The 71438-nt window shown below is 38.7% G+C and overlaps 5 protein-coding genes and 1 non-coding gene across 6 annotated transcripts; 3 read left to right on the forward strand and 3 right to left on the reverse strand.

Moving 5' to 3' along the window:
* Positions 1–206: 206 nt before the first annotated feature.
* Trnat-agu (transfer RNA threonine (anticodon AGU)) lies at positions 207–280 on the reverse strand. The gene has a single exon. It is a non-coding gene; the product is annotated as a tRNA-Thr (tRNA).
* A 20276-nt stretch (positions 281–20556) lies between these two features.
* Positions 20557–26539, forward strand: LOC140936414 (uncharacterized). The gene has a single exon (XM_073385920.1). It carries the CDS (start codon positions 20695–20697, stop codon positions 25624–25626), a length of 4932 nt encoding a protein of 1643 aa, XP_073242021.1. The 5' UTR covers positions 20557–20694; the 3' UTR covers positions 25627–26539.
* Positions 26540–29199: 2660 nt separating this feature from the next.
* On the forward strand, positions 29200–35014 carry LOC140943220 (uncharacterized). The gene has a single exon (XM_073392292.1). The coding sequence runs from the start codon at positions 29209–29211 to the stop codon at positions 34255–34257; it is 5049 nt and encodes a 1682-aa protein (XP_073248393.1). The 5' UTR covers positions 29200–29208; the 3' UTR covers positions 34258–35014.
* Positions 35015–38701: 3687 nt separating this feature from the next.
* On the reverse strand, positions 38702–43685 carry LOC140943251 (large ribosomal subunit protein eL22-like). Its single transcript, XM_073392322.1, has 4 exons — positions 43628–43685; positions 42676–42768; positions 40645–40766; positions 38702–38914 (listed from the first exon to the last, which is right to left on the reverse strand). Exons 1-4 carry the CDS (start codon positions 43634–43636, stop codon positions 38764–38766), a joined length of 375 nt encoding a protein of 124 aa, XP_073248423.1. The 5' UTR covers positions 43637–43685; the 3' UTR covers positions 38702–38763.
* A 35-nt stretch (positions 43686–43720) lies between these two features.
* LOC140943242 (uncharacterized) lies at positions 43721–45956 on the forward strand. Its single transcript, XM_073392310.1, has 4 exons — positions 43721–43831; positions 43911–43958; positions 44460–44662; positions 45597–45956. Exons 1-4 carry the CDS (start codon positions 43753–43755, stop codon positions 45681–45683), a joined length of 417 nt encoding a protein of 138 aa, XP_073248411.1. The 5' UTR covers positions 43721–43752; the 3' UTR covers positions 45684–45956.
* Positions 45957–46450: 494 nt separating this feature from the next.
* On the reverse strand, positions 46451–68285 carry LOC140943230 (arf-GAP with coiled-coil, ANK repeat and PH domain-containing protein 2-like). Its single transcript, XM_073392301.1, has 30 exons — positions 68202–68285; positions 66224–66281; positions 65256–65314; positions 65017–65131; positions 64477–64535; positions 63909–63971; positions 63752–63809; positions 63092–63157; positions 62635–62679; positions 61887–61982; positions 61060–61134; positions 60720–60763; positions 60513–60575; positions 60333–60384; positions 59316–59419; positions 57730–57790; positions 57048–57104; positions 56191–56261; positions 55906–55967; positions 55587–55650; positions 55104–55173; positions 54411–54505; positions 53382–53985; positions 52329–52389; positions 51557–51624; positions 50724–50833; positions 50198–50258; positions 50009–50058; positions 49224–49279; positions 46451–48863 (listed from the first exon to the last, which is right to left on the reverse strand). Exons 1-30 carry the CDS (start codon positions 68252–68254, stop codon positions 48748–48750), a joined length of 2616 nt encoding a protein of 871 aa, XP_073248402.1. The 5' UTR covers positions 68255–68285; the 3' UTR covers positions 46451–48747.
* Positions 68286–71438: the final 3153 nt, after the last annotated feature.

Here is a 71438-nt window from a genome sequence, read left to right on the forward strand (position 1 = left end):
TTATATATTATATATTAATTAAGACTTTGATTCCAGTGATAGAGTAAAATAATATTATTGTTTCCACCCCTTCATTTAAGGTAGTTACTAAAACAAGGAACAACCTAAAATGACCTGAAACCACCTGAACCCACCTAAAACCAGCAATAAATTTTTTTTTTAATTTTTAATTAAACCATGCTCGTTCGGGGCAACGAAAATTTTCGTGCCCCGGGCGAGAATCGAACTCGCGACCTTCTGCATACTAGATCGGACGTTCTAACCACTGAACCACCAGGGCTCTAGCGTTAGTGAAGTCGGAATTCTACTACACAAGCAGAGTGTACTACACTTCTGTACTGGAAGCTGAGTGCATTGCACTTCTATGCTCAGTTGCTCGTGTGACTTCTGCTAGTTTCAGTTTTTTAATTTTTAATGATGTACTAGTGAGCAGCACACTTACACTTCCAGTGAACATTTTCAGTTGGAAGAAGGAGAAACCATGTTCGCCTAGGGCAACAAAAAATTTTGTGCCCCGGGGGCCTGGGCCCCTCCCCTGGATCTGCCACTGCTTTGTATCATCTTAGTACCTAAGATGCGGAGTGTTGTGTGATCTCTGGGTGCCAGAGACTTTTCTAGTGCAGTTTCCAGTTTTTGTCAAGTCTAGTGACCTGGGCAAAACGTTTTTCTCACGGCTTCGGCCTACGGCTGAAGATGTGTCAGCCCTCGGCCAACACCGAAAATTCGCGCCACATGCGTATGTGTGATCTAGCTCTAGATTACAAAAAAGTGAAAAGCAAATCTAGCCATGCAATTACAAACAGATACAGATATTCCTGGAAACCTGGCAATATCAGATCAAGCTTTTGGGAGCCACCACACTGTCTATATCAGGGATTTAGAGAGTCTGTGACAGTGAGGGCTATAGATTGTGGTAATATTTTACCCGTGGAAATGTTTTTGTTATTAGTTCGTGAGCATCTACTCACTAATGATAAAGTCTGTTCACCCAAGTTAAGCTTGTCAAATTCACATTTACATAGCTACAGTCACCAGCTAACAGGCCAGGGGTCTTTTGCCGACAGCTTCTGAATGTACGCGGTGCATTTTCAATTTGTTAGTATTCTGCTCCGGCAGGCAAAAGATTTCAGGGAGGTGTAGTGTGAGAACAAAAGGAAAAGAAAGGGAGAACGAATTTCCAGAGAGAAATACCGAGAGATTAACCCTCTCCTTATTCTGCTTTCTGTTTTTGCCTCACTATCCTCCTATATCATTCCACTTTTGGTTTGATGTGTATGTAAGATAATATGTATCAAAAAGTGTGCTGGAAGCTCAGAATTTTTGTTTTGCTCATTAAACCTGTTTATTTTATTTTCTCATTTTTGTTGTTGTTATGGTTGATCAAGCTTGCTAGTAACATTAAAAATATACAAGAAAATTCTCAGTATGGGAGATTTTTATTAACACATCAATAATTTGAAAACACCCAGCAGAAATGACATCCGTATATACAGCTGTCTACCTCATTCTTAGGGTCTTTCAATACCCCACCCCAGAGGAGATTAGAGAGACCCAGGAATCCCCATACTTAACATACAGCCTCATTCTCAGGGTCTGCCCCACCCCACCCCACCTCACCCCAACCCACCCTGTGTCAAAAGCTGTCAACATATGTGATAAATAATTGTCATAATTATTGAGCTATAGCAGAAGCTTGCAAGAAAATCAAGCCTTACAAATTCAAATGAACTAGCCAAACAGACAGGTGAACCAACATAAGTTTACTCTTAATCCTTTCATTCATATGAATGATAAGCAATAACTTTCTCCTTTTAATATCTATCCTTCATAAAACAGAGTGGTCACGCGAATTAAGGACGTGATCAGGGAAAATCCTAGCTACGCCCCTGGTGATCATATGAGATGAATTTAGGGGATACTTTAAGACAGAAAGTGAGAATTCAACTTTTGATATTAGGGTCTAAATGGTTAAATACCTTGATCAAACTGTGCATGATTCTGAGAAGCCAATTGTAGAGGCGAGGGGGGGGGGGGGGGGGACGGGGTGACAGTATTATTTCAGAAATTCACCTTTAGCAAGTATCAAGGAAACCTTTGCAGTAAATTGTATCAACCTTTTATGGTGACTAACACGCTTCCAAGTAAGGGTGCATGTCTCCTTGCACGAGCCATTGTGTGAATGGAAGCTGTGCATGGCAGGCAGCTATCAGTGCTGGGTAATAAGCACCCATAGAGTGGAATTCCCTATCCCTATTCCCTATCCAGTGCTTGTTTGCATTCAACATTGAAAGATAATAGCAGCATTTGCATTCATGTGTTGACCTCACATAAGGACACTTTAAAAGATCAGTCCCCTTCTCCCACCTATACTGCATAAGATCCATAAAATGTCCTTTTAATCTTCAACCTGTTAACTTACTGTGTATTTAATTTTAGTGTTTATTAACTATAATTTTATCTTACTTACATGAGTGCTAAGGAATATTGCTTAGGACTATTAATTTACATTTTATCTCAACTTTTTTTTTGTAATTAATTGTAAGTCTTACTTTGTGAAATTTTTGTCACTAGAATTGAAACCTGGAGAACCATCTGCCCCCACCTCTTGTAAATCAATTTATTATATGGCTACAATAGTATGTGTGCTCTGATTGGCTGTGTCTTGTAATGACCAGTGATTTTGTTACCATAAGTATTTGTAACAAAATCACTGAATGACTGGGGATTATTAGCTACTAGATGTCAAAGGCATATACAATCTGTGTTTAACTTGATAGTGGACATCCTTGTGGACACTCATGTTATGGTGAGTTGACAGCTGTCAAAAAGGGTATCCCTGACCAGTGTCACGTGGTTATAATGCAGTCTCAAGTGTACAACTAATTGAGTTGACATGTTTTTTAAAGTTATCCGCTGATCAAATGTTGGTTTTACTTGATCACAGGCTCAGGTCCATACCGGTATATCATAAATAACTTATTAAACTCGTCCATTTGGTCATTACAGGAAAATCTCAGATCACTCGGTAAATACATCAAGGCCAAGGTCTGAGATTTCCTGTAATGACCTCACTCTCCGTTAATAAGTAGTATTTAATTGTTAGTGTTTTATTCACTTTATCTTGTAACAATGTCCTCCTTATCATCTTACCGCGGTTTTTTCTCCCTCTCCCCATCCTCCTTTTGCACCTGCCACTCAGGCCATCTTAATACAGGAGCTGCTGCTTAATACTATTCTGGAAAGATACACTCAGTTTGGGCCCGATCTGTCACTATTTGAGGAAGATGAACGAAATATTCCTTTTGCTCTCGTGTTGAATTTTCGTAAGCTCAAGAATCACATCGAAGACGAATTTACTTCATCAAAAGGAAAAGCGACCTCGCTTTATAATGCTGAAACCTATAATCTGTGCTCATTAGTTATCGGATTGATCTCAACCAATATTTTTTTAAATCGATTACGATCTGACGTCTCCGAATTTCAGTTGAAAGTCGCGAAAATAAGTGGCGTTCTTAATCCAAATAATTTACTTCTGGCAATGGTTAACGCAAGTCGTGGTTTCAAAAATTGTCAGTGTTCTGAAAAGTACCAAGAGGCGAAGACGATGGCACAAGAAACTGTACAGAAGCTGTGCGAAATGGAGAAGTCTGGGATTGTTATAAATCCAGACACCAAGTTTGAGGTTCATCATCACATGGCTTCTTTTTACGCATCAGAAGGCAGGTGGAAGGAAAATTATAAAGCTTTGTTGGAACTGGAAGGCTTACAATTGAGTGACGGTAATGTGGTAAATCTGCAGATCCTAATAGCAAGGGCAGAAAATTTCGTGTCGACTGGCAACTTTCAGTGCGCTTTGGAGCGTTACCAGAAAGCCCTCAAAATTGCCAGACATATTTACAGTCCTGATCATCATGAGCTGTTACGTGTTTTACAGTTTATCTGTGGTCATTTGCAACAAAAAGGAAAGTTTTATGAGGCGCGAATATACGCTAAAGAAATGTTGCTAATTGCGAAGAAGCAACCATCTACGTCTGATTTTTACATCCGAGGAATAAGGGACGCTTTATTAATCGAATCTTATTTCGATCCACAAAGCGCTGAAGACACACTTCTTCGTCTCTTGGAGGACAGGTGGCCTGTTATGTTCAAATGTATTCAGTCTGGTGTGGCTGGCGACCATTTTAATATCGATGAACATGTATTTAACGAGAGCAGCTTCAACCACGCAGCCATGGTTTTAGAAGGGGTGCTTAACTGTTTCTGTGTCTCATATTTCGGTGTTCAACAGAAAAAAAGTACACATGATAAACAAAAGGGAAACTTCTATCGCAGCGCTGCAAGGATGTTAGTGTCGATCAAAAAGAAAATATATGGAGAGGGCCACATTGAAGAAATAAAGGCGCGTTGCTGTCTTGATGTGGTGCACAAGATCCTGGGAGTTGAGGAAGAAGACTCTAACATTCAAGAACAATTTAGACAATATCTTGAGGGAAAAGTAAACCAATCTTATTCAAGGCCGGAAGTTGATTTCAATGTTATACTTGCGAGGGAGTGGAAAGACATTGCTGGTGATTATTTTAAGAAAAAAAATTATTCGAAGGCACTAGAGATCTATGAAAAGTTGCTAAACCGATTGCCAAATGACGCTAAGCTGTTAACCAACAGAGTGGCAACGTACGTTAAGCTTTCAGAACAAAACGCTTGCCAAGCTACAGCAGATACAGAAAGCCAAAGGAGACTTATTAAAGACGCTCTTCGGGACGCAGAGAAAGCAATAGCTGTAGATCCTTCTTGGGTTAAGGGTTACTACTGGAAGCCTGTTTGTCTTGCGAAGCTTGGACAAAGAGGGCCATCACTTGCTGCAGCTGCAGTTGCGGAACATCGCTTTCCATCACAGTGCACTGATATACCTGCAGTGATGCAGCACTTTGGAAGTTACAGTACAAATGTGATAACTACGGTGGACGACCTTTATCACGCCGCCGAGAGAGCAGACGGCAACAATCTTGTTATTGTACTCAAGGAAGGAAGATATGAGTTACCAAAGCCACTGAAAGTTCCAGCGAACGCAGTAATGGTTGGCATCGGAAAAGTCCAAATTATCTGCCCTAGGGGTGTACCACTGAAACTGGATGAAACCGTTTACACTGAGAACATAGAGCTGCTAGAATCACAAACGATTGCGAGTTCAACAGATGACTCTTGTCAGGAAGACGTTATATCTTTGCCTGTACCCTCAGGGTATGACAACTCCAGCGCCAACAGCGAGTGCAAGGTGAACTAACAAGAACCAAAAAGGGGAGTTTCACGCAAAGTTAATAACCGTCACGTGTCATAAGCGCCATCCAGCAAGGCAGACGGGTAGTTCAGCGCAGCTGTGTGATATCAGACGAATGTATTTCGCTAACAGTCTAGTGTACTGACATTGAAACAGTTTCATTACCCTCGCACTGAAATTGTTGAGAAACGTCCATTCATCGAACTTTATTTGCCTTGTATTTTGGATGGCAAACTGAAAATCCCCACCTCCGATCAAATTTACTTTGCTAGTCGCTGCCACAGACCACATGACCTGCGGTGGATCAGAGCGGGAGAAAAAGCAGTGGAAACATCTTGTTCAGTTTACTGAGAGGAGGAGCTGGTTCAGTAGGAGAAAATGTTGTTGGAGGATTAAGTTGAGTCCCCTGAACCGTCAGGAGGATTAAGTTAACAAGCATTGGTTTCCAGCTGGGGTTCCCGCAAACCCAAGTTCTTAATTTTTCTGGATTATATTAATTCACAGAAGAATAGTCAAACCTCTTCTGCAGGGCTTTCCTTTTTTTCTAAGGGGAAAGCCCTGGGTACGATTTGTTGGAGGATTATCGTTATTTCTTAGAAAATGTATCATTAATAAGGGCCTGTTCGCACCATTATACTACTACGTCAGAAATTTTGTGCAATTTGATTGGCTTAGAGCAGTGGTATTTTAGCTTTATTTGAAATACCTACATGTGAAAATTACAAACCTTTTGTGGGTAGTAGCATAAACAAATAATAACATAATTTGTACGTGATATTTGGCATAAATACCACTTGTTATCTTTCAAAATTGTCTCAAATTTCACCCGCCTAACGGCTCTTGAAATTACGTATAAAAATTTCGAAATATCACTCGTGGTATTTATGCCAAATATCACTACAAATCATGCTATTACCTATTCATATCTTAGTGAGCGTAAGCGTTTTTGACCGACGAACGTCAACCAGAAGTGGTCCTTTTTCATTTTTGGACTGTGGTTTAATCCAACTTTTTAGAGAAATCGTCTCCACAGTAGTAAAGACACCTAAAAATTTGGTATCGTCAAGGTGCTTTCAAATGAAAAATACCTCACTTCCGGTTGACGTACGTCGCTCAAAAACGCCATTGCTTTCAGCTCCCTAAGTTCTCGTTTCCACAACCTTGTTCGCATCTGAGACAGGTGAAATTGTTCGTATAACCAGAAACGTCATAGAAAGGAATTTTAATTGGTCAGGTTTCGCGAAGTAATGAAACAAAGGATTTTGACGCCTGACAAAAAAATTCCGATAGGCCTCCAAATATTCTCGACGACATTTTTGAAGTATATAACAGAAGCAAGAGCAAGAAGTTGTTAGCTTCCGCAACTAGAACAAAATTGTTAAGTTTTTTGCCGAAAATTGAACAGCGTTGCATTAAAGGTTTGAGCCTTTGACATTTGCTTAATGTTAACTTTGGAACTGACAAAGACGCTGGGCAAAGCTCTGTTTGGCGGCAAAGATGCGAAAACAAAGCACAACTTGTCGAAAGAAAAATACCTTGGGGACTTAAAAAAACCATAGATGTGGTTTTATGGTTTTATTTTCAAGTAATTATTCGGACAAGGGATATTTGGAACCAGGGTAAAGACATCCTTAACGACCTTTATCTTTTTAACTAGTCAGTTTTGTCTTTTAAGCTACGTGCTAAACCAACAATGTTGGGAGTTGTTGCGTCCATGTTGGCAGTTGTGTGCAAACATTCTCGTCCCCAGAGCCACTCGGCTTAATTTGTAACGATCCAGACCACGTGACCAAGAAACGAAGGGCTCTGGGGACATAAATGGTATGCAAATGACTGCAACAACTCCCATCAATTTTAGGACTTGCGGTGCATCGTGAGAAGGATACAACCGATAGGACTTTGCAAACTATGTGTAATACGTGTGCGTGGCTCCAACAATGTTGGACGAGCTGTGGCAAACGGATCCAACATTGTTGCGCTACGCTTCGGCGATCACGGAACAAAAGAAATGTTGGGAGTTGCTGGCTCAAAACTTTGACTGGTGTCAAAGTTTGAGCAACAACTCCCGACAACACGCAACAGGGGCTTTACAGTAAAACATGTAGCGAGGAGAATCGTTCATTTTGATTGAAATATTTCAGTGACTATCGTTGGCTCAAAAGAAAACAATCAATTCTGTGTCGTGCTTCATTTGTGTAGGAGCTAAAATATATTTTAAATCTGCGTGTTGCTAGAATTAGAAGAGAGGAAATAATTGGAAATTTTTTAATCTTAAAGAGAGTTTTGACACGGTTCAAGAAGGATCACATTTTTGAGCTTTTAATTTTGTAGTAAATATGTACTAGGTTCGTTACCGTAGAGTCGCGTTGTTGCATTTCGAGCTGGGACGGTGGGGCGATCGCTAAGACGTGGGCATAGTCCGGGTGTGCAGGGGGTGCACACACCACCCCCACCCCCCCCCCCCCACCCCCCCCCCCCCCCCCCGAGATGACCTGCGGCTTTCTAATACAACTGGTATTCTGCCAAAAAAAAACTTGTGTTTTATTGGTGCTGAAGTAAAACATGAGACGAGGTTGAAGAATTATGTTAAACGCCGTAAAATTGTAGTTAAAATGGTAGTTCCTTAGGCCCGGTTCAGACGCCGAACGTTTCATGAGCCGAACCTAATTCGAATTAAGGCCGACCCAAATTATTAAGACCGGCTGAATTGATTCAGACGCCGATCTTAATTACAGCTCAACCAAGTTCAAAACGCGAAAAATGCTCATTTCCAATTCGGTCAAACTGCTTACAAAATATATTTTAATAATTTATGCATTAGGTTCGATACATGAAAAGTTCGACATCTGAACCGGGCCTTAGTGATGCACCCCCCTCTTAAGTAAAATCCTGGATCCCCCCCCTCCCTACGTTAGTATATCTAAAGTTCTTGTTCTCTTGATTATAGCATCGTTATTTTTAATTTTGCAGGATTAGTCCATTAGATCTACAATGGAGGTCAAAAGTGTCGGGACCTTTCCAGTGATTTTAGTAAAACTAGCGACCCCTCCCCTCCCACCCCAAACAAAGTTGAATTTTGAGCAAAATGGGTGAAAATAAGTCCTTTTTTGGCCACGTCATTTGCTGGGGCGGGGGGGAGGAGTGGGAGGACGACGGGAGGGACCCAAAGCGGATCAAAAAATTGTTATTAGGAGCAGAGTACTATGTAAAAATTACTTAGAAGCGTTTTCCACACAGTACCAAGTTCTTTTGGCCTCCATTGTAGAAGGTAAGGAAATATATTTTCTACTGACCAAGAGCCTATCATCGGTGCTGTATTCTTAAAAGTCTCATATTCCGTTGTTTTTAGCATGGTAATCAACAAAAGTACTTAGTATTTCGACAACAATTCTCATTTTGAAGTGAATCATTTACAGTTATAACACTGTAGGCGACTTTCATAGCGTACACATACCATGGTTAGAGCTCTGCTCAAACTGAATATATTAAAAAATATTATCTAAAGACTTCACTATGGAAAAATCTTTTTTCATGATTTTTTTTCGTTTTCTTCTACTGGGAGAGTTTTTACACTCATTTTAGGGTGTAAATTTTATCTTAAAGACTTCAACATGTAAGAAGGTTATTCTTTTTTTTTTTCTCTTTCCTTTTTCTGGGAGAGTTTAACTCAGTCTAAGCCTTCGGTAGGATTTCTGGTTTTGAAAATTTCAAACAAGATATTTATCAGAAGTAATTTATGCCAGCTATTTCTTTAAAAGCGGAAGTTGCGGGAATACCTTTAGGGTATCTACTTGTGCCCCTGTGGGCTTCACTTTAGAATGGTTAGTATATTCTACAATCATGTCTTCCCTATGTCTGTACAATGTAATTACAGGGCCTCCTGTTTATTATTATTATTTTCTTCTAAAAAAAAACGCCTGATCGCGGGCCAAAAGGAACGCTGCTATAGTGTAATATACGCGGCGGGGGGTACTTAGAGATGTTTTATAAGGGGAGGCTCCGGCTCGAGTTGACAAATGGTACCCCTTTCACATACCTCATTTGAAATTCCCTTTAGCTGCTGTAAATGTGTCTTTAAAATATGGAGATTAAACCACAAAACTAGAAAGTTCCTCGACAATTTCACAGCCATAAAATGCATCTGTAAGCCCTTTTTGGCCTTTTCAACAGACCGAAATTCCAGATTTCTTTACAATTGAAAGCCAGGCGATAAGGTGCCTTCAATTTTATGTGTTATTTTTATATTGTGAATATTGATCTACACCAAAATCCGGCTTTCCCTCGCTGCTGTTTGTCCAAGCGATCCTTACACAGAGTTTTTCGATTTCCTTATCCTTTCTAGCCTTTGTGGCAGGCGCAAAAAAGGGAGAAAGATGGGGGATGGTGAGGATTAAGGCGGCTTTAACCCTAACCTACTCCCCCTCCCTTTTTTCCTTCCTCCCTACCCCCTATCTATGCTTCGACGCCTACTACGCAGGCTAAGCCTAGACTTAAACTAGTAAACTCCTTCCCTTTTACACCTTAGGCTGAAAAACGAACCCTTTTCGGGTGGAGCCTCCCCGTGCAGGCCATTATAGGGAGTACCCCTCCCCCCGCGATGCGAAAAACACGAATGGGCTCCCAGGAACACTTGTAAGCAATGTCAGCTCTACTTTTAAATCTCGTTGCTTATCAGTCACTTCGAAGTGTCCCACGCAGACGTTCTTTAAGCCTCGTCGAGTCCATCCTCGGAGACCCAGTCGGGCCGGGAGAAAAGGCGCGACGAAAGTTTTCAAGCACGGGCGGAAGACCCTTCCGCCCATGCTTGAAAAGACTAAAAACGTTTGTCGCGTTTTTTTCTCCTGGCCAGACTGACTGCCCCTGGGTCTCCGAGGATGAGTCGAGAATGAAGACTATCTGCGTGTCGTCTGCGTGTGGGAACCTGATGCTGTAGTTACTTGATAAACAGAGTAAAATTTCGATCCATCCTGTCTTTAAGAGTTTTGATTCAGAAGGATGGGAAATAGGCTCTTGCACTATTGGTTTTGTTTATGCAACTGGACCCCAGACTCCCCAAAAAATCAGTTCACCAACATCGTGACAAAAGGGGTGGATACCAATTACACTTTCACCTAAACCTTGGTTTTGATAAATTTGCAGTCGATATTACTACTTTTTAACAGCGTCAAACTGTTCCCACAACTACTGAGAGGAGTAAAATACGTAAGTATTACTTTATTGAACATTTCTACTCCGAAATCCATGTAGAATTTCGAGTGACTGATGATGATCATGATAGCAGCAGACGCCCGCACTTTCGGTTTCCATTCTGTAGAAATCCAACTGATTAGCAGGGGTGTAATGGATAAGCTCAAATGTTAGCCTTTGGAAGCATTTTTAAATGCCTTAATGAAGGCCGGCACATTAAGTGATTTCTGGGGTCCATTTAATAAAACTATTACAAGTGTACTTTACAAGAGTCTGAAATCAATAGCTCTACTTGTAAATTACACTTGTGAAAGTTTTATTAAATTGACCCCTTAGCTGAAAAAATTTTTCTTCTGCCACCTTAAGATATCGCGTTTTTTCTGCAAGATACCCTTTCTTGGTCCGTCTGTGCCTCCCAGGGCTTGTTCTGAAATCCCACAGGCTTGCACTGAGAGAATACGGGTATTTGTATCCCTTTCTACTTTGAAATTAAACATTTACTAATAAGTATAGGTAATGGCATGATTTTGAGTGATATTTCGAAATTGTCATACGTAATTTCACGAGTGGTTAGGTGAGTGAAATTTGAGACAATTTTGAAATATCACGAGTGGTATTTATGCCAAATATCACATACAAATCATGCTATTATTTGTTTATACTCATGAGAGGACGCAGAGGCTTTTTACTGGAAGTACCATCCCACACAGGGATGTTTTCTCTGCGGGCAGCTAATCCGACTTAATCCCATTTAATATGTCGCGCTCCTCAAAAGTGCGAAAATTTTCTTGTCGTGTATTAGATTTCAGATACATTTTCTTAATCTTCATTTCGCGCCAGAATAAATTAGTTTGTGCGCAAAGTCCTCCTAAAAAAATCACAAGGTTTGTTCCACTTTGAGTCCACCTTCTGGAGATACGCCGGCTTGGTAGCTGGAATACATTGCCGAGGCGAAGATCTGGCTTTTTTTCCTCCTCGTAGTATTTTTTTCACGACAAATGTTTATATTTGTAGTGAGAATGCAGCGCACATCGGTGGATTTTACTTCATGCGGCTTGCTACTTCTGAAAGAAGAGTGCTGGATTTCATCGTTTTGTTCATGTTTATTAGTGTTGGCAAATGTAAGGTAAATGACAAACCACTGTAAGGTAAGAATTGAAGTTTTAAATTTGTTACTCGGTGAAAAATCGTGGAATTGGAATTCATGAAACTCGTGAGTATTACCTCTGTTACCTAATGTCATGCGATGACTCCTCGCTTTTTCGATACGTAACACGGATACAAGCGATAAATTTCTTTTGCAAAGTGAAGTATAATTTACTTAACGAGACCATTTGACGAATATTCCTTGTTATATGCTTTATTCATATTTGCTTGGCTTATTCAGGCTACATGCCAGGAGTTTGATGACAATGTTTGTGAGCTATAATTATGCTGATACGTTTTTGCACCTTTATATTGAAACTCATGTAAGCCAAACGTTTGTTAACTCTAGCAAAACACTCTTCTATTATGGAGGAACTTTTAACGTCTTTCGGGGCCCTAATATAGTGTAAAATTTTTAGGGGAAACAAAGCTTAATTTTTGGCCAAACAGACTATAGCTTTTTTGTCTGTGAAGAGAGCGCGAGGCAAATGTCCGTGAGTACAGTGTAAGCCAGTGATTCTTTAGGTAGAGCTAAAAAACATAGGCTGCACTTTAGGTGGCACACCCATGGGTGCAGTGTAACCCAGTGATTCTTTAGGTAGAGCCAACAAACATAGGCTACACTTTAGGTGGCACACCCATGGGTGCAGTGTAACCCAGTGATTCTTTAGGCAGAGCTAACAAACATAGGCTGCACTTTAGGTGGCACACCCATGGGTGCAGTGTAACCAAGTGATTCTTTAGGTAGAGCCAACAAACATAGGCTACACTTTAGGTGGCACACCCATGGGTGCAGTGTAACCCAGTGATTCTTTAGGCAGAGCTAACAAACATAGGCTACACTTTAGGTGGCACACCCATGGGTGCAGTGTTACCCAGTGATTCTTTAGGCAAAGCTAACAAACATAGGCTTCACTTTTGGTGGCACACCCATGGGTGCAGTGTAACCAAGTGATTCTTTAGGCAGAGCTTACAAACATAGGCTGCACTTTAGGTGGCACACCCATGGATGCAGTGTAACCCAGTGATTCTTAAGGTAGAGCTAACAAACATAGGCTGCACTTTAGGTGGCACACCCATGGGTGCAGTGTAACCCAGTGATTCTTTAGGTAGAGCTAACAAACATATGCTGCACTTTAGGTGGCACACCCATGGGTGCAGTGTAACCCAGTGATTCTTTAGGTAGAGCTAACAAACATAGGCTGCACTTTAGGTGGCATACCCATGGGTGCAGTGTAACCAAGTGATTCTTTAGGCAGAGCTTACAAACATAGACTATACAGGTGTACATCAGATGGTAACAAGTTTTCCAGTTAAAACTTTGTCATAAAGTGCTACACAATGGCACTTCGACTATTTCATTATCGCGTTTGTTTTGACGCACAATTGATAGGCAGGAGAAGTCATATTGTCTAAAACCATAGCAAAAGACAAATTTACACACATGACGGCGTTAAGGTAGGGTAATACACGGTATTTCCTTCAGGTACATTTACATTTTCTGTTAGGTTATAAGCGATTAAATCTCATGCAGCGACGAACAAAATGCGAAGCCGTCAGGTATTCTAGAACCGTGTTATTTACAGTGCTGTGCATTATTATTGCTTAACTAACTAACTAACTACGTGCTGATGGAAATAAGTTTTGGCCGCTTTAAGTTTTGAAACAATTCACTGGTACTGTATAGCAGGTTGGAGCGGAAAGTTAGCACGCAAGCAGGGCGATTCTGCTGTGGTTTCTGTAATGTAGAAGATATTACGGCAATGAGGCTCCCGCGTTCCATTCTGGAAATCACAACTACATGTAGGATGAAATGCATTCTTTGTGCGGACGTCTCCTTTTCCAGGTGAGGTTAAATAAACCGTACCAACGGTTTGTTTGTCAAAGCTCCTGCGAGACAGTTTCTTGGTGATTTTATTAATTTTTCCAATCCATTTTTTTTTCAGCTCCATTTTTCATGGCTTTTGCGATACAAACTAAATTCATTTTTAGTTGTGATGGCATTTCACTGCTTAATCATGACGCCTTTGAAAGAAACTGAATATATTGCGCTTCGCGATTTCCCAAAATCGCTGCGGGAATTAAAAAATATTTCTTCCAAAAAAGCGTTTTCACGCTTCTTTCTCTAGTCAATTATCTCGTTTGTCTCGTTTTCTAAAGGTCCTTGAGAACAGAATAAGACAATATTTTATTACCTACAACCTATAAAAACCTGATTTTTGACCAGATCGAAACAAAACTGACCTCTGAAATGGAAGAAGAAAAGCCTTTTATTTTTGCCAGCTTTGGCCTGCCGACGCGATCGTGTCTGTTTTGCTTTCATATGATGACATTTTCCTGACAGAAGGGTGTCGGGAGAAACACCTCGCGCTGATCATACGTGACAAAATCCGCCGCGCCTAAGCTAATTAAGAAAAGTCTCCTCGAAAGCTCCATACAATTCCTTATAACAAAATTATAAGGGATTGTATGGAGCTCTCCGGGATACTTACAGTGCAAGCCCTGTGTGTCTTCTCATGCTACCCTCAAAAAGTTTGTAATTTTCACATGTAGGTATTTCAAATTAGGCTGAAATAGCACTGCTCTAAGCCAATCAAATTGCAGAAATTTCTCATGTATTGGTATCAGGGCAAAAATCACACAGTATAAATCTGAAGTACTAAAATTTATTGGTTTTCCCTTGAATCACTGCCGTAATATCTGTCTGTTAATTCTATGCCAGAATAAAATTGTTTGATGGAAACTTTTTTATTGCCAGTGAGCAGGCTCCTCGCAAAGACACGAGGCTGTGAGGTGGCAGCCTAATAGAGCCGTGCGTGATTGCTCCAGGGGCAGAAAAAATCTTGAATCGATGTAACCTAGAGTAATGTAGGGCAACCATGACACAACACAGAACAGAGAATGCATTGTTTTCGAGCGAACATGTGATGCAGATCAGAGAATCCACAAGCCGTGTGCATGTTTGTGAGTCCTGTGCTCATCCCGTCTTCAACCAATCATTGAGTGGATCATTTCCATCCTATGCCATATCTATCACATTCGCCCGCTGGATTTTTGTATTGCATGCCACTAAGAAAAATAATAACTCAGCGAATTTTTTGTGTCTTTGAAGCAAAATAATTTGGAAGGCTTCATTGTTGCCCCATAAATTTTTTTAGCTTTAAAAAGAGACCAAGTATAGGTCTGTACGTTGAATATTTGCGGACTTTAATATGATTTTTCAAGGGTTTTAGATTTGCTTATTAGACCACTAATTTTTACGCGAAATGACATGCTCAACTTTGGACAAAAACACGAACTTCAATATCTCGAAAAATTAGCTGTGTAAATCAGGATTTCAAATTCTTTATGCAGTAGAACAGTTTAGACAAATTAAGGCAAGGAGCACACATACACCAAACCCATGATTCACCTTCCCCGCACATGTTGTGGGAGAACTGCCGTGGGGTTCCCAGCCAACAGCTCCCACATGTGTTGTGTGGAGCTGGCACTTAAAGGACTTGCCTCGGGAGGAAAGGGTCTTTTATACATGGGTTTTCCCCAGTCACTGACCAATGGCTATGCCATGCTGATGAGCCCCAAACAGCTGGAAGAAAACAGGTGTCCATGGCTGCCACTGCCCGCGTGATACTGCTGTGCGCATTGGTGAGGTAATGGCCAGGCCGTGGGTTGGTGTATGTGTGCCCCTTGCTTTAATTTACCGGTAACTCGTGATCCACCTTCCCTGCATATGTCATGGTAGAACTGCTGTGCGGTTCCCAGCCAACAGCTCCCACATGTGTTGTGTGTAGCTGGCGTTTGATAGACTGCTTTGCACTCACTTTGGCAGTTAGGGTTTATTAGATGCGGGTTTACCCCATTCATTAACCCAACAACTTTGCCACGCTGGTGGGCCCCACTACTGGCGAAACAGCTGTCTGTGGTTGCCACTGCCCGTGTGGTATGGCTCTGCACATGTGTGAGGTACTGGCCCAGCAGTGGGTTGGTGTTTTGGTGCACCTTTCTTTAAGTTTGCACTATTTTCAATGCAATTAAATTAAGCTCACTCTATTATTCATCAGTTAGTGTATTTCATGACATTTCTAAACAAATTAAACAGCATAGGCGTATAGGTAAAATCTTTGTTCGTAGGCACTTAGTGATAGCTATGACTAGTTTACAGCTGTAATATTGCACTTTGGAATGTGTTAGTTTTTGGCTGTAATATTCGTAATAGGAATGAATTACATTTTTGTGATTTTGCAGACAACCTATGACAGTGATCTTTTATTTTTCTACTGTCTTCCAAGGTCTCTTGGTCCAGTTATTTATTATGCATTAGTCAATTCCAGGAGTGCCCATGCACTCCCGAGCAACTGTCAGGCATTAATTGCGTGCATTGTCAGTCCTGGGGGTGGGGAACTAGCAAATTATGTGCGGCCCAGAGGTCGGGCATTTGCCAACCTCTGGGCTACCCCAGAGCTTTTGGTACGCACGTGCATTCCTTTTTAAACATAACTAAACATGGAGGATTTTACTGGGAACACCAGCAGATTTGCAGATTGACTCATCCGTCTTGATTTTGTGCCTGCATTTCTTCACTGCTTAATCAAGCCAGAAAACAGGAGCTGTTGTCCTGAGAAGACATCCTTTTTTGTTAATTTTTGGAACGAAATTTCTGTTGATCTAGGATTTGACTATAATTTAGTGGTGATGATATTTCGAATTTTACTATCATTGATCTATCTATTATATTTACTTTTTCATAATATTTGACTATTTGGAACAGACATCGTAAAAGTACATAAAAAAGAATCATGAAGTGGTATCATCGCTCATGAAGTCTTAATTAGAATGGCACTATCCAAGGGAGACATTAGCCAAAATAACACTGACATTAAATCCACTACTCAACTGTATGATCAATGAAAAGTGCTGCAGTGTTGACTGTGGACGGGGCATTTGCCCTCTTTCTTCGTCTCTGCGGCAGGGCATGGCAGCTCAAGTGTCCCAGCCCCCGGGATTTTTCCATCCTCAGCAAAGGAATACTTATGTCATGCCCCGGAGGTTCACCGGGTGGGGGGGTGGGATGTTGGGAGGCATGGGCTCACCAAAGATTGACTGATACATTATTGTAGCTCTGTTACTGATACAAGCACTTGTGGAAGACCAGGTTCATCATCCAAGTGACACTGGAGCACAAGCAATTGCGATCACTGATAATGAGGACCAAGAACCTATCCACTCTGACTCACCCATCCAAATCACAGCAGTTTTAAATTTAGTACCTGTCTGCTCCACCCCAGAGGGGAAGAGGCAGAACCCTTGTTTTTTGTTAATTTTTTCTTTTGTTGAGGGGTTTTCACTTGAGCAAAAATTATTGGTTTTTTTTGTTACTTAAAGCCTGTCCCATATGTCACCTGCTTTTCTTGCTGGCTGTTACTACTGCTTTCATAATCTCAATGCTTCTTTCTGAACTGTTACCCACAGTCTTGCTTTAAGATTGATACAGATTGCTTTAAGCTTGGAGTAGATCAAGTCAATTTGCACTCTAGAATGAGAATAGTCTGTGTTACTAAGAAAAGTGTTTTTTCCTTCTAGAGAAATGGTGTTTCATTTCCATGATTTAATAATGTTCTGATGCAAGATGGACTTTTTATTATAAATCAGGTCAAATTTTATACAGTCCCAAAAACAGAAAAGAACATAGGGAAGGAAAGAGAAAAGTCTTTATTGAGTTTTTGAGTGTCAATACCTTTCCATCAAAACATGAAAAACCTGCCGCAAGCATCCAGTTGCCATCAATAGTAATGATTTTGTTTTACCCACTGCATTATGAGAGCAGGCAAGGGCAGGCCGAGGGGGAAGTCTTTCCTAAAATGCAATTTTTAGTTAATGCTGTTTTCTCCTGTGATTTAAATAATCACATGCTAAAAAAATCTGTATCCATATTAAAAAAATCTGTATTAAAAAAATTTTCCCTTGAGTCTTTATACTGTAAAGTATGTCAGGTAGGGCTAATGTCCTCCCCAAGCTTGAGTATATAATGAGCAATTGACCTTTGTCACGCGGCAGCCATTTTGTCTCAGGAGACTTAAAAAGCTTTGTTTATGCACAGCTACCCTCATAGAGAGAATGAGGTCTATGAGCTCTATAAATGGGGTCTATGTGACGTCAAGTTGACTATGTTAATGGACTCATGACTTGTACATTGAGAATTTGTCAACTTAATCTAGCTGTTTATGTTAATCTGACTCCCCTTCATTGACAACTTTCATTGCTTGTATAATTTATTAAAAATTTAAGTTCAGCATAAAACACCAGTCCATGAGGACAACTGATTCACAGGGTCTTTCATTACTCCACCCCAAAGGGGAGTAGGAGAGACCCTGATACTCCCTATCCTAAATCCACCCTAATTCTTAGAGTCTATCATTACCTCACCACAGAGGGGAAGATAGCAGACCCAGACCCTCATCCTAAATGCAGCTTCATTTTCATGGTGTTATACTACCTCATCCCAGATTTGAAAGAGAGAGATCCATCAATCACCATCCTAAATACAGCCTCATTCCTAGCCGAGGGTCTTTCATTACCCCACCCCAGGGGGGAAAAGGCGACACCTTGGACTCTCCATTCTTCATACAACCTCTGAGAGGCCAGGACTGCCTATCCTAAATTCAGCCTGATTCCACAGAGGTGAGGAGGAGAGACCCTGGAGTTGAACTAGCTCCCAGTGAATAAGAACATTGAACTAAATATACTTAAGTTAGCTCATAAGTCGCTATACTATGAAATGTTTCCTGAATATCTTAAATTAAATTTACACAAGGTCAGTGCTTATAGCTTAAGATCTTCAATTGCGCCTGTCCTTTCTATTCCAAGAGAATCAGGGAAATTTCAGCACTCAGCAGCAACTATTTTTAATAAACTCCCTGTAGCTATTAGAAACATAACTGAGTACAATTCCTTCTGTCGTAGTGTAAAAAGACACCTTTTATGTATGGAATCTTAAACAGCAAACACAACTGTAAATATGTATACACTCTATATTTATTATTATTATTATTGTTTAATATATATATATTTTTGTATTTTTTTATTATTATTATTTTCGATTTATAGTGTAGATTTATAGTGAAGATATTGTAGATGAAGAACCTCATTTGTTGGATACTCTGCTATAAACCATTATTATTATTATTATTATTATTATTATTATTATTATTATAAATCCAGCCTTATTCTTAGAGTCATTCAACCACCGCCCCCCCCCCACCAGAGGAGAAAAGGAGAGACCTCTGTCTGCCTATCCTCTATCCTCTTTCATTACCCTAGGGGAGAGACCACAGCCTCCCTATTCTTCATACAGCCTTTAAGTGGCCCAGGACTCCCTCTCCTAAATGCAGCCTGATTATCTGGGTCTTTCATTACCCCACCTCAGAGGTGAGGAGGAGAGACCCTGGACACCCACTATCCTTAATCCAGCCTAATTTTTAGAGTCATTCATTCATTCCCGCCTCCCCCCCCCCCCCCCACCACCACCAGAGGAGAAAAAAGACGACCCTAGCCTACATATCCTAAATACAGCCTCATACTCATGGTCCATCATTACCCCACCCTAGAGATGGGGAAGAGAAACCCTAGACACCTCTATCCTAAATCCAGCCTCGTTCTTAGAGTAATTTATTGCCCCACCCCAGAGGTGAAAAGGACAGACCTCAGTCTGCCTATCCTAAATACAACCTCAAGCTCATGGTTGATCATTACCCCACCCAGGAGCAGAAGAAGACAGACCCAGGTTTCCCTATCCTAGAACCTACTTGTTTTAGAAGTCTGGCAAAATAGGTTCTTGTATTTTGGGGTACTTATTGGCAGTTTAGGCAAAGTAGGTTCTTAATTTGGTTCTTAATTCCTATGAAGGCGATAATTGTTGATTACCAGAAAGATAAATAAAATTGGGTTTGGTCCTTAAATGTGCAGTATCAGCAAACGTTTTAGATTGTTAAACTGCAAGAATACCTACAGTACTTTGCAAGCCTCGTTTTGCCACAGGCCGCCCAAACTCTGTGGGAGTTCGTTGGACTTTGAATTTATAAGAGAATGTATGAAAATAAACAAAATCAAGAGTCCTATTATGATCTCTTGACAAAGTACGTCTTAAATTCCAATTTTGGACAAAAATAGAAATAAAAATGACTTACCTTGTGTTTGTGTTTTGTCTTACTGTCTCTTCGCCTCTAGAGCCATTTGGAAGCCGTTTCAAACTCAAAATCTTAAACGTCAATAAAACGGTTCCAAATGGCTCTAGAGGTGAAGAGACTGTAAAAAACAAAATACAAACACAATGTAAGTCATTTTTATTTCTATTTTTGTCCAAAATTGAAATTTAGGACGTATTTTGTTTATTTTCATACATTCTCTTATAAATTCAAAGTCCAACGAACTCCCACAGAGTTTGGGCGGCCTTTGGTTTTCCAAGGTCCATTAAGACAATAATGACAGTCTGTAATTTATATAAAATTGTTATTGTTGTAGGGATTAGTATGCATATTTGTAATGGCAGTTTGGTGCAGTATGTTCTTGTAATTATACTTAAATTTACAAGCTCCTTGGAGTTGGTTAAATTGTTTTTCATAATTCAACTGTAACCCACATATAAGAACCTGCTCGATCTTGCTTGGCTAAACAGGTTCTTGTATTTTTTAGTATTACAGTGACAAAGTTTCCCAGGAGGTTTTTAATCCACTAGGTTCTTAGGCGCGGGTTTTCACTATTCAAGCATTCAAACCTGGTAAACGGTGTGCCCCCACCTTCTGTAAATCGCTTTAATTACTAGTTTTTTTAATCTCTTTATCTTTTAACAGTGACTTCCTTAACATAGTCTTGTTATGGCATTTAAGGTAACTATTCATGTGTTAAGATTTGTTGGTCTTTTCGTTGCAGATCCTTGGTTAGGAAATGCCACAAAGGGCCAGGAAAGGGTCATATCTGTAATTAACAAGGTACAAAGAACTAGGCACATAGCCTCAACTGTAGTACCGGCTTTTTCATTTAGTTCTAAGACGTACTGTTTCTCAGTTTACCTTGAAATCCGCATCATAATGGCATCTGGCGGTTGGGTAGCAGAGCTTGATAAGAAAGAACACAAAAACTGGGTGATGGTTGGTTGTGCTCTTAACATTGCCAAAAAAGGAATAGTACCAACAATTCAAAACAAAATGGAAACTTGGTACCAGACCATTATTTCCAGTCCACCGCTTCAGTCACTTCCCTCGTGCGCGTGCGCACCTTCAGCACCAAAGTGCGCCACTTGCGTCACCTGGGAAAAGGAACTGAAACGTCACCACAAGTCCGGGAGACCAAAGATTTGCTGGGACAACAGTGACCGAACACAGTGGGGATCTCCGACTGGAGCATGGGAGATAGCTAAAGTTTATATGCCAACTCTTGGAAGCCGAACAAAGGATGTCATCGACGCAGATGGAACCGACATTGGTGGTCTTTTGAATTTGTTAGAATGGTGTACTTTTATCAACCCCCCTGTAAGTCGAACTCTTCTGAATGCAGCAAGAGATGAATGCAGAAATCGTTGGGCGCATGCTGCAAAACAAGAAATTTGTGATGCCGATGTTCCAACTATATTTAGTCATCTCAATAATCTGCTTAGTGACCCAGTGTTTAACTCTGAACTATCAGCCCGAAAAGCATCCAATGATTTGCAAGATTTGTCCCGTCAAGGTCTGATTAACGTCAGAGAGTCTGAGGTTGAAGCTCTTCACTTGTTGCGGCAATGTTTGGAGGCCGATCTGAGAAAGTGCCAAGATGACTTGGCATATACACATCGACATTTATCTCAGGTCCAAGAACAAAGTAATGCGAACAAATCTGAGATCATTACACTGAGGCAGCAAATGGAAGAAAAGTCAAGAAACGTCTCTGAAAATGTATCCACGATATTGATTGAAGTTGCTGCCTTTAACAAGTTCCTAAACCAAAGAGATGATCTCAGCAACACAATTGAGGTTATTTGTGATGACTTAGATGAATACAAAAGCTCGATCTCAAGATTACAAGAAGAAGTAAAGACATTAAAACACAAAGCCCAGTTTGGTCCACACAAGGGAAACGACAACGACGATGACGAGGAAGATGACGACGATGACATATTTTGCACAGCACCGATTGGGTTAACAGAGTTTACCGGCCGCAAATCAGAACTAGAATGGCTTGATAGAAATCTTGTCTTGCAGAACCCGGAGAAGAAACCCGGAACCTCAAGTTGTATTAAAACAATATGCGGCCTTGGAGGATGTGGGAAAACTTCGCTGGCTATAGAATTTGCTTGGCGTTACAAGCATCGCTTCCCAGGGGGTGTGTTTTGGGTCAACGGTGAAAGTAATGAAAATGTACAGAAATCCGTGGTCGAAATACTTACGTTTGTCAATATCAGCGCCTCAGTAACCGACAACATAGAAGACGTCTTGAACAAATTCCTGTCATGGTTGTCCAAAATGAAACGTCCATGGCTTCTTGTGGTAGACAATGCCGATGAATTAAATGATCCAACCTGTCCGGCAGGCGTTAAGAAGATATGCAAAGGGATGTTGCAAAGAACGCATCTCCCAAGAAGGCATGGTCACATACTCGTTACTACCAGGGCAAATGCAACAGAGAGTAAAACGTTTTTGAAGATTTCAAATGATGATTGTTTGAAGTTACAGTGCTTCAGTGAAGAAGAAGGTGCATTATTTCTAATGCAACGGACAGGTCTCGGAGGGAACGATCTTGACCCAGATGCTATTTGTTTAGCGAAAGAACTGGGATTCCTGCCACTAGCCCTCGAACAAGCCGCAGCGTACATATCTTCCAGCCCTCTTCCACTTAATTTTAAAGATTACCTTAACAGATATAAAGAAGTTAAGCTTCGTCTTTTAAAGCAGCAACATGCTACGGCTTTAAGTCTGGAAGCACAACACAGGTTGTCAACCCACACAACCTGGATGATGAACTTCGAATATGTCAAAGAAAGGTCACCTGCCGCTGCAAAGATTATGCGTATTTCTGCTTTTTTTGAGTCTGAATGTATTCCTTTCAATGTCATCAATCCTGGATCTCCTGAATTCAATCAGGAGGAACTGAGAGAAAGTTCGTTTTCTTATTCAGATATTGGTGACATCCTGAAGATACTATCAAGCTACTCTCTTTTCACAGTAAACCACCAATGTAAAATGTTCCGTGTCCACAAGCTTGTTCAAGAAGTAGTCAGAGAAAGCCTTACGAATTCAGAAAGGATAAAGACGTTGATGGAGTGCGTTCGCGTTCTTCGTTTTGCGTTTTTACAGTTTCCTGCATTCGAGAATTTTAAGTTAGGCAACCTCTACGAATTGGACGTAGGAGACCAACGTATTGTTTTCTCTCTTTTGCTAAATTTTCTCAAGTTGACGAGTTATATGGAAGAGGAAGTAAAAGCGCCGAGAGAGAATAACAACGGTGAACTCTTTGGATTCGACACCTTTGGGCTTTGCAAATTTGTATACGACCTCACTAAAGACAGAAATTCACTTTTTTGGCTTAGTAGTGAACTAACAGACTTTTACTTAACACTTTTTAAAGTGGTGTACGGTGACAGTGATCCGAACAGGCTTCTCTCTGAGATGCTCGACGCAAGCCTCATCAAAGAGAAGAGCGTCACTGCTAAAGGAACACACGAAGGAAAGAATTTGATTGATAATGCTATGCAAAAGATGTTTGAATTTCAAAAATGTGGAGTGGTTATAGAAGCTGACGTCAAATTCCGTGTTCGCTATCAAAAAGCGAAGTTGTTCTTTTATGAAGAAGAGGTGGAAAAATTCTACAATGCTTTGTTGGAGCTTGAAAGTTTGGACTTGCCAATAAGCGAAGCTATTACTGCGGATCTTCAAATGCAAATCGCGACGTTAGAATACCAGAAAGGCAATAGCTCTGAATTAGCGTTTAATCGCCTAATGAAAGCTTTAGAGATTGCAAGAAGAGTTTACCCTGGGGATGACCCACAGTTGCTGCATCTACTTGAGTTGGCCAACGTCACGCTCTCCAACAACGGCAAATTTAAGGAAGCTAAAATGTGTGCCAAAGAAATGCGAGATATTTACATGAAGCTACCTCCTTCGTCTGACGATGTGGTGATGGGACTGAGGAAGTTTTCTAATTTTAGGTGTCAATCGAACCACGTAGCCATGGAAACAGGTTCACTAGAGAATTTAGAAAACAGATGGCCCCATATATATAGTTGTGTAAAAGATGGCTATGTAAATAACTGTATTCCTTATGTAGATGACGGAAGCGAAGAAGTCGTCGCTATTACTCTGCTCAGCATAATGAGGAGCTTTGCCATAGCTTTAAGCGAGGGCAGTGAACCAAACTTTCCTGCAGAAAGGTTGGCTATGTACTTGCGAATCGGTGAAATATTTGTGTCCCTTCGAATGACTTATTATGGCTCCAACTTCCCAGATATGCTAGAGGCATATTCATTTTTAACGACAGTGAATTCGCTCCTAGAAACTGATGAAAAGGGTGCATTTGCTTGTCGTCAGTTACCGGTATTTGTAGTTAATTGCCGGGGATTTTCTGAACAGTGCCAAAGTGGACCATGTGCAGATTCGAATGTGAACCAATCGAGTCGTTACAGAGATGCAGGGAACGGTTTTTTCCGTTTAGGTGACTATTCGAGGTCACTCGAGTTCTATAACAAAGCCTTAAACCTGAATCCAGGAGATGTAAAGTTGTTAACTAACAGAGTCGTTGCGCAAGTCAAGCTTTCTAAACAGAAAGCACAGAGTAAACCTTTAAAAGAGCAGCAGAACATTATTCAACGTGCTCTCCAAGACTCTATAAGCGCGATATCTGCAGATCCTTCTTGGGTGAAGGGGTACTACTGGAAAGCTGTTTGTCTTGCTGAACTTGGAAAAAGAGGTCCATCACTTGCTGCAGCTGCAGTTGCTGAATGCCTGTTTCCAACGCGATGGACCCAAATACCTGCTGTTGTCGAGCATTTTGGACAATACATTGTAAAAGAAGTAGCTACTTCTGAAAATCTCTGGCGCGCCGTAGAGATAAGTAAAAACAGTCTCGTCATTGTCGTTCGAAGTGGAAAATATGGGATAACTCAGGCTTTAAAGGTTCCATCAAATGCAGTGATAGTTGGGCTTGGTAAAGTCGAAATCACCTGCTCCAAAGGCGTTCCACTGTTCCTGGATAAAACTGTTTACATCGACAACGTTGAACTCACACCATCAGCGGAGTTCATCAGAATTAACAAAGAGGATGCTAAGAAGTGCCTCGATCGTGGACAGTTAGACCAGGCGTTGTCTTTGTTTAGCAAGGTATTGGCCACATGTCCAGAAAACACACAACTTCTTACAGCAAGGGCTTCGACTTACCTGAAAGCAGCGAAAGAAAAGAGCAGTAAGTGTGAGCAGGAATCTTTACTACAGCTTGGTCTGGAAGACACCAAATCCGCCATCAGAGCTGACCCTTCTTGGTTACTTGGCTACTCCACCAGAGCTGTGATTATGACAGAGTTGGGGAGGGAACACGAAGCCTTGGCCTCTGCTGCTGTGTTTAACCACTTGAGCTTTGGTCGGGATATTTCGTCAGTCATTCAACGTTATGGAGCGTTGCAGATCCATGTTGTTCAAAGCTCAGATGAATTGCGTAATGTTCTTGAAGAAATAGAGGAGCCTGAAGGAGTAAATCAAATTGTTTTAATGAAAGAAGGAGAGTACCTATTTGAAAAGAGCGTTGAGATCAATCCAGCAACCGTTGTTGTTGGTCTAGGGAAAGTAACTGTTTCGTGCAAGAGTGGCGCACCTTTTCACTTTAGAAAGGAACATTTTGTCGAGAATGTTGAACTTCAGGGAGACTGTGGTGATGAGCTAGAATCACTAGAGACTACGAGTTCGACAAGTCTTTTTGGTCAGGAAGAAGATATATCTTTGGCGTTGCCCTCAGGGTATGACGCCTCCAAAGTCGACAGCGAGTGCAAGGTGAACTAACCGCCTGAAATAAAACAGAGAATTAAACGCAAAGCAGTTACGTGTCGTAAAAACAATTTAGCCAGGTAAACAGCCAAAAGCGGGCTGCTTAGTACGCCAACGTAATGCCACACAGATGTATTTCGGCTAACTAGCTAATGTAATTACTTAGAGAAACATATAATTCCCCTTGTAATCGGAGGGAAATTTTCTTGACGCTTCTATCCGTCGGAGTGTATTTTGGGTGACAAACTGAAACTCCCCCATCCCCTACCTCCATCAAAGCTGCTTACCTAGTCGTTGCCTCTGACCACATGACCTGACTGTGAGGGGAAAAAAGACAGTCGAAACATGTGGCTCATTTCACTGAAGATATTTTAACAGGAGGTTATGACTCAAAATCGTTTCCAAACAATTGGAGGTAAAAGGTGTCGAGGTTTCCAAAATCGTTTCCAAACAATCGGAGGCAGCAACGTTTCCTCTTGTACGTAGAAGGATTTGGCTGGGAACACTTTCCAGCTGAGGTCACCCCAAACGTTTTCCTTGTTTCTCGCAGCAATGCCTTATAATAAGGACCATTGCTAACATAGAAGTGATTCTCACTGAATAGCCTTCATAATAGAGTAAGCAGTTCAGAAATGTGTAGATATTATTCAACAATTGATGAATGCGGCTGAGTATCTTATGAAGAATTATGGAGATCGAGGAGGGTGTTATCCGTCGAGGCCGTAGGCCGAGGCGGATAACACCCTCCGAGATCTCCATAATTCTTCATATGATACGAAAGCCGAATTCAATAATTGTTTTATTATTCATTCAAAATAATTCCTAGTTTAAAAACATGGCTAAAACATGCTAACCTCCATCGATCCATCGATGGTAAGTTCATCTTCGATAGTGCACTTTTAGGTTTGTCCAGCAAATATTCTCCAAATAGCAGATGTCGCCCTTCGAGCTGTCTTCTTGCTGTTCTTGCCATGTTTTCGCCTAGTTCTTACTCTTGAGACGAGTGAAATGTCCGCCATTTTTCAAGTTCATAATCAAAACAACTCAACCTCGTCCCCAGATCTTCTCGGTTAACGGTGCCTTAACCTGCACGAACGCTGCATTTTTGACGTCATTTCCTCGTTAAACACAAAATTCTTCCAAATTTGGTCATCAGTAACTGGTTATGGTGAATTCAACGAGTGCTTTTAGCCAATCACAATCGGGAAAATATTTTGAATGAATAATAATTACATTCAAATTACAGAAAACAATGAACATTTTTGGCTAGAACAAGAAGGCCCTAGCTAGCCGTGAACAATGTCGTTTTTTCCCGAAAACTGTACAGAGCTAAATATTAAAGGTTTTTGAGTTTTTGACTTTTGATGAATGTTATCTTTTGAACTTGTAGAAGACGTGGGGTAGGCTCCTTTCAGAGAAAACAGCTACGAAAAGAGAAAAAAGCGCAATGTGTGGGTGTAGAAATAATAATCTTTTCTAAAAATCTTCCTGTACTGTGACAGATTTTTACCCTGACATTTGACTGCAGATATATAGCTACTTTATGGAAGAATGTTTTTCGTTCTAAAGTTGTTGCCCGGAATTTGAAAATAATCACTCAGGCCGACTTCCCCTTGACGACTAGCTGACCCCTGCATTAATTATATCAAACCTCCTCCATGTGCTACTACCTCTTACCATCATCCACCTATCCAAAACCTTAAAATGTAAACGCTGAATTCTTCTGTTTGGGTGCGGAGTTCAATCTAGGCCGGGTTGCGTTATTTTTGCCTCCACCTATGGTGTTTACCTGTGGCGTTAACTTGACACTAAATCGCCGGAGTAAATACGGGTATATCAATACAACAGAAACCCGAAGTTCACATATACTGAATAGTTTTACAAAACAAAGCTTGTAACCCGTCCAACGTACAGGGATTACATTGTTTGTCTATCGTTCGTCTCTAATTGCTGTTTATGGAAAGATGATTTTTGAAGCGCAATGTTGTTATGTAGAGAGTTTTGACTGCATCTTCCCTCTCGGTATTCCTCGCTCTGTACCGTCTGCATTTCAATAACAAAACGCAAATAAAACTTGGCCAGTAGCTATCTATATCGGCCTCACGCTTGGTCAACAACGCGTGTACCTCAAATCAGCTTTATCATTTCCGCTATTGATTTCGATAGAGTTATAGATTTGCTGCAAGGGAAGCCATCATTTCAGTCTGAATTATCTCCACCAAGTGCAACAAGTCTATGATCAAGTAAGGTAAGATTTAAAGATAAGAAATCCTACTTTAAACTACATATCGAAATGTCGCGAAATAGGTAGTGTGTCCGTCTGAGCAGTTAAAGCAGCCGCATTACTGCTTCGCGGAAACGTTTGATTTATTCTTTGGAGCCAGGGCGTACTGTGACATAGCACAGACGAATGAATGTTTTTCATCTGAATTCGTCGATTCTTGTGAAGAAAAAAACCCCGAATCATTGAGTAAACAGTGATTTTAAGGTTTACTACAATTTCTAAGAGTTTTACCCTCAAAACCAAAAAATTTAACATTCGATGGGAAATGGAAGGCAAAGTTGAAATATGAAATTTGCATTTGTTAGTCGATTAAGATTTCACTTTTCTCCGGTCTCGGTAAACTGCTGTTGTGTTATCAAGAATTTCATTTTTCTGTTTTGGCCATACTTTGTGAAGGATGTCGCACACGCAATGCTGTTCATGATCCGGTGTAATAACTACGCTCTGGAAGCAAAATTCATTAGAGAGAGTCACGCTTAATAATCATGAAATTATTCAGAGTTTTCCAGAGTTTAGCATATTTTGATACCTTAGGGTGAGAACTAGTAAATTTCCTCTGTTCTTTTTCCAAGGTTATTTTCTTTGTTTTAACTAAGGATAAACCTGGATTTAATCTCAATACTGGTTAACTAGTACAACATTGAGTTTAAAAGTTGAATTTAATACTAAATTATTTGCACAAATGTCTATTAACCCTTGTATTTGTATTTACACACTTCCAAATTCCAATTAGATCTGGAACGCACGGACACGTTTAAACGAGTTCATATGAACTCTTAAGTGTTTCGTGGGTAAAAAAGCGATTTTATTTACAATTTTTAATTTTTTCTACACGATTACAATCACAAAAAGATGCCAAAAAATGTAAGAAAAAATGGCGAGGAAGCCTAAAGGAAACTATAAAATTAATTAGGCCTCCTCAATTACAATTTTTCGAAGATGGCATAAAAATTACGGCGACGGATACAAAATAATATCAGGTGGAAAATTAAAATAGCAATCAATATTACGGAAGTTTACAAATGTTGAATATTTGAGTCCCAAAAATGACTCGAAATGACAAACATCAATTTTCTCCTTACATTATCAAAACACAATCAAGAGAAAAGGTTGTTAGAATTATAAATTTATGAATTTTTGGTCTTTTCGCTGCAGATCCCTGGTTAGGGAATGTCGCAAACGGCCTGGAAAGGGAGATATCTGTAATTACCAAGGTACAAAGAACTAGGCACATAGCCTCAACTGTAGCGCCGGTTTTTTTATTTAGTTCTAAGACGTACAGTTTCTCAGTTTACCTCGAAATCAGTATCATAATGGCATCTGGCGGTTGGGTAGCACAGCTTGATAAGAAAGAACACAAAAACTGGGTGATGGTTGGTTGTGCCCTGAATATTGCCAAAAAAGGAATTACATCAAAAATTCAAAACAAAATGGAAGCTTGGTACCAGTCCCTTATTTCCAGTCCCCCGCTTCAGTCACTTCCATCTTGCGCTTGCGCACCTTCAGCACCAAAGTGCGCCACGTGCGACACCTGGGAAAAGGAACTGAAACGTCACCACAAGTCTGGGCGACCAAGGATTTGCTGGGACAACAGTGAACGAACACAGTGGGGATCTCCGACTGGGGCATGGGAGGTAGCGAAAGTCTTTATGCCAACTCTTGGAGGTCGTAAAAAAGATGTTGTCGACGCCGAAACCACGGACATTGGTGGTCTTTTGAACCTGCTCGAATGGTGTCCTTTTATTAATCCTCCTACAAGTCGAACAGCTTTGACTTTGGCAAGAGATGAGTGTAGGAATCATTGGGCGCACGCTCCAAAACAGGAAATTCAAGATGCCGATCTTTTAACCATATTTGGTCATCTTAATAATCTGCTCAATGACGCTGTGTTCAGTTCTGACAAAGACGCACAGCAATCGTCGAAAGACTTGCAAGATTTGTTTCATAAGGGTCTGGTAAACGTCAGGGAGTCTGAAATAGAGGCTCTTTACTTGCTTCGCCAATCACTTGTGGCTGATCTGACAAAATGCCAAGATGACGTGTCTGATGCTCAGAGTACAATTTTGAAAGTAGAAGCAGAGATGAAAAAGATGGTTACGCAGAACGATTTATGTGACGTGAAGGAAAAAGGGGTTCGAAACAGGGAAGAGATAAGCAAGTTGGCACAGCAGCTGCATAAGTTAAAAGACGTGGCACATAATTCTAGTGATATTCTTAGAGCTGTCGATGATTTCAACAGATTTCTGAGTAAGAGAGATGACCTGCAAGAAGTCTTCGAAGCTATCCAAGATGACTTGGAAATTTTCAAAACTGTACTGAATGTAACACAGTCTAAAGTTGCCAACATTGAAACCAACCTGGCAAGTTTGCAGGAAGAGGTGTCTATTTTGCAAGAGAAAGTGCTAGTCTTGGAAAAAGGGCAAGCCACACAAAAACCGAATGACAGTGATGATGACGTGTTGTGCACCGCTCCATGTAGGTTACCACTGTTCACAGGCCGTAAGTCAGCTCTTAATTGGCTGGAAAAGAGCTTTCTTTCGGAGCGCGTTGAGGCCAATCCTGGGACTTCCTGTTGCACTAAAACAATATGCGGTCTTGGAGGCTGTGGCAAGACATCTTTGGCTGTAGAATTCGCTTGGAGGCACAAAAATCGCTTCCCAGGTGGCTTGTTCTGGATCAATGGGGAAAGCGATGAAAATATAAATAAATCAGTTGCTGAGATACTTTCTCTGAGAAACATTCCTACCTCGACAAATGACAGCATCGATGACACCTTGAACAAATTTCTTACGTGGTTGTCCAAGAAGAACCTTCCGTGGCTTCTTGTCATGGACAATGTGGACGAATTGCAGGATGCTATGTGTCCTGCAAGTGTAAAGAAGATATGCAAGGGACCGTGGCAAAGAACTGTTAAATCACTAAAGAACGGCCACATACTTCTAACAACAAGGCAAAACGCAAATGACGCAAAGGCTTTTCTGAGGTACTCAACTGATGATTTTTTTGAGTTGCCATGCTTTAGCGTAGAGGATGGAGCTTTGTTCTTAATGAAAAGAACCGGTCTTCAAGGAGAATCCCTTGACACAGATGCGATTAGTTTGACAAATGAACTAGGTGCATTGCCTCTAGCTTTAGAGCAGGCAGCAGCATACATAAGTGCAAGTCCTATCCCACTGAGCTTCACTGAATACCTAGAAAAATACCAAGCTGTGAAGGTGCGTCTTTTAAAGCAACAGCCTGCTACAGCACTTAGTATAGAAGCTCAACATCGCTTGTCAGTTCACACAACCTGGGAGTTAAATTTCGAGTTTGTTAAGGAACAGTCACCAGCTGCCGCCAATATGATGCGAATTTCGGCCTTTTTGGATTCTGAGAATGTTCCCATTGACGTTATTAATCCCGGTTTTCCTGAACTAGATCAAGAGGAGCTGCGAGAATGCGCGCGTTCCACGATTGACATTGCTTCAGTCCTAAAGGTACTGTCAAGTTATTCCCTTTACTCAGTCGATCGTCAAAACAAAGTCTTCTCTGTCCACAAACTTGTTCAAGAAGTTGTCAGAGCCAGCCTTACGCAATCACAAAGGGTCGAGGCTTTGGTTGCAGCCACGCGAGTTCTTCACTATGCATTACAGACAAAATATGCGTCCTTTTCCGAACAAGAAAGATTCACTATCATAGGGCCTGACCTGTCACTCTTTAAGGAAAATGAACGAAATGTTCTTATTGCCCTTATGCTGAATTTTCGCAAGCTCAAGAATCACATCGAAGATGAATTTTACTCATCAAAAGGAAGTGTGACCTTCTCGCTTTACAATGATAATACCTATCAATTGTGCTCATTAGTGATCGGCTTGATAGCTACCAATATTTTTTTGAACCGATTACGAGCTGATTTCGACGACTTCAGATTGAAAGTCGCGAAAATGTGTCGCAGTCTTGATCCAAATGAGTTTCTTTGCCAAATGGTTTCCACAAGTCTTAGTTTAAGACACTGTCAGTGTGAAGAAAAGTACCAAGAAGCAAAAAAGATGGCACAAGAAGCTGTACAGAAGCTGTCTGAAATGGAGAAGTCTGGTACTGTTATAAATCCAGATATTAAATTCATTGTTGGTGAGCACATGGCCTCTTATTACGCTTTAGAATACCAGTGGGAGAAACATTATAAAGCTTTACTGGAACTCGAAGCTTTACCATTGAGTGATGATAATTGGGTAACTCTGCAGATCCTGATAGGAAGAGCTGAGAATTATATATCGGTGTCCAATTTTGAATGCGCATTGAAGCGTTATGAGAAAGCTCTCGAGCTTGCTAGGCGCATTTATACTCCTGATCATCACCAACTTTTACGCGTTCTACAGTTTATTGCCTTTCATTGGCAACAAGAAGGTAACCTGCTTGAGGCACGAAAATATGCTGAGGAAATGTTGCCTATTGCAAAGAAGCAACCACCTACATCGGATTTTTATATCAGGGGAATAACGGACGCTCTATTAATCTTATCCCATTTCGACCCCCGCAGCGCTGAAAATACTCTTTTTGGAATATTTGAAGACAGGTGGCCTGTTCTGTACAAATGCATTCAAACCGGTGAGGTTGACGGCCTTATAGATACTGATGAACATGTATTTCATGAGAGCAGCTACAACCACGCTGCCATGGTTTTAGAAGGTGTAATCCACTGTTTCCAAATCTCGAATTCGAGCGTTAAACACGCCGGAAAAGTGAGATATGATAAAAGTAAGGGAAACTTGTACCGACGTATTGCAGAACTGGTAGTGTCACTTAAAACGAAAATGTATGGAGAGAGTCACCTGGAAGTGTTAACAGCGCGTCGTAAATTGGCTGACGTGCACAAGATTCTTGGAGTTAAAGACGAAACCTCTGGCATTCGAGAAAAAGTTGAGCAATTTTATGAGGAGCCAGTAAACGACCCATCGTATTCAAAACCTCAAATTGATGTCAATGTCCTTGCTGCTAGGAAGTGCAAAGACATCGCAAATGATTTTTTTAAGAAAAAAAATTATTTGAAGGCACTACAAATCTATGAGAAGCTGCTAAATCGATTTCCAAATGACGTCAAGCTATTAACTAACAGAGCGGCGACGTACGTTAAACTTTCAGAACAAAACGCTCGAGAAGCTACAGAAGTTACAGAAAGCCAAAGGAGACTTATTAAAGAAGCTCTTCGGGACGCAGAGAAAGCAGTAGCTGTGGATCGTTCTTGGGCTAAGGGTTACTACTGGAAAGCTGTTTGTCTTGCTAAACTTGGGCAAAGAGGTCCATCCCTTGCAGCAACTGCAGTTGCGGAACATGTGTTTCCATCACAGTGCACTGATATACCTGCAGTGATTAAGCGCTTTGGTGGGTACAGTAAAAATGTGATAACTACGGTCGATGGCCTTTATCATGCTGCCAAAAGAGCAGACAGCAACAATCTTGTGATTTTAGTCAAAGAAGGGAGGTATGAATTACCAAAGTCACTCAAAGTTCCAGCGAACGCAGTAATGGTTGGCATCGGAAAAGTCCAAATTATCTGCCCTAGGAGTGTACCACTGCAACTGGATGAAACCGTTTACACTGAGAACATAGAACTGTTATCTTCAACTGATTCAATCAAAATTTTCAAAGAAAAAGCTAAGGAAAGTCTTAATCGTGGCCAATTAGACGAGGCTTTGTCTTTGTACAGCAAGGCAATAGCCATTTGTCCAGAAGACGCACAACTTCTTACAGCTAGAGCTTCAACGTACTTGAAATCTGCTGAGGAAAAGAGGAACATGTCTGAACGGGTATCCTTACTGGAGCTTGCGTTTAAAGATTCAGAGTCTTCTATCAGAACAGATCCTTCTTGGTTATTAGGTTACTCTACCAAGGCAACGATTTTGGCAGAGTTAGGGAGGAAACACGAAGCCTTGGCTGCTGCTGCTGTCTTCAATCACTTGAGTTCTGGTCGGGATATTTCTTCAGTCATTGAACGTTATGGAGCTCTACAAATCGATGTTGTTAAAAACTCAGATGAATTGCGTAATGTTCTTCAAGAAATCACAGAGCGCGAGGTATTAAATCAAATTGTTCTGTTAAATGAAGGGGATTACCAGTTGAAGAGGACCGTTGAGATGAAACAAGCAATCGTTTTTGTCGGTTTAGGGAAAGTAACTGTTTCGTGCAAGGCTGGAGTACCTTTTCACTTTAGAAAAGAACACTTTGTCGAAAATGTGGCACTTCGAAACGGCTGCAGTGAGGAGCCGGCATCGCATGAGGCTATTTGTTCGAGAGATGACTCTGATCAGGAAGAGGTCATATCTTTGGACCTACCCTCAGGGTATGACAACTCCGGCGCCAACAGCGAGTGCAAGGTGAACTAACTAAAAATTGCACGCAAAGGTAATAACCGTCACGTGTCATAAGCGATATGCGGCAAGGAAGACGGGCAGTTCAGCCCGGCTATGTCATTTCAGACGGATATATTTCGCTGACAGGCTAGTGTATACTGACGTTGAAACAGTTTCCCCTTGCATTAGAATTGACAACAAAATTGCTGAGACACTTTAAACCGTCGGACTGTATTTTGGATGGCAAACCGGAACTCCCATACTGGGTCATACGGTGCTAGTTGCTGCCTCAGACCACGAAACCTGCGGAGGAACAGGCAGGGAAAAGACAGTAAAGCGAGCAAAATTGCCAGTTGTTTTGCCAAAAACTCAACAGCTTTGTCTTTAACACTTGAGCCTTCGACATTTGCTTAATGTTACATTTAAAACTGATCAAGAAGTTAGACAAAGCTCAATTCAGCGGCAAATTTGCGTAAACAAAGCACAACCTGTAGAAGAAAAATTGCCTAGTTGACTTAAAAACCCTTAGGCGTGGTTTTATGGTTTTTATTTTAACTAATTATTCGGACAAGGGACATTTGGAGCCAAGGAAAAGTCATCCTTAACGGCCTTTACCTTCTCAACTAGTCAGTTTTGTCTTTTACAGTAAAGATATATTTTCAATCCGCGTGAGGAAATTGTTGCAATTTTTTAATCTGGAAGAGAATTTTGACACGATAAAAGACTGATCAAATCATTTGATTTTTCATGCTGTAATCAATGTGTAATTTCCATCTGGGACGGTAGGCCGATATAAAAAGTGAGAAGGTTAAATCGATTCCAAAAGCGGGGGCATAGTCCGGGGCATGCTAGCTGGGGAGAACTGAAACCAAATTAAGGTCTTCTCATGTGGACAGGTTTTTGATCTAACAAACAGAAAATTTCAAAAAACTGGCTATTTTTTTACTAAACCCATGGAAATGAAAAAATTTTCCACTTTTTAAATGCGATATTTTTATTGTGTAGAAAGGCCAATTTTCTATCTAGAACGTTATGGAAGACTTTTTATGGGCCTAATTGATCTAAAAACAGAGAAGAAAAAAATTTGAATTTTTTGACCAAAACCATGGACTAACCCTAAGCAAAAATGTAAATTTTTTCATTTCATGAAAACTACAAATTTGCCACTTTTTAAATTCGATGTTTTTATAGTGTAGAAAGGGTAATTTCAATCTAGAACGACATGAAAGAATTTTTATGGGCCTATTTGATCTAAAAGACACAGGATAAAAAAAGGACATTTTTTACCAAAACCATCGACTGACCTCTTTGGAAAAATGAAAATTCTGCCCCTTATTTAATTCCATATTTTGATCATCTAAAAAGGCTAATTTTTATCTAGAATGCCAAGAAAGACCTTTTGTGGGCCTATTTGATCTAAAAAACAGAGAAGGAAAAAATTTCCAATTTTTGACCAAAGTCACGGACCTTTGAAAAACTGCAAATTGTGAAAGACCTATTATGGGCCTATTTGATCTAAAACACAAAGCATAAAAAAGCAAATTTTTGACCAAAACCAAGGACTTACTAGTTTCCAAAAAAGCCAATTTTGCCACTTTTCAAATTTGATATTTTTATTGCCTTGAACGGCTAATTTTCTATCTACAACATCATTAAAGGCTTTAACGGCCAGTTTGATCTAAAAACCAGAAAATGCAAAAATCTTCAAATTTTTGAACAAAAACATGGACTTTTTTAATCCGACATTTTTGTCCCCGAGAAAAGCTAATTTTCTATCTGGAACGTCATGAACGACTCTTTTGGACGTATTTGGTCTAAGAAAAAAAGGGAAGAAAAAAATTTCAAATTTTTGACCAAAACCATAGAGTGTTTTCACATGACGTCACGGCGGCTATATGGGTGTCCCAAAACAATGAAACGGCGGCCATGTTGGTGCCCCAAACCAGTCCTGTGGGAGTTGAACTCTTCTCTTATGCACGCGCTTTCTTTTGAAGTTCCAATTAAATTTGCCTAGATGCTGGCCACGCGAGTGAAAACGCTCTATAGAGTGTTTTCACATGACGTCACGGCGACCATATTGGTGTCCCAAAACAATGAAACGGCGGTTATGTGGGTGTTCCAAACCAATCCTCTGGGAGTTGAACTCTTTCCTTATGCAAACGCTTTCTTTCGTTCCAATAAATTTGCATAGATGCTGGCCATGTGAGTGAAAACACCCTAAAGACTAACCCCTAAGCAAAAAAGCAAATTTTGCAACTTTTTTAATATGATATTTTTATCGCCTTGAAAGGCTGATTTTCTATCTAGAAAATCACGAAAGACCTTTTATGCACCTATTTGATCTAAAAAACACAGGGTAAAAAAAAAGGGAAATTTTTGACCAAAACCATGGGCTAACCCGTTTGAGAAAACTGCAAATTTTGCCCCTTTTTGAATTCGTTGTTTTTATCGCCTAGAAAGGCTAAGTTTCTATCTAGAACGTCATAAAAGACTTTTTGGGCCTATTTTATCTAACAAACAGAAAATTAAAAAAAGAGGCCAAATTTTTACCAAAACCATGGACTAACCCCTTTGGAAAAATGCAAATTTTGCCCCTTTTTTTAATTCCATGTTTTTAACATCTTAAAAGGCTAACTTTCTGTCTAGAACATCATGCAAAACTTTTAATGGACCTATTTGATCTCAAAAACACGGAACAACAAAATGGAAATTTTCGTCCAAAACCATGGACTAAGCCCTTAGCAGAAAATGAAAATTTTGCCACTTTCAAATTCGATATTTTAATTGTGTAGAAATGCTAATTTTCTATCTAGAACGTCATGAAAGACTTTTTATGGGCTTATTTGAAATACAAAACAGAGAATGAAAAAACTGCAAATTTTTGACCAAAACCATGGACTAACCCCTTTGGAGAAATTCGAATTTTGCCACTTTTTTAATTTAACATTTGATCGTCTAAAAAGGCTAATTTCCTATCTAGAACATCATGAAAGACTTTCATGGGCCTATTTATTCTAAAAAAAGAGAATAAACCAAATGCAAATTTTTGACCAATACCATGGACTAACTCCTTAGCAAAAAGCAAATTTTTGCAGTGTTTTTATTCAACATTTTTATCATCTACAAAGCTTATTTTCTATCTAGAAAATCATGAAAGACTTTTTCCGGACCTATTTGATCTAAAAAACACAGGATAAAAAAAATGCAAATTTTGACTAAAACCATTGACTAACCTCCTTACCAAAAATGCAAATTTTTCCACTTTTTAAATTCGATATTTTCATCAACTAAAAAGGCTAATTTTATATCTAGAACATCATGAAAGACTTGTTATGGACCTGTTTGATCTAAAAAACAGAGAATTAAAAAAATGCAAATTTTTGACCAAAACCATGAACTAACCCCTCTAGAAAATTGCAAATTTTGCCCCATTCTTAATTCCATGTTAAAGGCTAATTTTCTGTCAGGAACATCATGAGACTTTTAATGGGCCTTTTTGATCTAAAAAACAGAGAAGGAAAAAATTTCAAATTTTGGACCAAAACCATGAACTAACCCCTTAGCAAAAATGAAAATTTTGCAACTTTTTTATTTCAATATTTTTACCGTCTTAAAAGGCAAATTTTCTATCCATAACATAATGAAGGACTTTTTAGGGCCAGTGTGATCTAAAAAAAAGAACGAAAAAATTTCTAATTTTTGACCAAAGCCATGGACTAACCTCTTAGCAGAAAATGCAAATTTTGCCACTTTTTTAATTCAATATTTTTATTGTGTAGAAAGGCTAATTTTCTATCTAGAACGTTATGAAAGACTTTTTATGTGCCTATTTGATCTAAAAAACAGAGAATAAAAAAAATTCAAATTTTTGATCAAAGCCATGGACTAACCCCTTGGCAAAAATGCAAAGTTTGCATCTTTTGTTAAGTCGATATTATGATCGTCTACGAAGGCTTATTTTCTATCTAGGACGTCATAAAAGAGTTTTTGGGCCTTTTGGATCTAACAGAAAAAAATGGAACTTCACTAAATTCGCCTAATTCAGATAGTCATCAAATTTGCATTTTTCTAAAACAATAAGCCCATGATTTATTTCAAAAATTCCAAATGTTTTCATTTATTTGTTGTGGGAAAAATAAGTTCAGAAATTGTTTTTGGTGATGTTGTAGATTAAACAAGCCTTCTTTAGACTATATTATAAAAAATGATTTTAGAAAGTCACCAAGTTAGCATTTTTCCAAACGGTTTAGCCTAAGATTTTTGTCTAACATTCCAAAATTTTTCATTGACCTTCGTTAGGAAAAATAACTCTAGAAATGGCTCTCTGTAAATAAAAACAATTATGACAATGTGCTGAGTATTGGTATGCTTTTTATAATGGGTTTCTTCTAGAACTCAAAATCAAAAGGAAACAATCAGAAATATTTCTGGTGTTCATGGTTTTCCCCGTTCGACTATCAACTCAACGGCAAGAAAATTGAACTTCTCAAAGCTTCCTTTATTTGAGACTTCAGTTCAGAGTTACAAATGTGAACCAGATTAAGATTCATCTTCTCCCTCCTCATCTTCGTCCTCATTATTGATTTGGAAGTACCGCAGCTCATACGTGTTCTGCGCTGAGGATACCACTCGCAGCCAGTCACGCAAGTTGTTCTTCTTCAGGTACTTCTTAGTGAGATACTTCAGATACCTGAGGTGACACAAAAATAGCTTGAGAATACACTTAACTCTCTCTTATAAGAATTCTTTATCCCAAGTCCCAAGACTGACCAACATCAATAATTTATTTCCTTGCTGTTGCAACAATATCTATTCATTAACAACAGAAAAGGTATGAGAATTAGAAAAATGATCAAGCAAGGTAAAGGCTTTGATCTTTTAACAAATTCTCTCAAGCAATTCATTAAGGAAGATATTGAGATAAGCCAGGAGAATTTGCATGTGAACACCTCTATCCCTATGCAGGCTGCTATTAGAGGTTACACTGAGTGGCCAAACTCTTGCATTAAGTCAAGTGTGATATTTTACATCCTTTATTCAAGAGTAAGTGAGGTTGTGTCAAATTTTAAGTCTGCTGTTCACGAAATGCTCCCAGCAATATTTATACCAGCAAATATCAATTGAAAGGCGTCGTTATACCCATATGCTGCAATCAATTGAAGAAAGGCTGAGACACTGTAATGTGTTAACCAAAAACTGGCGCTGATATGCACCACTCGCAATGACAAGGTAGAGAGGAGAAAGTTCCTTGCTCATTGTAAGGTAAGTGATTACCTTGGAGATGCAATGAACAAGAAAAGTGTTTACACAAGTGAGTCAAGATTTTTCAATGCAGCGCATGTTAACATACTATGACCAACCTACAGTACAGATACTTGAACCAGGGCATTTGTGAGAAGATTATCCAACTACAATGTTTTTTGAAAACAGAAAATTCTCAATTTTTTTTGGCATACAGACCAATAACATCAAAATATTCAACAACTGTAGCAGTTTTATAAACTGTTTGAACTTTCCTTACCCCTGGGGTAACTGTCGACTTTTCTGATTGATCAGTATCAATCCAAACTCTTGCGAATTTCTGAATCGCTTGAGAATGATTTTTTTAGATACATTACAGAGTGAAAATTCAAGTTTCAAAATAGTTGTGTCTTGTACAATGTCTTTTTACAAACCTAATATTAAACTGCGATTGAATCAAAACATTGATATTTATAATGATAATGCTCATTGTTATTCCCATCTTTTTGCTAGTCTTGTGTTGCCATACACTCCTATGTCCTTGCACAACCACACAAATAATGGCTGCGAATGAAGTAAATCCCAACCAACACTTTTCCTCAAATCCTACAAAGAGAGCAACCTCACCCCTACAAAAATCATTAAATATGGAAGCGGAAATACTTTGTGAACCATGTATCCCCTGTGTAGTTTTTTCAAGCTACAGCTGTATATGTATTCAGAAATTCACAAAAATCTGGATAGAAAAAGGCCAATCACAAAACAGAGCAGTTTCTGGAAAGGTCAGTAAAGCTTCTAACGATTCTAAATTTTAAGGGTTGCACTGGTGAAATACTTGAATGTTAATGGTCCATTTGCAAAATAAATTGTATCTTGAACTTTCAAAAAGATGTTAGATGTTGTGATTTGATACTGTTCTTCCAAGTATGCTGGTTCAGGTATCCACACTGTCAGTTCTCAACCACCCATAAAGACATAACCTGTTATCTTTACAGTAACCTCCCTTCCAGTCACAACTGTCAAAGAGTAACCTTCCTTTTCCCCTCTTGAATCTTTAAGCATGAGTAAAAACTCCAGACAGAAGAGACTTGGTCTGCAACTTCCAGTACATGTATGAACCCCAAAGGTGTTTGGTAAGATACCCCTAATAGTTCCTAAACTGTATTATATTATTGTTACCTTTTGGAGAATGGGATGTCTGACACAACAGTTATCTTATTCTTCTGGCGCTCAATGGACAGATCACTGCCAAAGTTGTTGGTCTTACCACCAACCTTTATCCTCTCATGAAGAAATTGTTCCTGTGAAAAATAATGCCAAGCGATACTTAGGGAAGGTGGCCCTAAGCATTGTATACAGTGATCAGGAAAAGTACAGTACATGTACATCTCTGCTGAATGATAATCTTAACCACACAATAAGATTCAGTAGATAGGGCTGTCACTAAGATTCACCAGTTTATTACAATAAGTGGGCAGGGAATCAAACAGCTACAGACTTCTGTTGGTTCTCTTTTTCTTCTAGCAAGGGTTCACATTCAAAGTAGCCAGAAGAAATTCCCAGTCCCAGCCCCAGCCCTTAATGACAGCCCTAAGTAGGGGGTACTGTACTATAGATGCAGCCAATTGATGGGATTTCACACCTAAATTTGATGCAAACTTTCCATAAAAATTCAAAGAATTTCAAGAACCTTTAAATAATATGTTTAAGTGTAGAAGCTAAGGTTTAGTACAACAAAATCTACAGTAAACGGGTTTTCTAGAATCACCAAAAACCGAAGACCTTTCCAATTAATGATGATTACCGCCTTAAAAATGGGTTCTGAAAGTTCAAGGGTTGTCAAGATGTGTATGAACCCTGAAACAGGCCTATTACAATGTGAAGTCGTACTGCTTCAAACTTTATAGAGCTTATTCCAACTCGTCAATTCAACAAATATGTTGGCAAATTCTTCTGAAGTTGAATAGAGTACTAAAGTGTGATGTCATAAAAATGAAATTTCTGAAATTATGGGATTTGTCAGGATATTTTGAAAGAACAATGTCCAAGAGGCCTACTTGCCAAAAATGAGCATTTGGGGGCAAATTGTCTCTGAGATCGTAGCCCAGTTATTCTAACAAAACTCCATACAAAGCCTTCTAAATTTTTTTTGGGTCGACCCACAAAAAAATTAGAAGGGTTTGTATGGAGTTTTCTGAGTATAACTGGGCTACGATCTTAGAGACAATTTGCCCCCAAATGCTCATTTTTGGCAAGTAGGCCTCTTGGACATTGTTCTTTCAAAATATCCTGACAAATCCCATAATTTCAGAAATTTCATTTTTATGACGTCATCACTTTAGTACTCTATTCTACAAGACTATCAAAGTTCAGGAAAAGAAAAACAAAGTCATTGTCTTGTGTTCATGTCCTCTACAAAACAAGAAATTACACACACTCACATCACAGTTGTGCAGCATGAAAAGCATGATGCACATGCAAAGTTGTTGTTTTGCAAATTTAAACCTATTGTTCTTTTTTACGTTCCTGTTGCCATCGCCGTATTCATTGCTTATGCTCCCTAATAACTGTACACTACAGAAGCATGGGTGTTATAGTCTTTTCTGTTATTTGTATCAAATCAGATTTGTCATCTCCGATAAAAAAGGAAACTGCCTATAAAAGTGATTTAAAGTCAAGTCTGAAGACATGAAATCTTGACCACTGAGATGAAAATTTACTTAAATGTCTTCCACAACACTTCCACTATGCATAATTATATGTTATCAATTTTATCTGAAAATTTTATGTTGTATTGTTTTACACTCATTATCATACATTACTATACCCAAAGACAATGGAAAATAACTTTAATGAGAGGATAAAATTGAACCACAACATATAGCTGATTCAACAAAGGCTGCTTTAGGCATTGGAAACTTGGCACTAGGAAGCAACTGTCTTGTGGTCACTCAGGCGAATCATTGCATTTTTCTGTATGCACAAATGCCTAAAGACCAATTGCCAATTCCCAATGCTGAAAGCAACCTTTATTGAATCAGCTATATACACCAACCAATTCTTTGTACAATAACGTATTTTCTGGGACACCTTAGCTTTGCGAAGGCCACAATGTCACAATGTATGCAAACTTTTGTCTATGGGCATCAAATCAAACACATTTATAGTATCTGGGCAGCCTTTATCAGAATATAGTTCACCAATACTTACAAAGTTGGCAACATCCATAATTCCATCTTCAACTGGATGAGTGCAATCCACATTGAATTTTAGCTGCGTCTTTTTTTTCTGTTGTTTCTTTTTCTATGGAAAATAACAAAAACAAAGATGTATACCTCAATCAAAAAATTTCTCAAGGCTTGCTTTGAATTTAGCAATGTCATTGGTTCTTGAAATTCATATGATTGCTATGAACCCTGCAATCAATGCAAGAAAGGTTCAGTGACCATACCAATCATGTGGAAACCACTCTACAGTGATTGTAGCAGTCGCAGCGATGATGATCGCTGAGGTAGACTTCAGTTCTATCTTTGTCCCATATGAAAACTACTCTCCAGCGATCACAATGATCGTAGTGATCATATGAAAACCAGCCTCAAGAGATAAAACTTCCTAACCTCCTACATTTTGTACATATTAACTGTTTTACAATAATTATTACATCAGGGAAGCCTGTTTTTTGCAATTACAGGTTGAGTACATCATGTCTTGTGCTATGACTTGTACTTATAAAAGATAAATTACTTAGGAAGTTAATAAGATTCACCAACAAGAAAAGGAACGGAAATGAGGTTCATTATAAGATTTGATTCTCTACCAAGGTAGTTTCACTGAAAACTCTGTTCAACTTAATCTTACAGCTACTCTTCTTTCTCGATTCAGTAATACTGGAGGTCACTTTGTGTTATTTTCTTTAATAATATCAGACTAACTAAGAAACGTAAAAAATACAATTTATTTTAAAAACGATGCAATCGAAGCTATGATTCAGTCTTACAGTTAGGCATCATGGAGTTTAAAAAATTCGGTTTTAGTGACTGCTTTGCCTTAAAAACGAGTTAAAGTAAAAGACTTAACTCTTATCTTTTAATATACAAGACACAGGTCAAGAAGGAGGCGCTTCGACGGTGTAAAATGTGATAAAAATTCTGTAATTCCTTACCGCAGGCATGATGGCTGAAAAGAGAAAGAAAGAGGACACATGTGACAATGCAGGGGGTATTTCACTGTCCGCATGCGCAGAGCAAAACTGCAGGACAAAGAATAGCGGGCTCAAAAAGATTCAAAATGGCGCCTGTCCGACCAGGCGAAGAAGAGTTGGGAAGAAAGTGGGATAGATGTTTAGTGGATACCACCTTTAAAACCGGTATTTTGAAAATCTATACATCAGGAAAGATAGTATTGATGAGACCTCACTAAATGTTTCTTATGTGATTTATTATTAGTTGGTGGTGCTGTTTTTGGTGGCGTATTTTCGCTTCTGTTTTTCAAAAGTAAGCTCAATATTATTGTTACCTTGATTTTTGTACGTCTTGTGCTTTACCGTTTGCCGTTGAAAAACTGGAAATATGTATTGGTTTTTTCACATGCTTGTGTTTACATGTCTCTGGCTATGAAAAAGTAAAAGGTTATCATCGAATCGAATTGGGCTGGGCTCGGGGTTAGAGAGAGAGAGTGGCATGGACGCAGTGTCGTCTTGTCTCCAGACAAATTTGTGGAGAAAAGACGATGACTTGAGGGTATAGCGATCCCTCGCCTACTTTTACTATTCGTTATACAATAAATTAGGTTTTAGGTTTGGCTAGTAGACGGTTTCTCCTTTGCAACTAGGCCATTCCAATTTATCACAATTATGATTAAATTTGTCTACTCTCCAATAATCCCCCCCCCCTCCTCACACCCCATTAAGGTTTAGGAAAATCCTAGTGCGGAAGGTGGTGGTCAGTAATAGTCAGGTACACTGCAAACAGTGATTATTGATTTTGTCTCTTCAGGAGCCGCCTGGCCTATCACTCTGGGTTTAGGGGTTGGTCTTGGTGCTGGGTATTCAAACTGTCGACATCAGTTTCTCTGGCATGGACCACATGGGCCTCCATTTCATTTTGGAAGACCACCTTGGGCTGGAGGTGGCAGGCCATACTGGGGAAGGCCAAGCAAGGATGGTGAAAAACATCCTCCTTGTCATGAGGAGCAGAAGGTATTTTTTCTTCTAGCCGTGATTGTTCAAATATGTTGGATACTGTCGGTTGCATCTAAGTATGTACACGTGAGGGAAAAACATGTTCTAATTGGATGCAAACATGACATGTTTTGCCACCAAATGTTTGATTCAAGTTTGATGTAGGCGGCTGTTGGCGACTTGATTTGTTTTCGCTCAACAAAATATTCTTTGCAAGAATTTATAGATGTTAAGAATAATCCTTGGAGGGAAGTATGCTGTTTCTAAGCTAGAAATATGCCTGAAAGTTGAGAAAAATGACATAAAAGCGGAACGTGCTGCTCAAAAACATAGAAACAACTTACCTTTGGCATGACAGTTTGCTTTAACGGCTGTCAAACTTCAAATGTTTGGTGGCAAAACATGTCATGTCTGGCACCCTATTAGAACAGGTTTTTTTGTCTTGTGTCCATGCTTAGCTTCAACTAACAGTAATGCCATCCACCAGTTAAGTCATCGTAATCCGGTGGAAAGGTATTAGGAAATACCAATATAGGGTGGATAGTGATTTTTTCACCAGATAGCATTATCCACCTTTTGAACTGGAACCTGACAATATTAGTTTAGTCTGGTGGTATCAGACATAGCTTCTTGTCTACTAGAGAGGTGGGGGATGCTCAAAGACTTTGTGAAGCCTGCAATCACTACTTTGTCCCTGGGAACCAGCTACACCAATGTTACCTTGATTTTATAACCCTATTCTAGTCTAGGCAGCAAAAATCCCTACCATGTTCCATACAACTATATACCAGAGCCAGTTGGTTTGTCAATTACAGTGATGCAGGGATTCCATGTTGCTAAGAAACAGTAAAATTAACTTTAACTGTACAAAAGAATCTCAATAACCTTTAAAGCTACCGACAACAAAGTTGACGATGATTTTCTGTAATATTATTTCTTAAAAATCCTCTAGCATTCAACACAAAAGGAGTCACCTTCAGTGAAACAAGCTGAAAATCAACCAGAGGCAAAGCCTGATGACAAGTCAAGTGAAAGTTAAGAGAGCACACTGAAGATGAGACAGAGATTTGATGACTTTTGTTTTGCAAAACTGAAAGGTATCAAAAATCAAACAAAAACCAGAAACAGAACCAGTAACACTTCAAGAGGACCATTGTCTTGCCTTCAAGTTTACCATTTACTGCTCTTGTAGGAGGAAAACTATCAAGGAACTAGACAGTGTTATTGGACAATAGGGGGCTTCAATTTTACCACTTACAATACATGTAAAAATACAACCAACTATAAAAACAATAAAAGAGTGGTTACTATTTCTGTATGATTTCAATAACAATTTTTACTGGACTATAATACTCCCTTGAGGGACTGCCCACTTCTCTGTAGGTTTTATACTAGTTCCCCAAATCAACAACAAAAATTCTTGAGTCACTGTTCTCACACGGGGTCCCGTAGTTTGCATCCATCCCCTCCATTCAAAGTTAGGGTTTTTGTTGTTTCTTACAGGTAGCTTGAACAGTAACACAGCACTGCTTTTGAAGTTGGCAAAATGTCAGAAAGGCCCTTCAGGGCTCAGTGTCTTTAATTTTGAGGCTGATTATGGACAAAGCAAGTGCAGCTTAAGTTGCCTGTTGCTAACAACGGTGCTGATGTACCTGAAACATTTTCAAACCACTAGTGGGATTTAAGGGCTCATACTTGTGGTGTTGCCTTTTACCATTAGGGTCCTTTGTCTTTATTTCACTCACTGGGGAACATATCTAGCAAAAACCAAAACATATTCTAAATAATGAAACAACGTACACCGTATCTCAGGTATCCTTTATTTGAAAACAACAAATTATTCCATATCTGTACATATTGCTATTATTGACACTTTTAACAGTAATAATAATGTTATTATTCTAGTCTGTATAGCTTTTTGTGCTGTACAAGAAAACTTTCATTCAAGACGGCAGTAAGTTTATAAAAACAATATAAATTTCGTCACTTGAAATTTACATCCTAATGTCAAGTGATGATTCATTCTATGAACAAAGGACAGCTTGCAGGGCTCATAATAATTTTTGGATGGTGGCTGGACATGATGACCAGCCAATTAACATTTTGTCCGATCAAGTCTCGTTTCTGACCAGTCAAAATCAGAATGGATAAAAGCTAACTAATCCTGGTGTAATTTTCTATTTGTGAACATTATTGTATTGTTACTAAGAGAAAATGTAAAATCTACAGGTGAGGATTTGGCCGTTTATTTAATAATGAGAGTGTATGTAACTCATCAACATGAACAGCAAATAAAGTTTTTGGCCCGATATTGCCCATTGACCAGCCCTCATTTTGAGCCCTGGCTTGTAATCTAAGAGCTGCCATATAATTATCCTTATCTGGTTTTTCAATTCAATGCCAAACAGAAAAATCTTGTTCTGACTAATCAAATATTTGATTTCAATTAGCTTTCAAACCGTATACTCATCTGTTCATTTTCAATAGATTTTATAAGTTAAACATCATAATTAATACTTTCCCAGTTCCTTCACAGCATCTCCCCAGGCCTTCACAAAATGCATTAGCAATGTGGAATAATAAGGCCCAGCGACTAGGCAAACTTATAGGAAAAAGTTTTAAAGAAAACAGGAATTAATTTTACAAAACTATTAACTGTAGAGACAGTATTCAAAAAATAACAAAAAATCTAACAAGATAAACAAAAGAAAAAATTATAAGCTAACAACAAGGTGAAGTCCTCTTTATGATGAGAATTTGATTTCAGATACTGCCTTCTATTGAAGCTTCTATTAATATTCAAGTCTATCATGCAAACTTCACGTTTTACCTCCATGTACTTTTATGTCTCATTGGAGATGCATCCTTTCACAGAATCCTCACGCTCTCACGTTATTAAGAAGGAAGATGACATGAAATTTCTGAATGTTATTGTTGTTCTGCAGTAAAACACCAACTTGTGGTCTATTTATTGTTCTGTTTTCAGATTTATGTTTTAGTAAGGGACCATTTGTTTCCTGATTTATGTTTTGGATAAGAACCATTAATTTGTTTCCTGATTTATGGTTTGATTAGGAACCATTTTGTGACAAGACTTTTATGTTTTGTTTTCGTCAGTTTCCTAGATCTTGAAAATTTTTTCTTTTTACTTAAAATTTATTAAACTTTTTCCTGCATACCATTAAACTTGATCAAGGTCTCTATGTAATGACACCTGTATTCTGATGATACAATATCATTGGATGTACAAAAATTGACTGTAACCTAACCAAAAACTGCTATCTTCTGTAAAACAGAGTAGTAACCTGTACAATAATTTTTATTCATTCAAACTGACTCACATTCATCAGTCTAAAATAGAATTTAATTTAAATTGTATTCTATGAGTTAAACTGTACAGTACGCCCTTTTTTCAATTTATGACTGAGTTCCATTCTAATTTGTTGATAATAAATATTTCAATCAAGAAAAACAGTAGATCCAGGGACACTTTCGCTTTGTCTGTTGGCCTTTTTTGTGTCATAAATCACTACACCCCAAACATATTAAATACCATGACTATTATTATTACTAAAAGTTAGTTCAACTAAATAGGGTTTGTAGTCTTTTGAAGTTAAAATAATAACATCACCATCACTTGCTAGAAAGCATTTTGTTGCCTTCCCATAATAATAATAATAATCATCATCATCATCATCATTATCATCATCATCTTATAATGATTATTTCTTTGCAAGACTAATGTATGACCATTCAAATTACTGCTGGGGGGTAGTACTTTCCTGTGGTACTGTTTACTATGCTAATGGCAGTTCCTACTAATTTGAGTCTGTGGATGTAATTGTAAAAGTGTAACCATTCAATAACAGCTGCTATGCAGGACTACTTTCCTGTGGTGCTGTCTAATACTGACTGTACATGGTAGGTTTTGAGGTTTGAGTCTCTAGACCAAATCCTGAACTGAGAACAGTCAACATCAACTCTACTAAAAATCACTTCTTTACTTTTAACCCATGGAATCTAGATCAATGTGCCTGATGTGTTGGGAATGCTGCCGAATGGCAAGATCTCGCCTCTTTGACCTAAATTTTAATCATGTCAAATCACACTGGTGTCTGCCTATTTGGATCTTTTGAATCAAACTTCCTTTTCAGCCTGTCGGGTTCCTTGGAGGCCATGTTTGAAAAATCTCTGAATACATCAAAGAAGGTATTATCACCTGCAATAAATCACAAATGCAACTTCAGCTCTCCATGAAAAATAACCACAACATGAGCAAGCCTAAAGGCAAAACTTCGGGTCACAAATAGATAAAAAATGAAGACAAATACCATGCAGTCACACACGCAATAAGGCAAAAATGCTTTCCAGGTTGATAGGCAAACCTTTTCTTTTAGATCATTTTGTCAGTTATGGGGTTTCACTTATAATCAATAAACTTAAAAGTGCAAGATCCACATAATTTCAGACCATTTTACCAGCACAAACCCTTTGTAGGCCAGTCAAACTGCAAGTAAGACATTTATTTTTCTCTAGACCTGACAATAATAAGCATAAAAAATTATTTAACACAGTTTACCTCGACTGATCTCATCACTTTCTCTCATTTCATCATTCAATCTTGCCAGTCTTAACCTACAAAAAAAAATTAATATTATGAGCAGTTTAGGTAAGAGTTTACGTAACTACAAAAATCAACGTTAAATATTTAAATAGTTTCATCATGACTTCAAATAACTTTAACCCTTTAAGCCCCAATATCCACAAACAAATTCTCCAAACTGATCTCTATACATTTCCTTACAGAATTAGTTGGGAGAAATTGATAAAAGATCAGAGATTTTTCTCTTTGTGATCATTTGATTAATTCTCATAGATGTTGCACTTGACAATCTATGGATATTGTTAGGAGAAAATTGATGTTGGTCACTATTGGGACTTGAAGGGTTAAAGACCAGTTGCAGTGCAGTGTCACTTTTAAGGAACTATTGTTCAATAAACGAAAACAAACAAGTGTGCGGGCAAAATGAGAATTTTAATGTGACAAAAAATTACTATTATGTGATGACATGTTCGACAACTAAGATACTGGTCATTTCTGGATGTATCTTTTACCCACGAACAATGAATATCACAGTCTGGACATTATTTTTTTAGTCATTTTTGTGGATTTTAGCCAATTTACCTTAGATTTAAGAGAGAATAATACAGCAAATAACTTAAAACAATCCATGTTATTTTCTCATTCTACATTTGTAATGTTGTTGCACAAACTCGTCATTTTGCTCGTGCATTCTGGTAAGTTTTTCCTCTTCAAAGGGATTGTCCGCTGCAAGTAATGAAGATACACAATACTGTACTTACAGAGTGACTATATCTGCATGCATCTGCTTCACAGCAATAGTTAGAGGATCCTAGCAAAAAAGGCAATTACATTTTTAGTAAAAAAAATTCAGATTTCAGGGGTTTGAGAAGACAAAAAAAAAATAGATAAATAATGAATACTGGGTTTGAGATCACAAAATGATTTATCATTATAGCACTCATATTTACCTCTCCATTCTCATCAACATCATGTTGATTGCCTCCTCGCTTCAAAAACAGAAGTGTGGGACTGAAAAATAAAATGAATAAAAATGTTTTATTTGTATATCAAAATTAATTTTAAGGTGGGAGCTTTCCTTCAGCAAGTTAACATGGACACACTCTTCACTAAATTGACAACTATGACTGTATAAGTGTATAACATTTCAGTGGTGTTACATAAGTGTGGATGTTGCAAAACCAATACTTTTAAGTTTCTATCAATGTAATTTTATTGGATTTTAGGGAGTGATCCTTTGGGATGATCTGGGTCAGGATCAGTGATGCGAGATCACTCGCATCATGGTAGATCAAATGAACTGGTGAATCCTAATAGCGGATTCATGGGTTGATTTGACCTACCATAATCTGAGTGATCTCTGATCAATAATACTGATCTGGATCATCTTAAAGGAACACACCCTCAGATACATTCTAGGAGATGCCTGACTGTATCAGATAGTCCACTAATTAATAATACAAATAAGCTGCTTACCCTGTTTGCCCCAATAAAGCAGCATGATGCAGAGCACCTCTTCCACGTTTGTCCTTCTGATTAATCTTGGCTCCATTTTGTAACAAAAACTCGCAAGCTGATAATGATCCCTGTAATGAAAGTAGCTTTTGAATAACATTCAGCAAGAAACAGTCACTGATGACAAGGGTCAAGTAGCTAGCCCTTGCCTTGACTGTAACTGATCTGTAAAGAGCAGTATCATCATTAACCTGCAATCAGGTGGTCCTTCTTCCCTTTTCATTTTTGAGGCAACTTTTCTGCTATCACCCCTTATCTCAGGGTCTGGATCCAGCAATGTTTATGGTATTATAGGCATAAAATTTTCATTGACAAGATTAAGACTTTTCATCAGTATGTTGCACCTTTTCTTTTATTTAGTACAGGCAAATCCTGTTAATACTGACACTGAGGGGGCCATGAAAAGTGGCCGTGTAGACAAGGTATATGTATTAAGCATTAAAGAAAATGTAAGGGCTTTCTTTCCCCAGGGACAAAGCAAACTGTCCGTAATAATGAGGTATCTGTATTAAGTGGGTGTCTGTCAAACGGGGTTTGACTGTACAGTCAACTCTTTCCAAGATGGACACCTTTGGGACCGGTTTTAAGTATCCATCTTTGAGAGATGTCCATCTTAAAAAGAGTCAAATGAAGGGAATAAGCAAAGGAAGGGACCAACTCTAGGTGTCCGTTTTACAGAGGTGTCCGTCTTATAGAGGTGTCTGTTAAGACAGAGTCGACTGTACATACAATAATAAATTTACACCTGCTAATCAAAAATGAGAGGAGCCTGTAAAGCAAGCTCACAATCTTACCCCAAGGATAGACTGGTGTAGGGCTGTTTTACATTCATCATCTTCATTTACCCAGTTAACCTTTGCACCTGATAACAATATTGAAAATGTAAAGTAAACACAACATAATGTACAAGAAGACATTTGCTCCTGTTACTCGCAGAATGAATAACAGAGTGAAACCAAACAGAAAACTGACAGGACCCTTCCTAGTGTCAGTTCAGTAGAGGTGTCTACTTGATACAGGCTCCTTATGAAAAACAAAAGGGATGGTGGTGGTAAGGGGAGAGGGGAGGAGTTTGGGAGTTTCTGAGGCAGTGTCCACTATTTATGGGGTCTGCTTTTGGTGATGGGAAGGGGGAGGGGAAGGGGAAAGGTTTGGGTAGGGTGGAGCTGCCAAGACCTTCAAACCCTGAACCTGTTCAAGGCAAAATCCACTCACTTCACAACCTTGTTTAAGACAAGAAACCATTTTTACATGTAAGAGACCCTTATTCATGTCAATTTGCAGAGACATAATTACATATTGTTATGTACAGTAGTATGGCATTAATTGCCTTTATTAAAAAAAAAATTATTTGGATACAACACAGTCAAGACGGTGCAGTGACAATGTTTAAAAACCCTGTTCAAGGCTTGCCATGCAAGAATGAAACTCTGTACAAGATCCTACACGTAACATAAGTGAAATTCTATGCCCTGCCCATAAAGATGGTATCACAGTGGTGTGCACAATCCAAAAGAGCTGACTGGTAATTAAATCCCAGCAAACTGTTATAAAATATATTTTTACCTTCTGCCAGGGATGCTGCCATCAGAGGCAGACTTTTCCACTCTGCAGCTTTAAACAGTAGCTGTGAATAAGAGCAAAAAAAAGGTGGCTTCAAACAGTTGTAATAACACTATAATAAAATCTACTGAATTTGACCCTTGGTGAAGACAAACAGTGGAGCAAAGTTTCTTGTCTAAAGAAATAGCCTGAGAAAAAAGACGACATTTCATGACCTCCCCAGTGGTTTCCCTGCGAAATAACATCTGAGAAATGAGTGCAGAAATTCCATACTGATGATGCGTCACTACCCAGATCTGGGTAGTGCTTCTGGGCCCAGTTGTTCGAAGGCTGATTAGCACTTAACCCGGGGTTAAATTTAACCTGAGTTTCTTTTTCTTGTGTTGAAAGGATTTTCTCTGATAATTTTCTGTGCTATTTTTAGAGCTTCCAATCATCAACTTGTAGACAAAAAGAACTAAAACTGAAATGCCTTTTAAGCTTTCATATCTGAATTCAAATCTCGCGCTAACCCTGGGTTATCTTAACCCATCTTTGAACAACTTGGCCCTGATGGTTTGAAGCAAATTTCCCACACGGCATGATCAATCAGAAACACTACCTAGATCTGGGTAGTGATAGGTCATCAGTATGGAATTTCTGTGCTCATTTCTCAGACGTTATTTCACGGGGAAACCACCTGTGGCATTGCAAAATGTCACCTGTTTTCTCAGGCTGCTAAAGAAACAATGCAGCGGCAAGGTTTGAGCCCAGACCTGCAGATCTGAAATTCGAAGTGTTAACTACTAGCGGCCCAACACCCACTTCATTTTATGGGAGTACAAACACAGATGCATTATTGACTAAGTGTGAGATCAAGATGGCTGGCCAAAATGAGGACTTTTACTTGCAGGACCACCATGGGCAATGCAAAAAGACAAGATGGGCTCATCTCTCCCACTCTGTGAACCAATCAGACCACTGTCACAGTTTGCTTTATCTTGCCTACTTGTCGATTCAGCGATGAAGCTTAAAATAAGATTACTGAACTTGTTAACCACTGTCTTTTATACCTACCCTACTAGGGTGGATCCTTTTAAGCACTGCTATAGCTTTCACCTTGTCTTCCTTCAAACTTTTCTCCTCATCAGCCTCAACCTCGCCATTATCACTAGCGACCAAACCATCGTCACTCAAATTTGAGCCAACAGAATCTCCTCTGTCCCTACCATCTTCGAAGGACATAGACCTTGTACCACTGACAGAGGATGCTCTTGGTCTGCTAGCATCATCAGGAGAGACAACTTCTGGTCTTTCGTCATCATGCGAGTCACTACTACAGTTACTAACTTCATCATTGCTTTGTTCAAGTAAACTAGAAGCCATTTTCTCCAAGTTCTCATAGTCTTTAGTTGTAAGATCAGATAAGAATACACTTGGAGGAGCACTCTTTCTCTTGTCTGCCTTGGACTTATGTCCTTTAAGAGCAAGCTTTCTTCTGAGAATCTTACTCTTCTTTGAGTCAGTTCTTTCAATGCCCTTCTCCTCATGGTAAACTTTCATTCTGGCAAGGTTTTTTATGATTCCTTTGTCTAATTTTTGGCACTTTGTAAGAAAGATTTCCAGTGATACAAACTTATGTTGTGAGTATTTTCCTTTGATCCAAGCTTCACGTTCACCTCTGAAACAGTATACAACGCCCAATACATTATTAAAAATATATTAATATTATTTTGATTTAAAGTTTCGTACAAAAATTAGTGTTTGACAGATTGTAGTTACAAACTGTAAGCCGGTGAGGAATGTGAGCCAGATCGAGACAAAATAAACCACTCTGTCAACCAAAGATCATCAAATACTCCACAAAGGAAGTTGTAAAAAGGGTGCTATTGGGTAATTCAAAGTGAACTGCAAAATTTATGCACAAAATTATTGTGAACTTAACAGAGTCAGGGTTTGACAGTCTTAAGGGAGTGTACAATGCTGCCTACTAAGCTTATGGGTCAAGTACCACCCTAACCCACTCCACCCCTAGTGGATGACATCACATAAAAATGTAACACAGCACAAAACAAACAAAGAACCATCAGAATTAGTACAATGTACCTGCTGCTTTGTGGAGTAGGTTTCTTTGTACTCATAGCTTCAACTTTTGCTTCAAGGATTCCATTGACCAACTCATTCCCCAGCTCAGTCATTAGCTATAGAAGATCAAAGATAACAACAAAATTATTTTAAAAAAATGAAAAAAAAATCATTCATTTCCACAGTTCAAAAGCTCTCACATTATCATAAGCAATAAAATGCAAAAAGGGAGGGCTCAATGCAAATTGAAATCAGAGGGTCAGAGGATGTTTTTGCATGAAGTGAGTATTATTATTACAAGTATATGCCTGCAATGTCAACTAGTTCTCATGTGAACTCACAACTTAAAAATTTTAAGTGCTCATGCTAGCAGAAACTTGGCAATTGCACGGTATGTTTTTAACCAAGTAATCAGAAAAATTTATCAAAACAGACCAAAGTAGAATGAATTCATAAAATTTACCAAAATTCACACATGCAATAAGCTAAGCCGCACACAAGACTTGACCATCTCTTGAAATGGGCACCAAAATAAATGAAAAAAAATGCAAAACCTTCAAAGCATTTCTGAGCTTTGGCATTGGCAATTCTAACTTGAGTACATACTCCAAGGTAATAATCAATTTTATTTTATTATTATTATTTCATTAATAATATGTACTAGTTTATTATTAATTAATTAAAAACAGATTAAAACAAGTGTGAATCATTAACCTTAATCTGCTCTGGTTCCCACGCATCAAGCGTTAGGGACCGCACCTTTGACACATGGACACCCAAGCTCCTAGAACAAACAGAAGTCAAGAAAAGTCAGTAAAATTAATGACAACAATCATAAAAGTTGACACCAGATCGTCCAACCTTTTGAGTTTGTAAAATCTAAATATTATATCACTGACAAATCACGTGAGTGCTGAGGGTGTGAGCTGGATGTTGGTCTGGGAGCACGCTCCCATGGAAAGTGTTGGAATCGTGATTCTCTGAAAGGCCATTTCTAGGGTTCGGAGAGGACAATTTCTGTATAAACTCTGTTAGGTGTTCTGTCGTAAAAATATCATTATAAGTAAGAATTCGTTTCAAAATAACAGATGTCGAAATCAGGATCCCATGTTCGTCAGGATTCTGGATTTTCAAGAAAAATTGCGGTAATCCTAATGAAATCAGGATGGTTGGACAGTCTGTGATACTATACTGCACCTATGAATCCCTGAACACTCTATACACAGCACAACTCCCCAGTTGGTACTTGCCCAGGTTGGATCTGCAGTGTAAAACAAAGAGAAGCTAGCTATCAAAAATAAACATTAAATGTAACTTTGAAGCACATTACAAATATTGTTATTTTTTTCTATTATTATACATGATGTTGTAAATAGTTTCCTAACACATGCATCATACACTGAGTGTAAGATTTACAATGTTGTTGAAGATGCTCAACATTGAACCAAAGTGAGAGAGCTTAGTGGAAAACAAATGATTTTACACCTCTGACATATAATTATTGTTCTTCTCTTACCTGAACTTCCACAGTCAGCACACTTGTCATTTCCAGTAACTGCCCTGATTTGCTCCAGAATGCTATAAAAAAATCAAATTTTGTTTAGACTTGTATCACCTAGGCACATGTCAGTTATTGTTAAAACATGCACATGTACACACTGGAGTGTTATTGTGTAACTGAAATTTTAGCTGAAAAAGCAGACAGAGGTTTATTACAAGGACCTGAAGTCCAAACAAGTTACTACAAAGTTTTCATTGATTACAATATTACTGTTGTTAAATGATTACTATAACAATTTACCTTTGAGGTCCAACAATTTTGTCTAAAGACTCCACACTTTTGCTCTTAATCCCCGAGCCAAGAGAGTCAGTCTAAAAACAACAAGCAAAACAACATGACATACAAATACAACAAAAAAATTGCTCTTGTTTTACTTATTATTTCCATATAATTATTCCCAGAGCATTATTTTTGAAAGGAAAGGTATTGAAATGAAGAGGAGATAATGGAGAAGGCTTGGACATGTGTTGTGTACGCAAACAGGACATCAACGTTTCACAGCACTGTCTTGGACCCCTCATGGAAAGCAAAAAATTGGGCACAGAAGGGTATAAAAGGAGAAAACAGAGGTGGGATGGGCAGCATGAGATTAGGTAAGAACTTTTGCAAAGGATTTGGCATTGATGTTGTTGGAGAAGTGTGAAAGTCTTCACGCTTAACCAAACAGTACAGCTTGCAAAGGTGAGGTGAGGTGAAGTGAATTATTTTGAAGACACTACTTAAGAAATAAAGACAACCATTTAAATCCAACAGTGTAACACCAAATTAAACTATAGGCACATCAGCTATCTATAATATTATTAAATTTGAATGCATGGTTATAATTATATTGACTTGAAGGATTTCATCCATTCTAAAGTACAAATGCAAAAACTAATGACGTTGTGCAGCAGTGAACAGTGCTATAAAAAATTGCTCATTGGCTTTTCTTGTCACTGAAACTCACAACAAAATAATAAACCACAAAATTCTTAAACTTTAATTTTAACATATAATCTGTGATGTAACTTCACAATTATTAAGTTGTACAGTAGAGGCAAGTAACCACTGACCTTAATACTTCTCTAGTATATCTGACAGTTACAATTTCATATTACCTCACTGCTGTCTGCCTCTCCAGTCGTTGTGCTGTTGAAAGCCTTGTCTATACTGGCCTGTAAAATTCACAAAAAAAAATATGTACACATTACTTTTCATTTAGTATAGAAACATGCACGAAGTCCACCCATATTTTTTTTCACCGAGAATATTAAGAGGATTAACTGGAAAGCTGCATCCAGTTGCAAAATTGTTGAGACACTCCAACAAAAAAACAACCTCTCTTGCTTCAAATCTCTGCTAGTCACAGGTCTGTGAGATATAATACTGACCTCCTTCCTCCCAGTCAAAGTTGTTCCTCCAAGTTTTGAGCATGGTCTTGTATTGCTAGCAACTTTTATTAAGGGGTGCAGGGCAGGTCACAAGCACAAGATCATGGAGAGGCCACTTAAGCCAAAATACGGTACAGTGACTCAAGTACTTTTGCAACTGGGCCAAGTTGTTTAGGATAACCCAGGATTCGTGCAAGATTTGAATTCAGGTTTGAAAGTTTAAAAAGCATTTCAGTTTTAATTCTTTTTGTCTACAGGTTGATGATTGAAAGCTCTAAATATAACAGAGAAATTTATCCGAGAAAATGCTTTTGAACACAAGAAAGAGAAACCCGGGTTCAATTTAACCCAAGGTTAAGTACTAATTGGCCTTCGAACAACTGGGCCCTGGTTGTAGCAGTACACTAACCTGCATAGCTTCCATCCACTCAGCCCTTAAAGAGTCATTGTCTGCTTGGAGGATCCATGTCCTTAAATAAGATGAGAAAATATTATCTAAGGGTATCCAAGAGTCCTACAGTGCACAAGTATGGCTAACCTAATAACTTGATAGTTGAGGCCGAAACCCAGTTAGTTTACATGTGTTCTCTTTCTTGGAACGAGATTTTTTTCACTTGGTACTCAAGTTTTTATTCTCCTCAAAATTAAGAATTTGTTCATGCTTAGCGTGCGTATATCGAGTTATGGATGCACGCGGGAAGTTTGGAGAGCACGAAAGATGCGTAAGAGTTGCACGAGGCGATAGCCGAGTGCAACTCTAGCTTCTTGAGTGCTCTCCAAACTTCCCAAGTGCATCCATAACTCGATATACGCACAGCTAAAAGCATGAGCAAATTCTTTTATAACATAGCTGACAAAAATGCTTGCTTTTTGATTAACTACAAAATTCTCGTAACGCGCTACACAATAACAAACGCTTCTTATTGGCTGATTACGAACACTCCACAATCATCTAGTTTAAATGAAAATATTCTTTCTGTAGCTTTTCTGTAAAACTGAGAAAGAAAATTTGCTTCTTTATTCGTTAACGATCAATGGAAACTAAGCAGAAACAAGGGTAAAAGAGTCTTAAAGTTCACCTAAAGTTAAAATACTAACATGTTCGTAAGAAGTCGTGGACTATGGTTTGGATTTGCTGAAAAGATGTTTACGTTTTGCTCGGCGAAATCCAGAAAACATGTTTTTAGCGAAGACGACTGTCATCCTTCTTTAAACTCATATTCATTTACAAACATTGGCTGGTCATTACAGCTTCTTGAGAAGACCTGGCAGCAGTTGTTTTTGTGAGTAATAAATTTATGTCTTCTTGTGTAATTTGTGTTGTTATTGCCAGAGAAATCTTCCTGCTTCAGTCGGATTGTCCGCAGATAACAAAAGTGTATAACAAATTTAAAAACAACAATAAAAACGGAAATTTAACCTCTTAATGTTGTTGATGACCCGTTGGTGTCTATTCTGTTCCCAGTGAATGTCTTTCGGCCAAAATTTGCTGCAGCTGGTCTTCCAACAAATTTGCGAAACGCGCAACATGCGAGTTTTTTTAATTCGGCTCAATTTTTGCTGCTTGTTGGATCAGGACCTAAAAGGTCAATGCCGATAGAAAAATCGGGCAGTTCTTCGCTGGTTTCTTCCATATTTTAAAGAGAAGGAAAACTGCACTGCAGCTTAACAGACGACAACTCTGCAGCCAGGTAAAACAAAATGCTTACGTCATCTTATTTACGCACGGGCGTGCGTAAATAAAGATTTTGTTCATAGTGGCTCAATAGGACTTATATAGGGCAAGCACGCGCGCTATGTTATAAGGTACCATTTCCAATTTCCAAATATAACATGAATGTATAAACACGTTCAAGCAAATTCTTGAAATCTCTTAAGTATTCCATGGCTCAACAAATTACATTACATAGCCTTAAAAAACATTTTTATGCAGATATATTTTGTACTGAGCCTACAGGCTAAGCACCAACATTTGTTTGGCCTAGTGGTACTAACTTTGTTGGTGAAACAACTTCAAAGAGAAATCTTCTTTCTATTGCTTCATCAGTAGGTCTCACTTTACAAAGTCTAAGATCTTCTGCTAGCACGGTCTGGTCATCCTACAAAACAGTAAGTAGTATCAAGTCAAATATATGTTAATCATCATCATCATTATGGACCATAACCATTGCAACCATCATCAGTCAGTTACTAGTATCTTCATCATCATCATCATCATCATCATCATCATCATCATCATCATCATCATCATCATCATCATCATCATCATCATCATCATCATCATCAATACCTGTACCACCTGCACATCAGCTTCATGCAAGCATCAGCATAATATTCACTCAACAACATCACCATCAACACCATTAATAAAATCAACATTTTGAACATCATTATCAGTATAATCATAGCTGTCATCACTACCACCATCATCAGCATTGAAAATGAAGAAATGATCGCTGCAGTGAACGAAATTTATGCAATTGCGCAAAGAAGCCTGAAAAAAAATTTTGGACTTCAACGGGGTTTGAACCCGTGAACTTGCGATACCGGTGCGATGCTCTACCAACTGAGCTACAAAGCCACTGACGTTGGGACGAAAGAAATGAGTGTTAATGATATATGAAATAAATCATATACAAACTGCGGAAATGAAATGAAAATGAAGAAATGATCGTGGCAGTGAACGCAATTTATGCAATCGCGTAAAGAAGCCTGAAAAAAAATTATCTAAATTATTATATTAATTTTTTTTTCATGCTTCTTTATGCAATTGCATAAATTGCGTTCACTGCGACTATCATTTCTTCATTTTCATTTCATTTCCGCAGTTCATATATGATTTATTTCATATATCATTAACAATCATCAGCATTATCATCATCATCACAATCATCACCATCACCATTGTCATCGTCATCATCAACGTCATGATCATCGAAATTTTGAAGGCAAATTTTCATTAAGGAGAATGTCATTTTTTTTTAATTGAGATGAAATTCACATTTTAAGTACCTTTAATCGTTTCTGGTACATCAGCTGGTTATTCTGCACAGTAAAATACCTCCTACAAAAAAAAAAGGTTTAAAAAGCTATTCAACACTTTCAATGCAAAGCAGTTGCACCAGTTCCAGGATTCTTAAGAAAACACACTTAAGATGTTCATACATGTAACACTGATATTATTTTTCTCACCTATGCCAGCTCCTGAATGCATTACTACTGCGTTTAAACAAGTAGCCTTCCATTACCAAACCACTGCAAGATACAACACAAGGTTGTTATCAATTGTATAGTGTGAATTACATGGAAAAGCATCCATCCCTCCTTTCTAGTGCTAGTAAATATAGTGCAAACTGTAACATTTTTATTAACAAACCAAGTGGCAAATATTGTGTATACCTTGGGTCATCAAGGGTCCTTCTTCCTAAAGATCCACTCTCCTCCTACATAAATAAAAATGAGAAGTTACATACCAGGCAATTATTATTTTTTTTGGCAGACTTTCGCAAATGCAGAGAGCCGTACAACCCATGCAAGTTTACAAAAATGTAAGCTACAAGACTTGGCCCCTCACTAAAAAAAAATACATTATACCCTTGATTGTTTTTCTAAACATCACTATTTATAAATGGATGATCAATGCAACAATAATCTATTATAATAGTTTTGACATCTATAACTGTTTCGACTTCTATAACTGCTTCTTTAGTGCCACTCACAAAGTACAGATTAAACATACCATTTTTTGGACAAGAGTGTGTCTTTCTTCCATTTCTTTCTTGTCAACAGTAAACTGGGTTGACATTTCTTCCAACTGCATTATTTAAAAAAAAATGGAATCAAGTTGGAATATAATACAAAAAAGAGAAGGAGGGCTGGATAGGAGTGGTAGAGACAATGGTCTTTCACCACTCAATGTGTTTAATCTGTCAATGCAATGCATGTTCCATATGGCCTCTCTGATGGATCAAGAAGCAAAGCTTTCAACCACAGTCCACACTAGTTGCATCAAGCAAGCAGGTGATCTTACAGTCACTTCATCCCACAAAGATAAGACAATTCATTAAAAATTGGCAGAGATATTTTGTTTGAAACCTGGATTTGCAATACAATTTTAACTGTTCCCTCTCAAGTTCCTGAGTTGTAAGCTCTCGCATATAAAGCAGTCCTTCGCAGTACCCACAAACGACCAGCACTACCTGTAATCACCATTTTCAAACCCCTAAGATAGTTTTGCATGCAAGCATAACCCTTAGAGTTTAATCAACGTTCACTATCAAATTTCTTCTTGCAGGGTTGATAGAAAAGCAAACTGATCAGACCAGGCAATTATATAGTCGCTTTGTAACAGACAAACTGTCTTGCCAGAATTGAATAATATTATTATTGACCCAAAAAAAACGTCTCCTAACTAAACAGTCTCTGTTGAACACTGATTCACCCATTAATCTAACAATCTCTCTCTCTGTCACCAACTGTCATCTGTAATTATCTGTAAAAACAACTTGCCAGTTGAATTAAATTTTAGGTACAGGGTACAATAATTTATTGTGTTTTTTCACTTACCTGTTTGGACACTTTTTTCATGTACACATCTAAATCATTCATCAGATCGTATCCCTGATGAAAATAAGTTGACTGAGCATGCATGAAATTTAAAATCTGAAAAAAAGAAGAAGAAAGTAATGGTAATTATTGGTCAATGTCCTTGCTCATTATCACAGTAGGTATGTGTAAGGCCATAACATTCTGCCTCCAGGTTTAAGCCCCTGGCTGCTACTCTTGCAGTTCCCCAGTTGTACCTTTCGGCTTTTCTTCTCTCTGATTTCATTGCCCCATTACAATTTCTTTTAAATGTAGAGATCCTGTCAGACGCTCCACTTCCCGCAGGTTTTCATGCAACATTGTCACATCCACCTCAGCTGATTTCTGTCTACCTGATTGTCACCTCTTTGCCATTGCTAGGTAAATCCTCAAGCCTTTTTATGGGAAGTGATTGGAGTCCAAAGCATTATTGTAATTTATTATGGTCATAACACATTGGTTCCTGCTATCCTTGATTAATGATTTAACCCTTTAAACCCTGAGATCAAAATTTGACTTCTTATTTGTTGCCCTTATTCATTTCCTACCGAAGTAGTGTGGAGAAGTTGACAAAATATCAAGCAAATTCATCTTGTATGATCATGTCCGTAATTCTCATGACGACTCTGTTTTACAAAGAATTGATATTACAAGGAGAAATTTGATGCTGATCACTCTTAGGGCTTAAACGGTTAATAACAATTTGTTGCTACAGTAAATTATCACTTACATTGTCCAGGACATCAATTCTTCTCCTTGATTGCAAAATATTTATCTGAAAGGTACATAAAATAAAACACCAAACAATTATCATTTAATCACTGATGCACATCCAGGTGTACAGGTTGTAGCTCAAAATGAAATTGGTGTTACAATGGTTTCAACTTAGTATGATTCTAAGTTTCTTTTGTCTCTTAACCCTAAGTATGAATTCAGGATCATGAATGATTGTTTTATTTCCTGAATTTATTCCAATAATTATGCATCCTTATTTCAATAATTTTAGTGCCCCTCTCCTGTGTCAATTCCATCAGGGTTCATTTAGATCCACCAGATGGAAATGTTGTGGTTCAAATTTTACCTTTTGGTCTTTGGATTACCTGTGTGAATCATTAAGTATAAAACAAAAGAAAAATAAAAACTAGAATGTAAGGATGAAACAACAAAAATTTTGCTTAATATCCAACCTGAAAGGCATAATCCAAAGCTGTATGATTGAAACAGGAATGCATTGCAGTGACGATATTCTTTGCCTGCCAAATAAACCAATGATGCTAAATTATTAAAAGAGAGACAAAGCTAGCTGGCTGCCTGTTAAGACGTTTGGTGTTATATCAGAAGTTACTTGGGACTTGTTTCTACGAAAAGCTTTTCAAATTTCAGAACTGCAACCCTCAACTACACCCCAGCTCAATGTGGATAAATGAACTTTAGGCTTAGTTAAACTCAAGACAATGGAAGGCCCCCTGTCTCTCGTCGGAGATGTGTGCGGGTGCCCTAATTGCATCACAGGGGCTCATTACAGCCACACTCGTGAGGGAAGGCCATTACATTCGGATGCTATTATGCCTGTCGATAGATAGACAGATGCTAGATAGTGTTTGCAAGTGTTTTTCTGCTCCCTACCCCACCCCTCCCTAAGGTAAGTATGTTACGTTAAACTGGTTGAAGCAAGACTGTGCCATGACTGTGCCTGGGTGGATACCACTCTTAGTGGTTGCCAACGTTACTTGTATTGTACTTTGCTGCATTTCGGGCCCTGACAGCCCCACAAGCACCTTCCCCATGCCCATCTCTATTGATCACTTTAACGAACCTCATAAGACCTTTTTTCATTTCTACCGTACCTCTTCAGCCTCTGATGGCCTACAATTGCGCTGAAGTTGTGCATTTTTGGTCAAAGCACTGAAACAAAGGAAGAAGAAACAATGCAGAGCAGTCAAAAACAAAACTACTACAAATTTATTGCTTTTGTCTTGTAACAAAAGTGCACAAGGTACTCACTTATCCCGGTCGTCACTGATTCTGTCAAACAGTTTTTTGGTCTCTTTCACCTTCTTCACTTCTCTGTGACAAACAAGAAAATATTTGAATCAACTTTTAAAAAATTAAATGTGGCATCAGTTTAAAATCTTAACTTACTGCGTTGCCAGTATAATTTATTGTATTATGATTGTCAAAAAGTGATTACAGCTTGAGTCTTCACTTTTGTTTTTACTACGGACCACTACAGTAGGGGTATGACAGGATGATGGCTTCTGTAGGTATAACCAGAGAGAAGTACTACATGTACATGCATGCGGGTACATGTACATAACTGTACATAAGTTGTCACGGAAGGGAATGAGGTCAGTCACGAAAATTGAAAAACTAATTTTCTGGCAGATTCTTTAGGCCAGGGAGATTTCATGCCACACCTCCCACATGGAACTCCAACTTGTCCTAACAAAAAACAGAAGTTTGAGTTTGCAAAGAGCAAGCATGCACTTTCAAAGGGTGCCCAATGCGCATTAGATATGCTGTGTGCACAAATCACTACTTTACAGCATAGATCAACATCGTAGCAACTTACTGTTTTATAAAAGTTTGAAGAGTTGTGGATATAGACCTCTGCGCTTGCTCCAAAAGAATCTAGTAGCAGAAAAAACAATGAATAATTATCAAGTATGCTAGGTAATTATGGTAAAAAAAGTGTCTAATTCCATACAGCTATTGTCCCAAATATCAGAAACTTTATTTTTAGAAATGAATTAGTTTCTAGGTTTTTATTCTTTATAATAATAATATTTTCATTCCCTTTGCAAAATGGTAGCCTCATATTCTTTCTGTGAACTTAACAACCGAAAGAATTCTCCACTCCAGAAACTATAGGGAGGTTGGGTACAAGCTTTCGGTGCAACAAGTTCTGGGAGTCGTTCTGGGATCATTTGGGTGGACAAACATTACTTACAACTGGTTAATGTTTGCCTTGAATATCATCCACCAACCATCAGTAACGCTTGTCCACCCAAACAATCCCAGAAATCATTGCACTGAAAGCTTGTACCCATTCCCTTTATAGTTCCTGGAGCGGGGAATTACTGCTACAATGTAGCATTCAATTCTCACTTACTGTCAGGTATGTTTGGAGCTCTGATAATGCCCATGAGAACTTCTGAAGTGTAGAGGAGACAAGGTCATCTCCTTCAAAGTATTTTGTCAGACTGTCAATACCACCCACCAATCCACTGAAAAATAAAAGATCAAAAAATAAAAGGGATACATAAAACAACCTTAATTAAGTTACCCTTGCTGTAATTCCATTTTTTTTTTAACCTTTTGTACAGTGTGCGCAGTGTAGCTCTGACTGACCTGGTGGATGTATTAAACAGTTTTCCAGTCTCAACCATTCCATTGCAAAGTTTTATAAGCTGAAAAGAAAATGCAAAAGTAAGTAGATCAAGGTTAATATCACTCAGGGCAAAAACACTGAAAATGAAGAAATGATCGTCGCAGTGAACACAATTTATGCAATTGCATAAAGAAGCCTGAAAAAAATTCAGGACTTCAACGGGGTTTGAACCCGTGACCTCACGATTACCGGTGCGATGCTCTTCATTTTATTTCCGCAGTTCATATATGATTTATTTCATATATCATTAACAGCAAAAAACACTGTTAATTTTACAACATGAAAGTAACCTTAGAAAGTGAAACTTTGGTGTTGCTTAAATAAATTATGCCTAGTATTAACGTCTAAAATGCCATTTTGTGTCCCTCCATTAAGATAATACAGGGCTGTCCTTAGAGGCCAGGGGCTGGGAATCTTCCCCGGGTATCAAGGCTCGGAAAAAAACTTGAATTATAGCTTGTCCTTTAATAGTCAGGCAGCTCTTACATTGTGCTTGGCCAGAGCCACTTCTTGCCTTAAGTTAAAACTTTTGTTAGAGGACTCTAGCCCAGTGGGCAAGTAAGTATAAAAATTACTTGCCCAGCAAGAAAATATACTTGCCCCAGACTACTGGTGGGACTTTTTTTCACGCCCTGTTGCTACTACATATGAAGGAGACCCCAAACTACTTTCATAAAAAAAAATTCATTAAAATTAAAAAATCCTTAGCTACTTTATCCCCTTCCTATTTGTTGTATTAACTTACCCTGGCCAGCAAATTGAAACAAACGAGAAAGCCAAGATAAAAGTATAAAAAGAATTGGCTGGAAGAAAATGTACCACAGTCAAAATGACCCCCAAGTAGGATTCAAGTCTTAGAGTCATAGTTAGATTTTTTTGTGTAAATTCTGTGTCAACCATAAAAATATTATGTCTTCAAAGAGCTCACCTTTTCCAAAGCTCCCTCTAAAACATTTATGTCATGTTCGTTTTGATCAACCTGTAACCTATAAAAATTAATGAAGGTGGCACAAGTTACGTGGATGATTGCAAACAATGGCAAATAACAGTAACTCTCAACAGAATTACTGAAGATGGCTTCTTGGTGTAAAGTTTATAGGATCATGTAGATCCACTATAACTACATGTATATATGTTTGTCTTTGCATCAGTACATGTACAGATTAATATATGAATCAGAAGGAAGGATTAAAAGGTTTATAGAGAGAACAGGGATGTCTTGGAAGTCGTAACTGGTCAACACAGTACTTTAAGATCCAACGACGCGACCCCCACGAGAACGTCGCCTAAAAAGCATTCTTTCAGTCTTTATCGCAAATTATTCCTACCCACTTACTTTGTCAAATGCAGGCAAACCCTCCTGGAGTTGAATTCCTAGGGACCACAAGCAGGTTCAGAAAGAGACAAATTTTGTCGTTGCTTGTTCACATACTCCATAAAATGTGAAATTAGGCATTTTCACGTTGTAGTTGTACAAAAATGGGCAAAGAAATGTACAACCAAGCGCGATGCATGTGCAAAGTTGTTGCTTTGCTTATAAAACCTATTGTTTTTTTGAAGTCCTCGTTGCCGTCCAGGTTGTTGGATCTTTAAACTGCTAAGGTTTGTTTGAGGCTTGAGCCTAAGGACGTTTGATGAAACCCCTGAACCACCCCTAGATCTCTAATAAGATCAGTTCGCCTCTAGGGAGGTGTGCTGCTGACACTTTTGATATTTTAAGGTGGTCATGTTGTAGTTTATAAAAGGCCAGAAATGGGGGGGAAAGACTCAACGAAACAAAAATTTAAATAAGTTTAATTTAAATCATGTTAATTTGCATATGCTTCCTCATTGAAGCAGACTGGTGGTGTTAAGCAACAGAATGTCTTAGCAACAATGTGACATTCATTATTATTACTATTATTATGAAGTGGTTTGTATGCAAATCTTGACAAAATCATATATGGTATGCACTTGGAAGTTATATGTCAAAGACAATAATTATTAAAAACGATGTTTCATTTTTTATTGAAAATAATGAAGCCAATGGCTTTTATCCACTGTAATTATGATAGACAATATTTCTAATAAATAATTGATAAAATGCTTAGTACACTGAAACTAACTAGCATCTTCTATTAATGTTAAAAAAATAAAGGAAAAAAGAAATTCAAATTTTGAAAGTTGTTCAACTGAGGATACAAAATAAACCAAAAGCGTTTATTAGAAGTGAGGAGAAACTTAAAAGCCGTCGCAGAGCAAATCTCAATGACTCACATGTTTGACACAATCCTCGCAGCTGGATTATATTTGTAAGCTTAACTTATTGTTAGCAGACAAAATAAAATGTTTCAAACAGCGTAACACTGTTTGAGGTGTTTCATTTGCAAAATCGTATGACTTTTAAATCTATTTAATCCAAGCCCGACGCGCTAATTTGGCTTTTAGAAGTAAGCTTTAAAATTTTCAACCTTTGCTGTGGGTGCGCAAAATTTGAATGCTACACTACGTGCTTTCAAACCTCTGCACCTTTTCGTCCAAACATGCTTGTACTCTTGTTTGTATGAAAAAATAATAAAATAAGCACTTCAATAGAAGTTAAATATATCACAAAATAATTTAGCATTCAATGAAAGAGGCCTTTGAACACCAACTTTGAGAATAATCAAGAAAACTTTCAAATGTTCGAGTAAATGACATTTTCTTGGTATCAGATTTCGCGCTTTCGTTTTCTTCAAATTTCACACCCTGGAGTTAGTCTACAGGTTAACTAATAGAAACAATTATTTCACTGACCGACGCTATACCGCGTTAAAACAAGGTACAAATATTTTTAAAGTGAAAACCTTGGCTACGAACTCCTCGCTTGCATACTAGAAATCTCTCAGTCGGGTCACACAATCCCAACATGACAACGCATTTCTTACCTAAAACTGGGAGAATCCTTTAGGCACTCCTCAAATTCGACTGCCTGCTTCATATCTCAAGAATTGGGTTGATTCTCATAAGACCGACACTATCCATGAAGCATGTTATCCGGAAATGCATTATAGTGTTTTCGCCTCTTCAGCCATCTTTGTTTCTCAAACTGAAGCACTATAGTTTCCAGTCCCCAACATTCTCGAACACTCTACGCGTTAACTCTACGCGTCGACGCCCACGTTTCCACACGGGCGGTCCACGGGCGGATAAGCTTTTTCGCAAGACGCTGACGGCAGCGAAAATACTGCTAAAACGTAAATTCACGTTCTTTTAGTCTTCATCGTAGTTTTTCGAAATCAATTACTACGTAAACTGTAGGTGAGCTCTCCTGCAGATGAATTCCTACGAACTACATCCAAGGTGAAGGCAAGGATATGTACAAAAAAACGCAATTGCAAAATTTAATAAAAAAAAAAAAAAACAACTCCGAAAATCATCTTGCTAACTTAAAATATAAGTATAAGCAAGAAATGACACAAAATAAATAAACGTAATATTTCGACGGTTCTTATTGCAAGACCATTATCAAACGTGAAATAATTAAAAAAAAACTCATTTCATAATCAATAAAAATAAAAACTCGTTTAATAATAATTATAATATAATAAAAATAATAATAATAATAATAATAATAATTTTTTAAAAATTTAGAAAGAAGTTAATTTAACTAAGAAAAATTTATTCGAATTAAAAACATTTCATTTCAAATTGAAAAAAAAAAAAATCATCAAAAATCTAGGCCATAAAATTATGAATACAGTTGTAGACCAGCTACAGCGAGAGTGAAATCTTCTGAGACCTCACGTGATTTGAATGGATATCTAGAAATACGTGAAATACAAGATGCAAAAATCATTATTAAACCTATCGCTTTTTTGACCTCCCCTTTGTCTTTGCAAAAGCGTCCTAAATAGCCTGCGTAGAAGGTGCTTGGAAGTAGTGGGCGAAAGAGAGAACGGGCGCGCGCGAGGGAGACGCGCGTCTCTGCGCCCGTTCTCTTTTTCGCCCACTACTTCCAAGCGCCTGCTACGGAGGCCACGTCCTAAAGTAAAGCACCCAGGGGCGGGACGATTAAGACGACCGGGACAACTGTGACGACAAGTTTGACTGGGATGACCGGGATGAAAAGGATGACTGGTATGATCAAGATGACCGGGATGCCCGGGATGACTACTGAGGACTGTCCTGATGACTAGGACAACCACCCACAACCGGGATAACTAGGGCGACCGGGACGACTAGGACAACCAGGCCCCAGTTGTTCAAAAGGTGGATAACGCTATTCACAGGATAAATCACTATCCACTGGATAGCGCAATTGGTTTCCCTATCAGGTAAATAGGGCTATCCAACTTTTGAACAACTGGTGGGGCCTGGACGATTGGGACGACCGGGATAACTGGGACGAAAGGGCCGACTGGGACAACCAGGACGGCTGGGACGACCGGGATAACTGAGGCGACCGGAACAACTGGAACAATGCGACAATGTAAACAGGCTAACTGATCCTCACGGTATAGACTAGACTTTCTCAAAGTCCTTCGCTTCTCATTTCCAGTTCCGGTAGTTCGGGCCGCAGCGCGAAGCTCTCGCTCTCTCGCTCGCTTTTGCCGCAGAAAACATTAAAAAAATCTACCGTTCGCGCTTCGCCTTCGTGAAAAAATTTGAGTTCGACTTGTAGGCAAGTCTAGGTATAGAACAAAAAATGAGTAATATATAGATTGGCCTGATAACAAACTCTTCCCCAGTGGGTTTGATCTTCAAACTGAAATATCGAACATATGCATGATATCAAATTTTACCAACTGTTTTATTTCCTTTTAGTCTCATTTTCTCTCATTTTAACTTCCTTTCTTCGTAGAGATTTTAGAGAACCAGTTCTACGCAATATCCTTTACTCCTGACTGTGATTTCCTATCTATTTTTCAAAGAGGAAAAAAATATAATATGTAACATAACTAATCCATTTCAAAACACTGGTCATTAGAAGGGGTTCTTTCATGACAAGTAGCGTTCTGATTGGTTGTTTAGATTGAGCCAATTAGCGATAAGCGCGCGCATTATGACGTTGGGTTCGAGCTGAAAATATACTCTTCGCTACAAAGCTTTCAGGATGAAGAAAAAACACTCACCAAACAAAACATTGCGGGAAAACCAGGTTCCAAAAACTCAAAGAGGTAGTCTTGAAGCGATTAATCTTAACAGGCCGGGTCTCGATCCAGTTATTGTGGCTTTACGAAAGGTTTCAAACGTGGACAGACCGCCCACTCCGTACGGTGAAGGAGAAACTGGCAGAGCAAGCGAACAAGTGCTTGGACCTGTCTTTGTGCCAAACAAATTTATGAATGGTAGTCAAAGTTATACGTCTTATGCGAGAGCGATGCCTTCCGCATCGTGGCCTTCGAACCGCTCTCCTGGCATCTCTAAACTCGAGGCGAAGCCGTCAAATCTCTCCGAAGTTTACAGACCTTCAAAAGGTGACGTTACATTGAGTAACTTTCCGGTGGTCGATAAAAGGCCTTCTGTAAAGCTCTCTAATGAAGAATTAAAGACAACAAGACGAGCTTCGTTCCTTCCCAAGATCGATGGTAATTCGAAGACGAATTCTGGCTCTTTTTCAAGCATTGTTTGCGACTGTGGCCTAAAACAAAGCCCTCATACACAGACAAGTTCACCCGCAATTAAACTCCCTCCGGCGAAGACCCGCAACGGGAATATCACTTGTTCAAGAGAAAAGAATTCACCTTTAGAGAAGAATTCACCGAAAAACAGTTCACCCGAGGATGCTCAAGCAATTACTGGACTTGTTCCCAAACCACCAAGTGTTTCTTGCAGCAAAGAGAAAAGCGTACGTCGTAAAACGAAGCGACGAAAAGATGAGGAAGGACACATTTCATGATACCGCGCACATAGCAAGCTTTTAAGCACCTTCCACTCGGTTGACTGTCTGATATGACTGGGAAAAGCAGTTACACCCGGGCCAAATTCAGGGATGAGTTAGCCTGGTAGTTATTAGTCTTGTACAATTTAATCTTATTCTCGTGAAGATTTTGGGGTTTGTTAGAAAAATATATCACGAGCGAATTAGAAAACAGATAAGCTTATAATATTTGTATGTTTTGTATATATTTTACCTCAGATGTGAGAATAGTGGTGTTTGTTATCATATGTATTTCATATAT

Source organism: Porites lutea, chromosome 1, assembly GCF_958299795.1.
Source record: "Porites lutea chromosome 1, jaPorLute2.1, whole genome shotgun sequence".
NCBI lineage: Eukaryota > Metazoa > Cnidaria > Anthozoa > Scleractinia > Poritidae > Porites > Porites lutea.

What these genes read in the sequence shown, in the direction of transcription:
- LOC140943242 (XM_073392310.1), top strand. Translation starts at nt 43,753, where the DNA reads ATGGCGCCTGTCCGACCAGGCGAAGAAGAGTTGGGAAGAAAGTGGGAT. An exon ending in GGATACCACCTTTAAAACCG is followed by an intron (nt 43,832 to 43,910) that starts GTATTTTGAAAA and finishes ATTTATTATTAG; the next exon opens with TTGGTGGTGCTGTTTTTGGT. An exon ending in CTTGTCATGAGGAGCAGAAG is followed by an intron (nt 44,663 to 45,596) that starts GTATTTTTTCTT and finishes AAAATCCTCTAG; the next exon opens with CATTCAACACAAAAGGAGTC.
- LOC140943251 (XM_073392322.1), bottom strand. An exon ending in TTATGGATGTTGCCAACTTT is followed by an intron (nt 40,767 to 42,675) that starts GTAAGTATTGGT and finishes TATTTTTCACAG; the next exon opens with GAACAATTTCTTCATGAGAG. An exon ending in GACATCCCATTCTCCAAAAG is followed by an intron (nt 38,915 to 40,644) that starts GTAACAATAATA and finishes GTGTCACCTCAG; the next exon opens with GTATCTGAAGTATCTCACTA.
- LOC140943220 (XM_073392292.1), top strand. Translation starts at nt 29,209, where the DNA reads ATGGCATCTGGCGGTTGGGTAGCACAGCTTGATAAGAAAGAACACAAA.
- LOC140936414 (XM_073385920.1), top strand. Translation starts at nt 20,695, where the DNA reads ATGGCATCTGGCGGTTGGGTAGCAGAGCTTGATAAGAAAGAACACAAA.
- LOC140943230 (XM_073392301.1), bottom strand. Translation starts at nt 68,254, where the DNA reads ATGAAGCAGGCAGTCGAATTTGAGGAGTGCCTAAAGGATTCTCCCAGT. An exon ending in AGGACCCTTGATGACCCAAG is followed by an intron (nt 60,576 to 60,719) that starts GTATACACAATA and finishes TGTATCTTGCAG; the next exon opens with TGGTTTGGTAATGGAAGGCT. An exon ending in AAAATTGTTGGACCTCAAAG is followed by an intron (nt 55,968 to 56,190) that starts GTAAATTGTTAT and finishes ATTTTTTTATAG; the next exon opens with CATTCTGGAGCAAATCAGGG.